The sequence below is a fragment of the Schistocerca nitens genome, chromosome 2, assembly GCF_023898315.1.
Source record: "Schistocerca nitens isolate TAMUIC-IGC-003100 chromosome 2, iqSchNite1.1, whole genome shotgun sequence".
Classification (NCBI taxonomy): Eukaryota; Metazoa; Arthropoda; class Insecta; order Orthoptera; family Acrididae; genus Schistocerca; species Schistocerca nitens.
This window is the reverse complement of record NC_064615.1, coordinates 601,943,326-602,015,414: the sequence shown is the minus strand read 5'-3', so window position 1 is coordinate 602,015,414 and position 72,089 is coordinate 601,943,326. Positions and strand designations below refer to the sequence as shown.

General features: G+C 41.6%; 1 protein-coding gene across 1 annotated transcript; it reads right to left on the bottom strand.

The window, feature by feature from the left end:
* Positions 1-20,361: 20,361 nt before the first annotated feature.
* On the bottom strand, positions 20,362-71,546 carry LOC126236682 (uncharacterized). The gene is made up of 6 exons (XM_049946171.1): positions 71,419-71,546; positions 63,801-63,893; positions 48,957-49,104; positions 40,421-40,563; positions 35,585-35,734; positions 20,362-21,122 (listed from the first exon to the last, which is right to left on the bottom strand). The coding sequence occupies exons 1-6, from the start codon at positions 71,513-71,515 to the stop codon at positions 20,968-20,970; spliced, it is 786 nt and encodes a 261-aa protein (XP_049802128.1). The 5' UTR covers positions 71,516-71,546; the 3' UTR covers positions 20,362-20,967.
* Between the last annotated feature and the right edge of the window lie 543 nt (positions 71,547-72,089).

The window sequence follows — 72,089 nt, the reverse complement described above, 5'->3', positions numbered from 1 at the left end:
GCGCCATCGCACGCATTTCACAAGTCTAACCTGTAGCCTAACATCTTTTGTACAAAGTCCGATTACTATTCCTACTGTAATGTAAATATTTTATTGCATTGCATCTCATATTATCATGGTGCGGTGTAACCTAACTTTCCCGCTCTTCAACCACGAGCTCTGTATACAACTTCAACAGAACATAATCACACAAGTAATAGGGTTGTCGTGGACAGTAGCAGTTTTAATTCTACCAACATCAAAAACCCTACTTCTACGCCTACATCTACTCGTACATCTACATAGATACTCCGCAATAGCAGATGGTTCCCCGTACCACTTCAAACATTTCCTTTCCTGTTCCAGTAGCAATCCCCTCCAGGGATTCCCATGTCAGCCTTCGAAGCATCTCTATAACACTTGCGTGTTGTTCGAACCTACCAGAAACGAATCCAGCAGCCCGTCTCTGAATTGCTTCGATGTCTTCCTTTTCTCCCAGAATTCTCCCAATAAACCGAAGCCGTCCATTCACCTTCACTACCACAATCCTCACTTGCACGTTACGTTTCGTATCGCTTTGCAACGTTACGCCCAGATATTTAAACTACGTCACTGTGTCAGACAGAACACTACTAATGCCTATCCGAACACTACGGTATTGGTTTTCCTACTCTTCCGAATTAACTAACATTTTTCCGCATTTATAGCAAGCTGACATTCTTCACATCGACTAGAAATTTTGTCTAAGTCATCTTGTATCCTCCTACAGACATCTTACGTAAATCACAGCATCATCAGCAAGCAACTGCAGATTGCTGTCCACCCTGTCCTCCAAATCATTTACGAATATAGAGAATAATAGCGGTCATAGCACTATCACACTTCCTGGGGTACCCCTTGTGTCTGATGAACACTAGCCATCGAGGGAAACTTACGGAACCTTCGAACCATTCACATAACTGTGAACCTATTTCATGTGCTCGTACCTTCTTTAACAACCTGGAATAGGGCACCGTGTCAAACTGTTTCCTAAAGTGTAGAGCAACATAAGCTGGGTGTTGCCCTTCATCCATAATGCGCAATATTCCATGTGAGAAAAGCACAAGCTGAAATTTGCAACGGCCGCGATCGCCGAGCGATTCTAGGCGCTTCAGTCCGGAACCGCACGACTGCTACGGTCGCAGGTTCGAATCCCGCTTCGGGCATGGATGTGTCTGATGTCCTTAGGTTAGTTAGGTTTAAGTAGTTCTAAGTTCTAGGGGACTGATGACCTCAGATGTTAAGTCTCATAGTGCTCAGAGCCATTTGAACCAACCATTTTTGAAATTCGTACGACTGATGCTTTGTGCTGATTCGTGGATATAAGCTCCTCGTTCTAAGGAAAATTTATTGTATTCGAACTGAAAATACGTTCAAGGATTCTGCATATACAGGGGTCGTCTGCGCTTTTTTCCAGTCGCTTGGGACTTTGCACACGGCGACAGATTCGCAATAAATGCAAACTATGTAAGGGGCCAATGCCGTAGAGAACTCTTTGAAAATCCCAAATGGGATTCCATGTGGACCTGTTGACTTATTTTTTTTCAGCACTTTCAGTTATTACTTTGTTATTCATATGAAGGTCTGTTCGACGGTGAAATGATGATACATTTACCCGACTGTACAGCGTGGACGATTTCTTGAAATTTAAAACATCCGCTTTCGTTTTGCTGTCTTCAACTGCCACACCAGACTGTTCAACAAGTACACTACTGGCCATTAAAATTGCTACACCACGAAGATGACGTGCTACAGACGCGAAATTTAACCGACAGGAAGAAGATGCTGGGATATGCAAATGATTAGCTTTTCAGAGCATTCACGCAAGGTTGGCGCCAGTGGCGACACCTACAACGTGCTTACATGAGGAAAGTTTCCAACCGATTTCTCATAAACAAACAGCAGTTGACCGGCGTTGCCTGGTGAAACGTTGTTGTGATGCATTGTGTAAGGAGGAGAAATGCGTACCATCACGTTTCCGACTTTGATTGTAGCGTATCGCGATTACGGTTTATCGTATCGCGACATTGCTCCTCGCGTTGGTCGAGATCCAATGACTGTTAGCAGAATATGGAATACGTGGGTTCAGGTGGGTAATACGAAACGCCGTGCTGGATGCCAACGGCCTCGTATCACTACCAGTCGAGATGACAGGCATCTTATCCGCATGGCTGTAACGGATCGTTCAGCCACGTGTCGACCCCTGAGTCAACAAATGGGGACGTTTACAAGACAACAACCATCTGAACGAAAGGTTCGAGCTGATAGTCCATGCTGCTGCAAACGTCGACGGATACCATGGCTGCGGTTACCCTTGACGCTGCATCACAGACAGGAGCGCCTGCGATGGTGTACTCAACGACGAACCTGGGTGCACGAATGGCAAAACGTCATTTGTTCGGATGAATCGAAGTTCTGTTTATAGCATCATGATGGTCGCATCCGTGTTTGGCGACATCGCGGTGAACGCACATTGGAAGCGTGTATTCGTCATCGCCATACTGGCGTATCACCCGGTGTGATGGTATGGGGTGCCATTGGTTACACGTCTCGGTCACCTCTTGATCGCATTGACGGCACTTCGAACAGTGGACGTTACATTTCAGATGTGTTACGACCCGTGGCTCTACCCTTCATTCGATTCCTGCGAAACCCTACATTTCAGCAGGATAATGCACGACCGCATGTTGCAGGTCCTGTATGGGCCTTTCTGGATACAGAAAATGTACGACTGCTGCCCTGGCCAGCACATTCTCCAGATCTCTCACCAAGTGAAAACATCTGGTCAATGGTGGCCGAGCAACTGGCTCGTCACAATACGCCAGTCACTACTCTTGATGAACTGTGGTATTGTATTGAAGCTGCATGGGCAGCTGTACCTGTACAAGCCATCCAAGCTCTGTTTGACTCAATGCCCAGGCGTATCAAGGCCGTTATTACGGCCAGAGGTGGTTGTTCTGGGTACTGATTTCTCAGGATCTATGCATCCAAATTGCGTGAAAATGTAAACACATGTCAGTTCTAGTATAATATATTTATCCAATGAATACTCGTTTATCATCTGCATTTCTTCTTGGTGTAGCAATTTTAATGGCCAGTAGTGTATCTGGATGCAAGCCTTAGATCCGCTTAGAAGTTTTATGTAGGACCAGGATTTTCTCAGGTTCTCCGCCAGATCTTTTGCTACGGTATGACGGTGATAGTAGTTGTACGCTTCGCGTATTGATCTTTTCACATGCACACGAATCTCTACTAACCTCTACTTGCCGTCATTTGAGCGTTCTCTTCTAAATCGCGAGTACAACAGCCTCTGATTTCTCAGTATTTTCCGATTCTAGTTATTAAACCATAGTAGGTCTTTTCCGTGTTTAATCCACTTACTAGGCATATAATCCTCCAGACCGCAATCTAAACTTTGCCTACAATTCCTCTGCGACTATCTTACTGGGACTAAGCGATATCAGTTCAGTGTCTAAGTGAGATGCCAATAACTGCTTATCTACTCTTTCTAGCAGAAACACTCTCCTAGCCTTCTTCACTGATTTATTAACTTTCGTAACGATAATTGCTATAATGACATAGCGATCGCTAATTCCTGTTTCTATACCGACGTTATCCATAAGGTACGTCCTATTTGTAGTTACAGGATCTAAGGTATGACCACTGAGTATGTGCTGCCGAAATAGCTGCTCAAGCCAATTTTCAGAAAAGTTTTCAAAAGTACTTCGAATAACTGTCTGTCTATGCACCTTACAATAAATGTATAAACGTCTCAGTCTATACTCGGCAGGTTAAAGTGACCTCCAACTAATATTGCATGAACTGGGTATTGACGCGCACTGATCGTAGGCTTTCTTTGAATGACTGTAGAACTGTCACAGCAGAATCGAGCGGCCAACAGTTAAGTTGGTTCACCTAGACCTGTTATGCGCGACCAGATAGTTTCATTGTCACACTCAACTTCGACCTCAATAGAGACAACATTTTTTCCAACTTTTTGTTTTCAATTAATTCCTGCTATTATCAGTGTGATGTGTCCCACGTCTTGAACAACTAGCATTCGGAGGCTGCATTCGCAATTTGTCATATTTATTATTATTATTATTATTATTATTTGAGAGATACAGTACAATGTCGACATTATGTCAGTACTTTCGTAAATTGTTTGTACATTTTGTGAACTTCATTGTCGTAGCTCTGTTGTAACTTTTCATCCATTTGTTTCATGTTCACTAATTTGCTGAGCACTGAAAACAAATAATCAAATGAACTACGAAAGAACGCAGAGAAAAACACAAAAATATTGTATAAAGCCAGAAAAGTCAACGGGAAAACCAAATTTTTTTTAAATGTATTAGACTGCCTGTTTCCACTACGTCATATAAAAAGGTAAGGGCAAAATTGTTATCTCCTTAGTCTGTACGTAGGCTGAATTCGAAGGAAATTTGTTCCCAATCAGGGCAAAATTTTGTTTGGTAGACAGAAATTCCCATTTCTATAGTAATTAGCTTCAACAATAGTGTCAATTTAATTTATGCAGGACGGCGGACTCTATGTCGTGAGAGCACATAATGGCGCAGTGTTTCTTAGTATTTCCTAAACATTCTTGCTCAGAAATATTAATTATTTGTGTGCTGATACTTAGCTGGATTATGTGATTTCACCTACGTGATTTCATTCACTTTACGTGTTATGGTAAGAACCGAGAAATCGAATGAAATGGAAGCCGAAATGCTTCATGAGATAGATCTGTGGTAAAGATTGCGAGGGCTTAAATTAAAATTTCTTAAAACAAATACAAACTCACCAGTAGTAGGCATGCTATGTTGTTGTTGTCAGATTGAAAATATTGAAAATAGAATAAAAGATAAGATTGTCCAGTCTACTATTACTCACACACTGCAACAGGCAGAATTAAAATAATTTTTGTTAAATGCATTTGAAGACACAAATGTATTATTAAAACATGCCAGTGTCAAATGTAAGTTCTCCCTATGAAACATATTGTGATAGTACTTATTGCATCCCATGGACCAAGACAGTGCGAGTCACAAATGTGATAAAGCAAATGCTAGAGGGAGGATAACAGAACCCTGGATGTCATCATACTGCTACCCTCTGCTAGCTGATGCAAAAGCTGGTGGAAACGTTTGCTTAGCTTTATATGTGAGAGCCATCAACAAAATATTTATTCCCGTAAGAACTCAGCCTGAAAATTTAGATGAACAGCTGCAGAAGTCCCATGGAGTTAAAAATCTTACCAGTGTAGATTTGAGATTTTCATACTGGCAGGTAAGCGTCGCCAAGGAACCAAGGAAGTATACTGCTTTCATCTTTGGAGGAAGAAGTTACCCATTTTGTGTACTGCCATTTCGTCTAAATATACATTCAAGTGTGTTTATTACTGGCTTGGACACTATCTTAGGTCCTGAATCACTAGACAGAGTTACATTCTACATCGGTGATTTATTAATAGCCGTACATACAGGAAGAGCATTGGTGGGAATGACATTATGCAACTTTTCAGAATCAGTAGTTACATCAAGTCTACAGAAGTCAAAATTTTTGAAGGACCACATTAAGTTTCTAGACCACATAATATTTTCTGCTGTAATAACATCAGGCCCACACAAAATCAGGGCTATAAAGAATTTTCCACGTTCCATCACCAAAAACCAGCTTCAGACAGTTTTTGGTTTGTGTTCATGTTTTCGGTGGATCTTGACTAATCAGCATTTATATAGTACAGCTTTGTTAAGTCTGTTGAAAAAAAAATGAACCTTCAGTGTGAATAAGATACTATAAAAGAAACTTTGATGTAATAAAAGGTGTTTAGTAATTTCCGATATTTTACATCATCCCAATACGACCAAAGATGTTTTACTAGTGACTAATGAAAATAACAAGCAAGAAATACATTGTTAGTTTTGTTAGCCACACAATGTCAGAATGTGAGGATGCCTTCTATACTACTCTAGCTATAGTTTGTGCCGTTTAAAAAGTTTTATTGTTATATTTATGAAAAAAGACATCAAGATCTTCTCTGATCATCAGGCATTGAACTTTCTCGTGTCATGCAAACTACTCCATCCACGTTTAGCACATTGTTTTTACAAGAGTACTATTTTGAGGTCGCACACATCTCAGGAAAAGATAACTTAGTGGCAGATGCTCTGTCATTTTTATCACATGGTTTACCAGAGCACACAGAATTTACAGAACAAACCCCTGACTACTGTGTACTACTGATGAAAGACTGTAATACCAACAATATTATTTAGATATCTGCAGGAACATGGCTGATTTGCAGAATAATGACCAGTATTGATGTAAGCTAAAACACTGCTTTCATACAATCCTACAGACAAATTAAAACAACATTACAGAATGTAAAATGATGGTCTATTCTATAGATACAATGCTCGATCTGACACATGCTGTGTTTTTATTCCAGTGTCATGTGAAAATGCCTTAATTTGGTATACACATGAGGTGCGGGGGTGTTACAGTGCATATAAGTGTGTAAGAAAGGTCATTTTGTTCCGCTGTTTTTCTGACATGAGAAGACAAATATACAGCTAAAACATGTCTCATGCATCTAATAGAAACACCCACAAACAAATATTGTTATACAGAGTTACATCCGATCATACCACCAAAAGCAATACAGTGTTTCAATTAATGTTGTAGGACCTTTACTCTCAGCTGCCAACGGCCTTACCGCAGTGGTAACACTGGTTCCCGGCAGATCACGGAAGCTAAGAACTGCCGGGCTTGCCTGGCTCTTGGGCAGGTCACTGTCTGCATCTGCCGAGAGCTGTTGGCTAGCGGGTTGCACTCAGCACTTGTGGAGCCTATTGAGGAGCTACTTGACTGAGAAGTAACGGCACCTCTCACGAAAACTGGCACTGGCCGTGAGAGCGCTGTGCTGACGACATACCTCTCCACATCTGCAACCTGTGACGCCTAAGGGTTGAGAATGATATAGCGGCCGGTCGGTATCGTTGGGCCTTCACGACCTGTTCAGACAGTTCTTGATTTACTCTCAGCTGGATATGGAGTTAAGTATTTTGTAGTACTGTATGATAATTTCATAAAGTATGTTTAACTGTGTGGTACAAAGTCTACGAAAGCCCGTGCACGCTGGTAAAGTTGTTTTATCAGAACAGTGGCAATAGCAGCGCTTCACTGCGGGAATATCGCCGACAGAAACAGCTGTGAAGAGGCCCCATGTCAATAAACGCACAAATGCAGTAAAGAACATTATAAAGAAGTTTGAAGAAGCAGGTGTATTAGGTGGCGCAGCAGAGAAAGGGAGGCGGCTCATTTCCACAGCAGTTGTTGATGAAGTTACTGTAGCTATAGCCAACAGTGGAGCACATGCTTAAAATTCAAGAGCCAGTACTCGAGCTGTGTCTCAGGAAGTGTCTCTCCCATAGTCAACAGTTCAAAACATATTGTTGTGCTTTTTGCAGTGGTATCCCTACAAGATGCAGAATGTGCATCAAAATAAGCTCCAAAATCGGCTGCAACGCCGTGATTTGGCCGTTTGTTTTCTAGCACACATAGAAATGGATGACATGGGGCTGGTGAGTATTCTTTGGACAGACGAGCCACATTTTATTCTGCACGGTGCTGTGAATGCACAGAATAGTAGAACATGGGGTTTTACTCTGCCACATGTTGTGCAGGAACACCCACTGATCTTAGTTGATCTGACTGTGTGGTGTGGTTTTACAAGTTCCTTCGCTATCGATCCGTTTTTCTTTGAGGAGAGAATACCTCGCTGGCCTGTTAGGTTTACAGTGACAAGTTCACGTTAAAGGACCTCTTTGTGCAACATGGGATTCCATCTTTGCAACAGTTGTACTATGTCCACACCACTATTTTCATGCAAGATGAGGCGTCACCATATGTCACTTGCCAGGTGAAAGATTTGCTTCATGAAACCTTCGGTTACGACCACATGATCTCTCGGTAATTTCAAGATGTGTCACCTTTCAGATCCCCCGACCTAAATCCATGTAACTTCTGAGAATATCTCAAAGATCATGTCTATCAGGGATGTATCTGAACTTCTGATCTGAAGGGTAGCATACAACAACATATCGCTCTGATTAGACCAAATATGCTGCGAGCAACTGTTGAGTATTCTCTGATACGGAAGCAGCATGTTGCTGAGTCGAGACAGCAAATTGGACATGCGTTGTAACCTATGATCATATCCTAATAAACGTGTGTTTGATCGTTCCTCCCCTTTTTCAGAACTCACACCACTTCCTGACTCCTTACAGTGCCATGTTTTTACCTCGTTGCAGAAAGGGGGAGTATTATTGTTTTTAGCATTCTCCATGAGCGCACCGATTAATGAGCTGACCTAAGATGATTCAGCATGCTGCTATGTATACAGCCTCCACTTTAGCATTGGAATACAGTCAGTTTAACTGTAATCATCCCGTATATATGGAATGAATTAATTATTAGGTACAGCAATGCGTAAGCTATTAAAACATTTATTAATGCATATATGTATGTAAATACTAGTTGTAGGGAGAATGAAGCAAAAGACACTGTAGCATTTGCACGAAAACGGCGTCGACCGCGTACTGTAAGAAAAAGGACCTACACTTTATGGTGATAAATGAGGTAGATACGATGACTTATAAAGTGAACGAGAAGTTTCACTACTTCTGACAAAAAAAAAAAAAAAAGAGAGAGAGATGATACTATCACATGGAGATTACCCTGCTTGTGTTTAGTGAAAGAGAGGAAGAGATATGCATATCTGAATGTCTCGGCTCTTCAGTATGTGAGCAGTCTGTTCTGATGTTTGAGCATCAAGTGATTAGTTGTAGGTCTTATTCCTGTATGTATTTTTTAAAGTACCTCTAGAAGTATAGAGAGAAAGCTTAGTTGAAGGAGAACATGGTTTGACTGCAAACTACATTGACGGACAAAAATCGCAACACCAAAAAATAATTTATATTTGGTAACCAAACTTCGGGAATACATTTGTCTACGTAACATATTCAAGTGATAAACATCGCAAGATCGCATGTTAATGTAAGCGCGAGATAAACCATTGTAAATGAGAAATGCTGGTACATTAATAACCGGTGTCACCTTGAAAATGTTGAATGCACTAACTTCTACTCGTGGTACGTGGGATAACCACGAGAGTGCTCCTGCTGTCATAAGAAATCGTACCCTAGACCTTAACTCCAGGCGTATGTCCAGTGTGTCAAGCATGCAGACGCGTTGGTTGCACGTGGCCTTAACTGGCCGCCTTCTAACCAACACACGATCATCATTCGCACCGAGCCAGAATCTGCTTCTACCAGAAAACACAACAGACCTCCACCCCGTTCTCCAATGAGACCTCTCTTGACACCAAGTGGTCGTGGTTTGGGGTCAGTGGAATGCATGCAGCAGGACGTCTGGGTCGGAGTTGTCTTTGAAGTAACCGATTTGTAACAGTTGGTTGCGTCACTGAGGTGCCGACTGCTGCTCAGACTGCTGCTGCAGGTGCCGTACGATGGGACAGAGCCACACACCGAACACCACGGTCTTCCCTCTCGGTAGTGCCACGTGGCAGTCTGGAGCCCGGTCTTCTTGCTACAGTACCTTCCGTGACCACCGCTACCAGTAATCATGTACAGTAGCTGCAATCCTCTGAAGTATTTCTACAGTATCGCAGAAGGAACGTTCAGCTTCTCGTAGCCTTATTGCACGACCTTGTTTAAACTCAATGAGGTGTTGATAATGGCGTCTTTGGGGACTTAAAGGCATTCTTGGCTAACATCAACTCACCACATCAAATCTCAGAGGTAACTAACCCTCGTGACCGTTACCAAGTGTATTTAAAGCAAACCTGATTTGTATCCTACGAGTTGCGACAGTAAAGTAATGAGACTGATGTGCAAAAAATGTTGCTTACCGTTTTAGTCAAGTTTAGAGTTGTCTCCTTCAAAGTAGTTCCCTTCTGATTGCACACTTTTTCCAGCGCTTCTGCCATTGATGGTAACATTTCTGGAACTCATCTTCTGTAATATCCTCCAAGACCCTCGTCATAGCTTTTTGGACATCTTGTGTTATTTGTAAATGGTTTCCCTTGAACGCCGTTTTGACTCTTGGAAATAGAAAAAAGTCGCACGGAGCAATATCTGGTGAATAATGTGGCTGTGGTCGTACTGAAATTTGTTTTGAGGTTAAAAATTGCTATACTGACAGAGCAGTATGGCATGGCGCATTATCGTGATGCAGAATCCAATTATCAGCAATGTTGGCCCAGACACGAAGAACTCTTTTATGAAGTCTTTCTAAAATTTCTTTGTAGTAATATTGGTTAACTGTTTGTCCAGGAGGCACCCACTCATTATGAACAACTCCCTTGGAATCAAAGAAGCAGACAAGCATGCATTCCACTTTTGACTTTGACATGAGAGCTTTTTTTGGTCTGGGTGTTCCCTTTGAACACCATCGCGAACTTTGGCGTTTTGTCTCTGGATTGTACTTAAAAAACCAACTTTCATCATCAGTGATAACACGGCTCACCAGTTCTGGATTGATTTCCGTTTGTTCTAACAGATAGGCTGCCACTGTTTCCTGCTGTTGTGGTGTGAGATTTTTGGGGACAATTTTTGCACAAATCTTTCTCATAGCAAGATCTTCAGTTATCATTAGGAACCGTTTCTCGATTGATGTACAGTTCTTCTGCAATCATTTTCACGGATGATCTTCGATCAGATCGTGCAAGTTCACGCACCCTGGCCAAGTTGACATCCGTCCGTGAGGTTGATGGTCGTCCATTGCGGTCTTCATCTTCAACATTCCTTCTGCCTTTACTAAACATTTTATGCCAACGAAAAATTTGAGCTCTTGATTTAACATCCTCTCTACAAGGCTTCTGAAGCTTACCGAAGTTGTCGCGTTTTCACCCAATTTAACACAAAAAGAAATGGCATACCGTTGCACAATATTCTGCGGTTCCATTTCCGTGACGAGAGGACATACACGTGTTAACTTATTACAGCATAACTCATGACTGAGCAGTTACATCGGTGTGCCACTTGGACTAGAAGCAGCTTACAGACCAAGGTCAAAGATACTGTGCCTACGCAAGCCTGCAGGGTTGCCACATCTTGCAAAGAAAATCAGTCTCATTACTCTATTGTCGCACCTCTTATAGTGGCACTATTAGCATCACTCTTATGCGATTGGAGCACAATATGAATAGACATCTTTCAGATGCAGAAACACCCCTACCCTACTTTCGTTTATGTCGCACAGCTCCTTCTTGGTGCTGCGCGTTTTTGTCCTCGAGTGTTTTGTAAATACTAACATGTCATGTCATTGTAAGTTAGCGATAGAAATGGGGAAGGGGGAGGGGAAATAACTTCCTAAATCCTTAAGCAATCTGTAATGATTACCTTGACTACTTAAATGTCATCGTAAGACAATCACATCTTTCGTTTTTCACTGAAACTATTTACATCAAACGGTAAGCTATTATGTACCAACAATTAAATCTTTGTTTGAGGAAGAAACCTTACACTCAGTCAGCTGTGACTGTGAAATTGCTACTAATCTAGACAAACACTATATCTAATGATCAGCCCATGAGTAATGTAACTGGAGGCGCCCCCACACATTGTCGCTGCTATTAAAGGAGGCATTGTAATAAATTCCTAGATCAGTAATTGAAGCGTTATGTTAAAATAGAATGTGTATCTTTGATGTAAAATAATATCTATTCATGAATTACGCTCATCTTACGTTTAAGAAGAAATGAGACACGATTAGTCTCTTTCTTGTTACCTTTTGTCTCCTGACTGTCACGATGTAAAGACGAGTTACTTTCTTCTAAGGAAATTAGGTACAAATTATTCTATTATTTGAGCTTACTATCGTTTTATTTACTATGAAATTAATGAACACTCTTTAATAATCCTTTACTTATCATGTATCAGGCATTTCGTTACATTTGAGCTATCTAAATACTTTGGAAGCGAATGATTTGGTGACGTGACGATCGCTTGCCTTCAGGGCGCTACTGAATGCACATTTGCATTTTCACAAGTCGAACCTGCAGCCTAAATTCCTTTGTGCGAAGTCCGATTACTATTCCCATTGTCATGTAAATCATATATTACACTGCATCCCTTATTATTACGGTCCAGAGTCACAGAACTTTTCCACTCTTCAACGACGACCTCTGTGCCTGATTTCACCAAAACTTATGTGCCTATATAGGTAATAGGATTTTCTTCCAAAGTAGGAGTTTTAATTTCACCCAGCAACAAAAATACTACTTGTCCATGTTTTCAGTGTACTCTTCCTGTCGTCAGTGTGATTGTGATGTATCCCACTCTCCGAACAACTAGCATTCGGATGATTAATTCGCAATTTCAGTAATGTTTATTACTGTTATTTTTGAGGGATGTATTACAATTTCTATCTCATCTCTTCTTACGCTCGTTTTGTAAGCATGATTTTAACTTCGATTAAATCTGTGATAAAGCTCTCTTTGCATTCGGAACAACTTTGTAATATAGATACTGAAGTTATCCATTAATCTTTCACATTTCCAGTCGGTGTTGACTGCACAGACGATCTGTAATCGATTACTGTCACAGGTTCAGAGTAAAAATATTTTTCTGCCTTTGTTAACATTCTTTTTAGCATCTCTACTCAGCGATTCTATGAATGCCATATTTTCACTAATACCCTACTGTACATTAATTGATTCGAAAAACTGGGGATCTGTTAGTTACTACAACATCTAAGATGCTGCCCTCACGAATGAGCTGTCGAAGTGGGGTAATTTTCAGAAAAAAATAATACTGTGAACAATTTTACATGAATCCCTATCCATAGCATCCATTTTAATCGGCGAATCTCGCATTTTATAGGATGAAGACAGGATATTCTTCCTATTAAAACTGCATGATGAGAGCTTTTTTCGTGAGCGACCAGTGACATCATCTAGCCGTCTGCCGCAAGTAAGCGACGTGAGAAAATACATTCAGCCTCAAATGTAAATGAGACGAGTTGCTTCTGTTTTTCGTGGCCATCCTGGTAAAAAAAGCATTCAATGAATTTGGCCTCAGTTGAGGCTTGCGTAGAAAGAAAGTCAGAAAAAACTTTTGTTGCTACATAACTATTTTGTTCAACCTCTAAAAAAGCTCTTAGCTAATATATGACTCCATCAGGTATAAAAAGTCAGCCTAGTAAAGGAACACATTTAACAGGTGGCCGTCATCTTAATAAAATTAATGTCTCTCAAACCCTGAAATGCAGCAGTTATTTCTCAACTGGAAAGCCATATACAATAACTGTCCTAAGGACTTATGTACTTATTAATTAGGGCTTACTGCATTATGGATAATCTGCAACAAATTGTTCGTTTACATTTGCTATCTAAAAACGTGTGTAGTTGTTATCTGAAATGTAGATGGTATGCAAAAGAAGACAACTGAAAGTAGGTTAAGCGGTTACAGCAAATTCCTTTAGTGACCCAAATATGTTTCACATCTTGCAAACGAAGTTGATTACAATTACTATCTGCAAGTCCGAATCATTTAAAGGTATGGATGAAAATTTAAGCCTCTAGACTTTTTGTTACTACTTTTCATTCCTATTAATCTCTTCAGGCCTAAAATGTCATCTTACTGGACTCCTGACAAGCGCGCTAGCTATCACCACCAATCATCCTTTATTGCTCTTGCCACGTGTTCCATGAAAATTAAGTACTCAGGAATGGCAGAAGCTTATTTACTGAGATCCAAAGATATTTAATCTCAACAGCTCCTCATTATGAAATATTGCAATGTAAATCACGGTGCATCTAATGTATCCTGTATTGATGTGGACTGTCTATGAAGCTGGGAACCTGGATATTGCGTCTCTGATACTGGCTCCAAATTTTTCACAAGCAGTCGATATGTTGCACGTCCTCATCTCCTTAAAGAGCAATGTCCTTTCATTCATATATTTGTAGCATTACTATTTATGCTGACAATTATTAACCACTAATAGCACGACAAACAGTTATTCAGCACATTCACAATGTTATTCCTGATCATATCTACAGCTGGATTACTTGCTGTTTTTTATCTGTGCCACTGAAGGTAGGCATTGTTTATGATACTGTGTAGTTATTTCATATACGTAGTTATGTTTCAACTATCAAACAAATGAGGTCCAGGTAATGGTGCCAGTTTATAACCTTGTATTGCTTTGGATGTATAATTTCTTTGAATATTTTATACTCACTGCAATTGAGAAATGTATTAGTAAAAATACCACTGATGGGAGAGCCTATTGTCGATCTTCTTTTTGTAAATAGAACTCCTTGTTCCAAGGGAAGTAGTTCTGTTCTGTTATAAAATTTAGGATGACTTTAATTTTATCTATATGAGCATTTGTAGTGTTCACTTGTTCCGACAGTTGTTCTTTAATAATGCTGTTTTTGTCTCATCCCGGCACATTTATGTAGATGGATGTGATGTCATAGGATATACTTGTAAGGTCTGCGGTTGGTGTTGTGTTTGTCTTTTGTTTTTTCTATATGTTCGTTGGTGTTTTGTATGTTCCCACTGAGGGGAAATTGTCAAATTTCTGTAATAATGTGTCTGTGTGTGTCTAGTTAGGTGGTGAATTGGTGCATTTTTTAAGTTATTTACCAGTATAATTGGGCAGTTATGGTTGTGTACTTTTGATAGTCTATATAGGTTGAGTGCTTTACTGTTCTTTAGTGTCATATATGTTGCTTGAACTTTTGTGACAGTAATTTTGAGAGTTTTCAGAAGTTCCTGTATGTTTAATGCTATCCATTACAGATGTGAGGTAATGTTTATGTTTTTGCAGTAATTATTGATAACGCTCAACCGTAATTCTTGCCTTACACATAGCTCAACAACGTGTTTAAAGAGACAAAGCTCTCATCACTACCTAAGTTTTACCATCTGGTGATGAGAGTATTGTTTCCCAAAATATGGTCCTGACCTGTGTTTAGAGAAAAAAAAATGGTTGACTGCTACAAATTATTACTGTAGGTTCTGCATGATTTTTAGCTACCTCATAGTGGAATCATTGATTAATTTAATCATAAAATGAAACTAAATGTTGCAGAGACCATTTCAAGTCTCAAACATCTATGATGTATGTATGCAGGCTGAAGCGACGAATTAAAATTTGTATCAAGACCGGGATTCGAACCTTCAGTCCTCAAATATACTTATTTTAATGATGTTCCCTTCTATGAATTCTTTCGCTTTGTTGACGTATTCTATTTCACTCATATATACTAGGGTATTTTATTTATCTGCCTTGGTGATGACTGCTTTATGTTCTTGTTGTGTTTTGTTTGCTTTTTTTTTGGATATATTTTATTCTGCTGTTTCCGTTTTTGAGTTGATGTGAGTCTTGTTCTTGTTTGTTATGTGTTTCATCTCTTCTCCTATGAGTTTCCTTGTCAAACTGAGATTGATATTTGAGTTTTCCAACTGTTCTTCTTGTGTTATTATGGATTCTGTTTCTGCAATCAGGTTTTCAGTTTTTTTATGACATATATATGTCTATGCTGTGTCTGGGCCAACTGTAAAGCAATTCCCCTTCCTTTTTTGCTACTTATATGTCAGTCAAAATGAGAGATCTGCCATGGAATTTATTTTGGGGACACATCCTCTCTTCTTTACTCATTGATGTGGTGGATTTCCTATTGCGATTCAGTTTTTTGTTTTGTGTTTCTTCCTTCGTTTTCATTAGTGTTTCTGTGTATGATTTCATTCCTTGCATGATGTTACAGAAATGGCCGGATGTTCTTATGAGATTGGCTAAGGTGTGTTTTATGTAACTGAGCGCTGAGGTGACATCTTTCAGCATGTAAGAAATTAATTTCTTGTTTCAACTAAAGAATTTCTGTTTTCTTTTTGCTATTTGTGCTGCGAACATTTAAAATTGACTTTTTCAAACAGATAAGATAACTACATAGTGCCATAAACGTAGTTCACACGAAAATGAAATTCAGTGTTGAGATACAGACAGTCATTCAACTTAATTTCCTAGAAAACCCCACACTCAGAATCAACAAGAAACATAATTTTGGAACACTCGGAAATCTATAGCTACAAGTACAACCACTCACAACCATTCCAATCACCCACTGACACACAAACTTTCAAGTTTCAGGTACATGCAACACAGGCTGAAAAGAACTCTACTGGAAAACTTCAACTAAACACAGTACACAACATAGCCGAAGAGATTTGGTACAACACACAAATAATTAATACATGAGCAACAAAATAAAATCCAAAGTAAAACCACGAATAAATTACAAGCCACAAAAAAGAACCAGTAACACAAAAACACGACAATTTCAGAGAACACAGAGAACTAGGAACACCCTTCAAAGAATGCAGCATGCCATATTAACATGTTGTTGTTGTTGTTGTTGTTGTTGTTGTGTTCTTCAGTCCTGAGACTGGTTTGATGCAGCTCTCCAAGCTACTCTATCCTGTGCAAGCTTCTTCATCTCCCAGTAAATACTGCAACCTACATCCTTCTGAAGCTGCTTAGTGTATTCATCACTTGGTCTCCCTCTACGAGTTTTACCCTCCACGCTGCCCTCCAATACTAAATTGGTGATCCCTTGATGCCTCAGAACATGTCCTACCAACCAATCCCTTCTTCTAGTCAAGTTGTGCCACAAACTCCTCTTGTCCCCAACCCTGTTCAATACCTCCTCATTAGTAATGTGATCTGCCCATCTAATCTTCAGCATTTTTCTGTAGCACCACATTTCGAAAGCTTTTATTCTCTTCTTGTCCAAACTATTTATCGTCCATGTTTCACTTCCATACATGGCCACACTCCATACAAATACTTTCAGAAAAGACTTCCCGACATTTAAATCTATACCTGATGTTAACAAATTTCTCTTCTTCCGAAACGCTTTCCTCGCCATTGCCAGTCTACATTTTATATCCTCTCTACTTCGACCATCATCAGTTATTTTGCTCCCCAAATAGCAAAATTCCTTTACTACTTTAAGAGTCTCATTTCCTAATCTAATTCCCTCAGCATCGCCTGATTTAATTTGACTACATTCAATTATCCTCGATTTGCTTTTGTTGATGTTCATCTTATATCCTCCCTTCAAGACACTGTCCATTCCGTTCAACTGCTCTTCCAAGTCCTTTGCTGTCTCTGACAGAATCACAATGTCATCGGCGAAACTTAAAGTTTTTTTTTTCTTCTGCATGGATTTTAATACCTACTCCGAATTTTTGTTTTGTTTCCTTTACTGCTTGCTAAATGTACAGATTGAATAACGTCGGGGAGAGGCTACAACCCTGTCTCACTCCCTTCCCAACCACTGCTTCCCTTTCATGTCCCTCGACTCTTATAACTGCCATCTTGTTTCTGTACAAATTGTAAATATCCTTTCTTTCCCTGTATTTTACCCCTGCCACCTTCAGAATTTGAAAGAGGGTATTCCAGTCAACATTATCAAAAGCTTTCTCCAAGTCTACAAATGCTAGAAATGTAGGTTTGCCTTTTCTTAATCTAGCTTCTAAGATAAGTCGTAGGGTCAGTATTGCCTCACTTGTTCCCACATTTCTACGGAATCCAAACTGATCTTCCCCAAGGTCGGCTTTAAACAGTTTCTCCATTCGTCTGTAAAGAATTCGCGTTAGTATTTTGCAGCCGTGACTTATTAAACTGATAGTTCAGTAATTTTCACATGTCAACACCTACTTTCTTTGGGATTGGAATTATTGTATTCTTCTTCAAGTCGGAGGGTATTTCGCCTGTCTCATACATCTTGCCCACCAGATGGTAGAGTTTCGTAACGGCTGGCTCTCCCAAGACTGTCAGTAGTTCTAATGGAATGTTGTCTACTCCCGGGGCCTTGTTTCGACTTAGGTCTTTCAGTGCTCTGTCAAACTCTTCACGCAGTGTGGTATCTCCCATTTCATCTTCATCTACATCCTCTTCTCTTTCTATAACACTGCCCTCAAGTACATCGCCCTTGTGTAGTCCCTCTATATACTCTTTTCACCTTTCTGCTTTCCCTTCTTTTCTTAGAACTGGGTTTCCATCTGAGCTCTTGATATTCATACAAGTGGCTCTCTTTTCTCCAAAGGTCTTTAATTTTCCTGTAGGCAGTATCTATCTTACGCCTAGTGAGATAAGCCTCTACATCCTTACATTTGTCCTCTAGCCATCCCTGATTAGCCATTTTGCACTTCCTGTCAATCTTATTTTTGAGTCGTTTGTATTCCTTTTTGCCTGCTTCATTTATTGCGTTTTTATGTTTTCTCCTTTCATCAGTTAAATTCAATATTTCTTCTGTCACCCAAGGATTTCTACTAGCCCTCGTCTTTTTACCTACTTGATTCTCTACTGCCTTCACTACTTCGTCCCTCAAAGCTACCCATTCTTCTTCTACTGTATTTATTTCTACATCTACATTTATACTCCGCAAGCCACCCAACGGTGTGTGGCGGAGGGCACTTTACGTGCCACTGTCATTACCTCCCTTTTCTGTTCCAGTCGCGTATGGTTCGTGGGAAGAACGACTGCCGGAAAGCCTCCGTGCGCGGTCGAATCTCTCTAATTTTACATTCGTGATCTCCTCGGGAGGTATAAGTAGGGGGAAGCAATATATTCGATACCTCATCCAGAAACGCCCCCTCTCGAAACCTGGACAGCAAGCTACACCGCGATGCAGAGCGCCTCTCTTGCAGAGTCTGCCACTTGAGTTTGCTAAACATCTCCGTAACGCTATCACGGTTACCAAATAACCCTGTGACGAAACGCGCCGCTCTTTTTTGGATCTTGTCTATCTCCTCCGTCAACCCGATCTGGTACGGATCCCACACTGATGAGCAATACTCAAGTATTCTTCCATTCTTGCCAATTGTTCCCTTATGCTCTCCCTGAAACTCTGTACAACCTCTGGTTTAGTCAGTTTATCCAGGTCCCATCTCCTTAAATTCCCACCTTTTTGCAGTTTCTTCAGTTTTAATCTACAGTTCATAATCAATAGATTGTGGTCAGAGTCCACATCTGCCCCTGGAAATGTCTTACAATTTAAAACCTGGTTCCTAAATCTCTGTCTTACTATTATATAATCTATCTGAAATCTGTCAGTAACATACAGAAACAAAAATGCCCAACGGGTGGTAAAGAAGATCTACAAATACGAGTATCATTCCGGACAAACAGAACAGTAGAGAAAAATCTAAATGCTAAGAACATTGCCACAGACGAGTTTTCCTAAGCTGTAATTTACCAGTTAACTTGTAGTGCATGCCAGGCATCAAACATAAGCCAAACATGCAAATATTTTAATGCTAGACGTTCTGTATATCTCAGAGCGTTAAAACGCGACAGTACACTCTCTGCTTTTGCAGATCATCTCACACAAGAAAACTATCACTTAAGCAACACTGAAACTAATCTGAAGAACTTCAGAGAAAGCCACAGTCTCTATTAAAAACTCACAATGGAGAAGAACTAACACTTACGCAAAGCAATAACACTAGGAAAGAAAGTCTTGACTGAAAATACAACGCTGGACAGATGCAAAACAATGAAAAAGAGAGTGGTGAGAATAACACAGCGCCTCTATGATTATAGCACTGTAAATGTTTGCTTTACGAAAAGTATTTAAAAAATAAGCGAATTCTTTGTAGTAGTTGACGTGTTGTCAAAACCATAAATAGGAATTAAAAGAAGCCGATCTGTAAAAATCCATTTTAACAACTAATGTAATTCCAGGCGAGCAGTCAAAACTAATCAAACAAAATGCACATGTCATAGATTTTGGTCCGGAAACAGAAAAACAAGAATGAGCTTTCTGTGATATTTTACAGAAATAAAACGAGATCCACAGAAGATTACATACTGGTTCCGAAACGTGCCTGGGTAAACAGAAAGAAATACATTGTTTCTTGCCTGAGACGGAGTATACAAAAAAAAAAAAAAAGCACGAAACGTGTGTGAGGAAACTGAAAAGGCTGTTCAATGTGTAAAGGAAGATGAAAATCTGATAATTGTGGGTGAATGAATGTTGTAGTAGGGGAAGGAGTAGAAGACAGAGTTACGAGAGGACACGGGCTTGGTGCTAAAAATGAGAACCCTGGATAGTTGCTCATAATCGGATGGTCAACGGCTGTGACGCGCCATGCTGGTCCAGTTACTCACGGAAATATCTTCCACCACCATAATTCAAACTGGCTAGGTGAGGATCGAACGCCACGTCAGTGGCAAATGTTACAGAACTTGGAGGCAGGTGCAGGTTTTGTACAACTAGAAATTTTAATTAAAACATTTTAGATGCAAGTGCATTTATTACTGAGTACAATGATACAGATGTCTGCTGCACGTGTGATTTTTCTTGATAGTGTAATGGTGGTATAACAGAATTATATATGCGTTAAAATATACAAATCTGTAACTGCGCTAGTTTAAACAGACAAAATTAATTTCCGTTTACTGTGATAATGTACCATTACCATATGACAAGCTGCGATTCTGGTCACCATATAATTTGGTAGCCGTACATCACTGGCATATGTCATTACAACTTTCATCGTACTTTCATACATTATAATGACATAAAAAGCCAGTGGCATTAGAGGGCCCTATGCGTATAGTTGGATGAATCCTCTAGGATGAGAAGGTGTCACAAACATGTTACACTGAAGTTACTACCAAGGTCACAGAACTCTTGCAGAGGGGCTTTGCGCGATACCTTTTGGATATCACTTTGTGCGCCCATTTACAGCAATATGATTGGCACTGACGTTCCTGTGTGGGAGTAGAGTTTTTGTGATAGTGCGTGCATTTTGCTGATTGTGTGGCGGTGATTCCAGACAGAAGACGTCAGTCTGGAGGTGGGATTGTGGTTGTGCAGACGTCGCCGGCAGCGGCCGCCTACTTGTCAGGGAAGAGGACGTCGAACGGGATGGCGGCGAGCACCTTGTTGGCCTCGTTGCGCATTACCTTGTCCCAGGCCTCGTCCGCGTACGGCAGCAACTCCTTGTAGAGCACCGGCCAAAACTCGTTGGCGAACGCCAGAGCCGCCTTGTCTGGAACACACACAGAAAACCGCCGTGCAGAAAAGTGGCTGTGGCTGTTCTAAACACGCAGTGGCAGCTACTACGCCGTCTGAAGCAAAGTTACATTGATTTGTGGTAAGTTCGTAAGGGGACCAAACTGCTAAGATCATCGGTCCCTTGGCTTACACATTACTTAATCTAACTTAAACTAACTTACACTGACAACAACACACACATTCATGCCGCAGGGAGGACTCGAACCTCCGACGGGGGTGGCAAGGCGCTCATAGACCGCACGGCTACCCCGCGCGGCGCAAAGTTACAAACGACAAGAAACCCGTGACCTGCTTCATCAAAACCTTTGCGGTAATTGTAAGTTTGGTTTAAAAGGTAGTCGAACTTAAACACGACGACCAAAGAAAATTTTTGGACTTTTTTCTGTGTTAAAGAAGTCTCACAAGGAACCCCTTGCGAGCGAGTCTGCAAGTTAGGTGTTTGGTAAGATTCATTTAAGTGTTATGTTAACAGTTATAACAGTAAAATATATGCTGCTAATGACTCACCTAGTGTATCAGGAGGGTAACAGAAAATAAATGTCTGGGAGGTGCTGAGATCAATTTTCTGTGCGATATATATATTACGCTTTAGAAAATGGAAGTCGTCGACATTCAAATAATGTTCAAAACGAACCAAAACTTGCACCATGAACATCGAATGAAAACTGCCACGCCATAGTGATCACAAAGGTGCGCACCATCAAGATCGAAGACTGACACCTTGGGAAGACAGAAACCGTGCAGGATGTTCAGCTAGGTATACACCTTTAAAGGATGCATGTGGAATCATTATGGTATAAGGGGTGATGAGTACTGATGGAATGTGATGGCATCCAACCGAATGCGAAACAGTCTGTCGTGGGGCTTATCGCGGAAATGGTTATCCTTTGAAGCGTAGCCGCAAGTAGTGAGATAATGTTTCATAGACACGGAAAAAACATACATCCAGAAGCTGATTTGTTCAGTGGTCCAGATGGTACGAATTGTCATGTCACACACTTTTCAGGACGGAAAATTTGCTCTAGACTATTATGATTTTTATACGCAGACCAGGAATCAAGCAGAATCAAGTTATTTTCACCACCTATTGGTCAAAAGCAGTGCTCATACCATACTTGTAATTGTGTTAGGCCCGTTTTCCCGAACTTGCTTGCTGTGACGTAAACATTCCCTATTGTCCTTGCAAGATGACGCACACGAGGAAGAATCGTAGGGGATAGAGCACCTCCAGCTCCTCGCATCTCAATAAATCACTTTCCAGCCAATTTAACATCCAGATTAACGGTTGGAATAATTGTATACGAAGGCGTTAAGGCGTTGATCTTAACTGACGTTGATACAACTCCTTTGGTACCCCAAATTTCCAGCGTACCTTTTATATACATTTCCTCTTCAAATCCAAATTGGTCGGAGTTGAAAACAAATTCCTTACTGAACGATGGGAAACGTTCATTTATCTCAGCTACAAATTTTCGGGCCGATTCCGCAGTTTTCTGTGCATCGTTATGTTGACGCTTTGTTTGAAATTTCGCTATCTTACATCTTCCAACTCTGTAGCAGGGCTTGAAGTCAGGCAAACATAGCCGTCCGGCTAGCCGCGCGGTCTAATTTGCTGCTTCCAGAGCGGGAAGGTGTGCCGGTCTCCAGCACGAATCCGCCGGACGGATTAGTATCGAGGTCCGGTGTGCCGGCCAGGCTGTGGATGGTTTTTAAGGCGGTTTTCTATCTCTTCGGCGAATGCGGGCTGGTTCCCCTTATTACGCCTCAGTTACACTATGTCAGCGATTGCTGCGCAAACACTCCTGCGTCCTAAATCTAAATCTGGTCATAATTGTTATTTTACTGTGCTGAGAATGATCTTCCATGTACGTAATTATCTTTAGTGCCCGCTCCTTGGGCAATGTTTGTCCTTTACTACGTTTCACTGGAGATGGGGTTTGTGGCTTCGTGTCCAACAAGGATGCTGAACTACATGGCTCGACACCTGTTTCAATATCACTTTTATTTGTTAGGCACGTATCGTCATGATTGTAGTCCTCACATACATTGTCCGCACAGTCGAGCGTATACTTTCCACTGACTCATCTTGTACGAACCCTAATATTTCATTTTTCTCACCCTACGAAATTCCCTGTGCTCCGTTTTCCCGAAATGTCAGCTTCGGCGTCTGTTGTAGATATAATGCAAGTTTTGCTTTGATTTTCGTTGCCACTGCTCTGCTTTGTATCAACAACACTTGCACTGTAGCACTGTCGTGCGTTACTCGTCGTCTAAGCAGCAATTACACTCCGTAGCCCTGAGCTGTGTTCACAATTGGATACCTCCAATCCCTCCCCTTTTGCCTTTAGCAGCCAATATTATGGCTGCGAGATAGACAATATGTGGGGCGTCTAATGCCGTAAACATCAGTAGTCTTTTGCGATTTCACTGTCAAAGGGTTCCTTATCAGAAACTTTGGCAATAGCGGCATCAGCGGTGACTACACGAAACGTCTTGGGCTAGGACACTGAGTTTTCTGAGCGGTGGGTTCACCATGAGCTGACTGATGTAACTCAGTATCAGTGCACACCGAAAGACTGTATTATTGCGACTGCCCTTTAATAAATTGGGAGTTGGACACATGGCTACGCATTTCTTTGAACGTAACGCCCTTCCTGATTTAGTTTTGAACGCCTTCAGTCATCCAGAAGATGATTTATATCTGACAGTTTTGTCTATACATCTATATGGCAGTAGTATTAAAGATGATACTGCTCGCTGCGTATTAACTGAAAACTGCAGTAACGTTCTAAATGTTACATACAGACAACCAGAACAATTTTCAATGTCAATAAAATTCACCGACAGCCGTATACTTTAAGATATTTCATTCTATTCCGAAAGCAAGCAGTTGCTGTCACGTCTTCGTATGGAGCAACTGTATAACCACTGGAATTGACGATATGCGGTGATTTATGGCACTATACGACAAGTAGGTTTATTTGGATAGAAGCGTATGGGGCCTGAAGATGGCACAACGAAATGCGGAAACTGGTTGCTTTCGGAATAAAATAAAATATCTTAAAGTATACGGCTGTTGGTGAATTTTATTAACCTTGAAAATTACTTACCAGACGATGTCCCTTGGCCATGAGGGGACCAGCATAGATTAGAACAATTTGTTGATAGATTTTTGTGTGTTGGTACTACACAACTGAAGAAGAACCAAGTCACCATCGTTGTAGGTATAGCTGTGTTCATCGAGGAAATTTAAGTGCTTGCTACTTTGATACAAATATTTATAAGGGGGGGGGGGGGTATGGGGGAGTTACATCGCTGAGAGATTGAAAATATAAGTGTGTGGGAATGTGGGAATTATTTCCCACAAGTACTGAATAGCCAAAGGACCAAGAAACAATTTTTCTCAGCGTTGCAGCTTCCAGGACCTCTCTCTGGGTTCCTGGGTCGCATGTGCTCAGTTGATGAAAAACTGTGAGGTAATAACAGAGAGGCTATTTTTCGTAAACATCAATTTCAAAGATGTGTTCACAGCCATCTACATCAAGAGTGGTGGTGTTGGGATAGTTGTCCTATGTACTACACTTACGTATGCGAATCGAATGTGGAACGCTATTAATTCATATTAATTCATGAATCCATTAAGACAGATGCATTGTGAGAGTTCTGCAATGGACAAGCACAACGTGGCAATTGAATGCAGAGTGCAAACCACGAACAATTACAATCTTATGTACGGTGTCTCCTGAAATTAAGGAGAAAGCTTACTGTTATATTTAAATGAATTTGTTAAACAAAGGTAATAGATTCATTTGTGAAAAATAATTTTTCCTATCAGTTTAAGGAGATGACATACAAGAGATCAGTTTTGATTGCCAGGGGTTTTACTCTGTTTTCAGTGGCAAACAGCACAGTGAAAATGGCCTGGAGTGATTTTGTTACACCAAACGGAATATTCAAAACTACATTTTCTGTGCGTGGAAAATTTATTACCAGTGGACGTCACCGGTTTTCTCTTATGGCAGTGAAACATGAACCCTTATGACAGAAAACAAAGAGAACCTAGGGAGGGTTGCCCATTTGGGAATGGGAAGACGCATGCTGAATACTACTATGAGAGACAGAGAAAGAAACAAATGGCTCAGCAAACAGAATGATGTGGAACACGTAACTGTGATTGTAATGAAAATAAAATGGAAAAGGACGCGACAGTTCAAACAAATGGATGGTAGACGACGGAAGTTCTTTGCTGGGTCTCAGGAGTTAACAAAAGAACGCGATCATGATCTAGTGGATGGTGGGCACATGGAATTAGGGAACATGCAGGGTGGCTATTGATGCATACTGCTGATGACCACTATGCAAGGAAGTATCTAGTCTTTACCCAGCAGTGGATCTCAAATAGTTGCTGTTGCTGATTATGACACAAACAACATAATTATGAAAAGTCAAACTTTATCCTTAATAACATTATATTTACTTAGAGTTTGCTTTAAATGAATGTGTCACAATATAACTCAGATTCTCGGAAGCATTCTAAATGTAATCTTTATTTACATCCCAGATGGCAACACGTTGTTTCATTAACGTTTAAGTTTCTAACACAGAATGTCGATGGCAGAGAAAACTAGACAACGGCTTCATGACTGTTACTTCGTCATCTACTGTATTGGCGGAAGGAGATGATTAGAGACGAAGAGCAAACTCGCATTAAGGAAGGACGCGCAAGAAAATCGGCCGTGCCCTTTCATTGGAAAATATTAAACTGGCTGTATGGATGGTAATAAGAACCACTGACCTCCTTAATACAAGCACAATGGATTACGATCGCGCCACCTCCCTCGATTCTGGAGTTCTGTGTAGCGAATTGTATTGAAGTGCGTGACGTTGGTACTGACATCATGTGTCATCAGCCCCTCTCAGAATAGTAGCGTGGCTTGTGAACTGTTAGAAAAATGGTTCAAATGGCTCTGAGTAATGTGGGACTTAACATCTGAGGTCATCAGTCCCCTAGAACTTAGAACCACTTAAACCTAACTAACCTAAGGACATCACACACATCCATGCCCGAGGCAGGATTCGAACCTGCGACTGTAGCAGTCGCACGGTTCCGGACTGAAACTCCTAGAATCGCTCGGCCACCGCGGCCGGCGAACTGTTAGAAAACGTAGACGCTAGACGAATGCCAAGAATTCCTATCAAAACAGTTGATGCAATGTGGCAGTCCTAATTCAACCGTTTATGAATGAAGCATAATTCCATCTTCCCAACATCCGTCCATTCCACGCAGTGTTCCGCTTCCAAGGAAACTAAGTTCAGTCACCGGAATAATTTAAAGTTCTTCGGCTCATAAATTACCCAGAAACAATAAAAAATAAATGAATAAAAGGGAGGATGTAGTAAGAGTCACAAAAAATTGTCAGTTTGGAGAAATATTTTTCATTATTAAGCAATCATAACTGAAAAAATGGATTTCATAGGAATGTATACTTGAATTACGCTGGATTGTTTCTAAACATTGGAATAAGCCTCGTAACTTGATTATAGGATCAAAACAAAAATGTTAATGTGAATATATCTTACATTGCGTTATTAGTGAATGAAATATAACTGCAGTATAAGATCTACAATTTCAACATCAAAAGATATTCTTGGAGTCACCAAGAAAAACAGGAACGCATGCATAACGGTGTCATAACAAGGACTTGTGAGGTTACATGAGACCCATGTACTGTCTAACGGCTGCAAAAGCGTTATGGATATACTTCTCAGTATCCTTGGTGTCATTAGTAAGACTAGTGAACACCACACTATTCATGTGTCCCTACAAACAGAAGTCTAATGAATTATGATCAAGAAATAAACGTTGTTCGCGAATATTTAGAAGAAACTTCTCGCGTAATTCCTTGGACAAAAAACAGCAAAAAAGGTGCTGGACATCCATGCTCAATACACTGTCTTCGTGAAAGTTTTTTTTGGAAAAATCAATGAAACTGTTCTGGGGAACCATCATTTGTGAACTAAAAATCGTGGAGATGTGCTGGGGGGGGGGGGGGGGGGGGGAACACTTTCCAGTAGTACAGGTAGAGTTCAGTAAACTGGTCCGTTCATACCATGGAGTATATAGGCCGATCAGGTGGTCGTGCATAATTCCACACCTTACTTTGGGTATAACCAAGAGTTAATGATTGCAACAATCGTACCATGAAGGTTATCACCTCTTCATGGTTGGGTGTTCTGAGAGATTATGAGGCCATCTTGTCTACACTGATGAGCCAAAACATTGTGACCACCTGCTTAGTACTTGGTATGTCCGTCCTTGGAACAAAATGCATCACTGATTCTGCGTGTAAGGGATCTGAAAGTTTGTTGGTAGGTACGCAGAGGAGAGTGGCATTAGATATCCACGAACAAACCATGTAATTCGCGAAAATAATGAGTCACTGATTTGCGTACGTGGTGATGGGGTCTGATAGCGACTCAGATGGATTCCATAGAAATTATATCAGGCGAATTTGATTGCCAAGACATCAACGAGAGCTCACTTCAATACTCTACTAACCATTGTAGCACGTTTCTGGCTGCGAGACGAGGCCAATTATGCTTTTGAAAGATGACTTAGCCCTCGGGGAAGATGTCAAACCTGAAGGGATGCAGGTGGTTCGCAACTGTCAGTGTGTCTTCGATTACCACCACAGGTCCCGTGCAAGCGCAGAAGAATGTCTTCCACTGCGTAACACTGCTTTTGCCTTTGTCCGTTTCGAACCACCTTTCACCTCGATGACGGCATCTGAGGAGACAACCATCGATTTAGTGTAGCAAACATGTGATTCACCGAAACAGCCAACATATTTCCATTGATCGACGGTCGAATCCCTATGGTCCTGTGCTCACTGCAGCCGTAACTGACGATGTCGTTGGGTCAGCATGTGAACGCGTAGGGGTGGTCTGCTGCAGAGCTCCATGTTCAACAGTATACTATGACCGGTATGCTCCGAAACACTTGTGCATGCATAGATACCACAAATCATCATCTGTCATACTTTATAGAGCAGATTCCCCGTTCTGTGAGGATTCGTGTAGCCCAACCATTTAGCACCTAGTGATAATTTCACTGTCCTAACTCTTTCCGTAGATGCTCACGACAGTAGCACGTGAACAATCAACTACCTCCGCTGTTTTAGAAATATTTGTTCACAGGCTCTGCGTAATAATCAAAGTCGGGTATCTCAATGTATTTCCCCATTTGCAGCCCATATCTTCGCAAGGGATCCCTCGTCCACGTCTGCTCCTTTTACATAGTTTCGTTTCCCCGTAACGTGCCCGCAACGCCATCAGGCGGCATCCAGCGATGCGGTGGTCAGTGGTCATAATGTTTTTTAGACTTACCAGTGTATTTGTTCTCTCATTATACATCTTATACAAGGTCTCCATCTTACTACCAACACAATTAGGAGATACTTCCCACGTAATACATTTTTGCTGTTGTTTTGTCCAAGGAATTACGCGAGAAGTTTCTTCTAAATATTCGCGAACAACGTTTATTTCTTAGGTCCCATGAAGAAAAATCTGTGGTGTGTGGGAAGTCTTCAAGTATGCACATTTTATTTCAGCCCAAAACATGATTTTAAATTACGAAAAATTGGCACATAAAATTGCATACATAGCAGTAACCACAATAAAATACATTACGATAAAGTTCTACATATTCGTATAAACAGCTCATGTGGTGATACGAAAAGAAGAGCAGAAGAAGTTAAACTACAGAAAGTTTTGTATTTCGTCTTAAACTCCATTATAAATCTCACAAGAGGTTCGCTATTTATGTGTCTCAGCCCTTTATGAACTACTATGAAACTCTTGATGTCATTGTCTGGAATGCCATTTGTTATTAAGGTTCCTTTTACTCCATCAAAGGAAACAGACCTGCAAGTTCCAGCAATTGGTTCTTCTATATTTTAAAAATATTATATTTATAACTGACGTTTCTCCATAAAATAGTTTTGTAACGTTCTGGTGAGTAGCACATTCATAAACAAAAATTACATCAGTTCTAAAGCTACTACAAGTGGTATCATGTGTTTTGGAAATACGTCTGAAATTAGACCAGAGTATGGATTTTCTAATACAGGCTGTAATATACTGAGATCCAAAATACTCAGTACATCTATTTCTTGGATTATAATGATTGGTTATGATGCTGCGTGATAAGCACAGAAATGTTGAAAGAATTTACTCCTGCCAGAATGTAATGGCATTCTTTTTATCTTCAACTATCTGTTAATACTTTAAAAAATTGTCCTTCAGAAAGAGCAGCAGTATTTATTTATTACTTCGTTTATCACTCGTGAAAATAATAGACTTCTAACATGTCAAGCCTAATAGAGATAGCTTGGTATAACACTTTCTTAATTGTGGGTACCATAGCTTTAAATTTACTAAGTGAATGCTGCATTTTCCCACTTAGACTGTTCTTATTTCAAATTATTCTGTGTTTCACAATTGCTTTAGACTTTTTTTACCTTTATCTTGTGTTCAATTAGAAAAAGGCACCTCATGTATAAAAGTGACAGTATGTTCACATTATGTGCTTCATTCGTTTTGGCTTACGAATTTAACTGCTCTTGAGGTTTTGGTAGTTTGTTTGTGTACATAAAGTGGGTAATATATATATATATATATATATATATATATATATATATATATATATATATATATATATATATACTGCATAACTCCTAATGTGCACAAATAATCAAAACAACACCAAGAACAGATATATCTGTATACTAACAAAAATGGAAGTGTATAATATGATTAAGCTACCATTTTTATATTTACATCTCCTTTTTGTATCTAAGTACTTCATAATGGCTTAAAAAGCTCAAACCACTTCTGAAGCAAAGAAAAAATTAAAATAAAAAAACAATCTAAATGGGAAAATACCAGTTTGGTTTGAGTGTTACATCATGAACTCACTGAGAATGAGCAAGTACACTTCTAAAGCATTTTGTACATGACCTTAAAAAAATACTCAGAATAATATGAATCAAGAGATGTTTGGGAATAGTCTTACTTTCTGAGAACATATTTTATACCCAATTGGTAGACTAGATTTATGAAGACATTAACGCCACAAGTATTAAATATGTTACAAATTTCAGATCTACAAGATTTAACTATTTTGCCAGTTACATGTTTTGTCCTTGAAAAATTGTTTTAAAAGAATTTATAATATCAAATAGTTCTTGGAGGATGTAAGACATATATGAATTTTATGCAACTTATTTTGGAATATTCTTTTCAGAAACTTCAGATTATCTTAAAGATGTATTTGATGTAAAAGTATCTGTCACTGACAAGAAAAAGGTTACTTAGAGTATCTGTAATTTGAAGACAACGAACTCCCAAATTACTGTACTATTCACTTTCATACAATTTATTTATTCTCATGATTCTTTACTTTCTCTTAATCTGTTCTTACTTTTGTTTCTTGAGGACCTTGAATTTTTCTTGACTGTGTGAGGAGGTGCATTGGTTAACTTACTTGACACACATTCAGGTAATGCCAGTTCAAATTCATGTCTGGTTATTTTAATTTATGTTTGCCATGATCATAAATTAAGTGTGGCAAATATGAGGATAGGTCTTAAGAGACCTTCTAGTGTCCTTCCAATTCTTCCCATTTTGGTCTGTCTCTAATGACCTCATAATCAGTCCGGTGTTAAACTCTAATGTTCCTTCATACTTTGTAAAGTAGAAACTTTTGTATGATAATGACATCATTTTCAGTTCTGTAGCACAATTTGTAATACAATTTAATCCTATAGCTGGTAGTGTTCCCTCACTTTAAAAAGTGTTCACCTTGTTCTCTATATTATTATGATTCAATTTATAATCTAATGTTTACATGCATTTAATTTTTTCACAAATTTTAATTATTTATGACAAAGTAACCTTTGACTATGTTGTAGAATACACTTCATTTTGTTTTCTGCAAGTGCGTGAGGTTTGGTTATTCTGCAAATCATTCTTAAATTCCTTGTTAGCTTTCTTATTTATTGTCCTTATTGTATTCCATGACATACTTTATTTGTGTGAAGTCCCATGATGATTATTAAAGGTCACCAGCTACACATAATGAAATTTAATCTTTTTAATTATAGGTTTACACCACAATTTAGCAGGATCGATGTGTCACTAGAAGTGTTCTATAAATCACTGCTGCTGGATGTCATAGTTCATTCTAAACTGTATTGGGAGTGGTAAGGCATTAAAATGGCTAGAAACATTAGTGACTATACTCTGGACAATTTAATGATTGTCTCATTGTATCCATAGGTTAAAGATAATAACAAAATATAAAAGGAGCTTGAAATTACCAGCTGGGCAGTGTATGTTACATCTACCATTATTTTCTCATGAATTTGTATCTGTCTAAGATAAAGTGTGAGTAAATTTGCAAGGAGAGTTGGATTCATGTGTCATGTTGTCTCCATGGATGTGATTTTTTCAATGCTACAGAGTAGTTTCAACTCTAATTTGTTTATTATGGAGGGTATTTCAGTATTGTATGCTGAACTGCAATGATGAGATCTACAGAACGAGCAAATAGGGGAACATCACAAAGTCACGTCTAAAGTGATTTTTTTGGGAGAACTAGTATTCCCAATTATTTACCCCCAGAAGTTTTCACATTATGGGTTAACATAATGATGAATCACCCTGTACTGTACAGTAGGTGAACATTCTGGCTGTTTCTCCACATATGAAAATCATGTAATGTGCTACTTGAATGTTACATTGCAACAGCAAGCTAAGACAACTGAAAGAGGAACTGTAACTTTCTGTTTGGTGTTCAGTTCACACTAAAAATCATTGAAAATATAACCTACACATTTTTAAATGGCTGGTTCAAATGGCTCTGAGCACTATGGGACTCAACTGCCGAGGTCATTAGTCCCCTAGAACTTAGAACTAGTTAAACCTAACTAACCTAAGGACATCACAAACATCCATGCCCGAGGCAGGATTCGAACCTGCGACTGTAGTGGTCTTGCGGTTCCAGACTGCAGCGCCTTTAACCGCACGGCCACTTCGGCCGGCCACATTTTTAAGAAATATTATGATTGTAAGATATAATTTATATAATTTTTATATACATTTCATTATAAACTGTCCTTGGATACATACTGACCAGTAAAAAATTGTGTTGAATTAGTTACTTCTATTCAACAGCTTGTCTGTGATGTAGGAGAAATTATTAAAGACAAAACATTTTTTTTATTAGCTTTCAGGTTTATTTGACTTTCCTTGAAGACTTTTAATGTCCCTTTTCACATTATCAAATAGTTGCAAGGCTTTATGTTTCCTAGGCCAAGTTACACTCAGTAAAACATAATACAGATATGCTTATTTCGAAATGGTATTTTTTGGATTCCATTGTCATTCTCAGAATAAAGTTTACCTTTTGCAATGAGTTTTGCAAGAGAATAAGTAAATGAGGAGGGGTAGGACGAAACTTTTACAGTTAATCATAATCGTTTAAGAAGATGTCTATGAGACTTTCATAGCTGACTCTGTCATAATGTCACACATTTTTGTCTAAACAATGAATAAGTTTCGGCACGAGAGAAAACTACCACAAAGTATTATAATGTAGAACAGCAACAAATTTAATTATCAAAACTATTCTAGTTTACTGATTTCTGTGTCTCCAGTATCAGAAATTATCCTTCTAGCATATGTAGCTAATTTTGTTTTGTCAAAATCGTACACGTACTCATAGCAGCTGTGTTATTTTGCCAATAGTTTCCACAATGATTCCATCGACTACTCTCTTGAGTGCTCTTATATATATATGCTGTACTTTCCCAACCGATTTTTACCTTCAGAATTTTCGAAAGGGCAATTATACCTAACTGATATTTCAATTAATTAAGTGTCTTTCTTTTTCTTTTTCAGAAATTGGCAAAAGAGAAATTTTCCTTTCAGTTTCTTTAAAACATTTATCGAATATTTTCCTTTCATACAGAACGACTTCACCTTTTTCAAGTCTACAGGGTGAGTCACTAAATATTTCCACCTAGAACAACTCAGAAAGTATGATAGTAGCTGAAAAGTTTGTGTGACAAATGTTGCGTGGGACAACAGGGGCCATAGAAGGGCAACAATTTTTTTAATGTATGCTATAGTTTGATACTTATTTTCTGAAAGCGGCTATCGAGACGAATCCAATGATATGTAACAGTAAGGTCTTTGAAGGTCAATGAAGGTCAAAAACGTGGCATGAACGTCCATTTACAGAAGGTGTTCGAAGTGATGACCATTGCAATCAGTTCAGTGCTGCAATATTCTTATCATGGATTGAGTGGTATTCCTTATCACTTCGATACTTATCGAAGCACATGCTCTGACAATTCTCTCTCGTATATCGTGCGAATAATAAATATTCGCCGAATACGACGTATCAATCTAACGTGCCATTGACAACTAAACACCATTCGACAGTTTTGCAATACAACACTAATAGGGACGGTAAGACCAGTATCGTCGAATCAAACGAATGTGAATGATGTATTCCTTCGAAGAACAAGTCGATATGCTTCTCATTTGCAGAGAATGCCAACGGAGTTCGGTGAGAGCTAGAGACTTATACGATGAAAGATATCCTCAACGTACTCACCCTAAACGTCGTAAATTTAAATGTGTGTATGATAAATTGAGAACAACTGGATCTTTAACGCATCGGAAACATATCCAGCAAGGGAAAGTTACTTACGCGGAAATGTAAATTGATTCTCTTGTCTCTGTGGTTCGAGATCCTTGTGTTAGTTTGCGTCAAATCACAAGGGAATCTGGCATGAGCCAGAGCAGTGTTGTTCGTATTCTACAACGCCATAAATATCATCCTTAGTATATCTGTCTCCACCAAGAATTAACTTGTACGGATTGTATGCGTTGCACTGAATTCTGCCGACAGGCTCAACTTCATATTCAAAGGGATGACACATTTATTCATTTGATTTTATTTGCTGACGAGGCTACATTCACGATCCATGGAAATGTTAATTTGTACAACATGTATTATTGGGCAACTGAAAATCGATGTTGGCTGCGGCAAGCTGCACACCAAACACGGTGGTCAGTGAATGTATGGTGTGGGATTCTGGAGGACAGAATTATAGGCCCCTATTTCATCGAAGGAAATCTTAATGGTACGAAGGACGCCACATTCCTGCAGGAAACATTGTCTGTTATTGGAATAAATACCTTTAGGTACAAGGAACAGAATGTGGTATCAACACGATGGGTGTCCGGCATATTTTTCTCTGATGGCTAGGAATGAGTTGCAAAGACAAGTCCCTAATTGTTGGACTGGACGCGGAGGAGATGTGTCGTGGTAGGCTCGTTCTCCACACTAGACGCCTCTGGATATTTTATTGTGGGGATTCGTAAAAGACATTGTTTATAAAGACGTTCCAACTACACCTGAAGATAAGCGAGAGGAAATTGTCAGATCATGTGCTTCCATAAGTACCGATGTGATAAGGAATACCAGTCAATCCATGATAAGAAAATTGCAGCATTGCATTGATAGCAATGGTCATCACTTCGAACACCTTCCGTGTATGGACGTTCATGCCACCTTTGTGACCTTCGTAGTCCTTCAAAGATCTTACTGTTACACATCATTGGATTCTTCTCGATAGTCGCTATCAGCAAATAAGTACCAAACTATAGCAACCCATTAAAAAAATTTGGCCTCCATATCTCTGAAGCGACCCCACCTAGCAACAGAAAACCAATGGCATATTATGGCCCCTATTGTCCCGTGCAGCTTTTGTTCCACAAACGTTTCGGCTCCTATCATACATTCGGAATTATTCTTGGTGGTAATAGTTAGTGACTCGCCCTGTATATTGCTGCGACGTTTTTGGTTACAATTGATGTCAGTAAAAGCGAACCATTAACTGCTAAGCGGATTCTAAGAATTTTCATTCAGTGACTAATACCGATCATCCTCTCTGTCTTCCTGTCTGTTTCTGAGCCAGATATCTCCACAATTCTGATTGCTTAATAGTTCACGTCTATGATTTAAAATTTCTGATACTAGTATATTGATCCATTTCTCTTACAGTTAGTTTACATCGCAGTGATAATTGCTGAGTTGATATCAATGAAAGTCAACCATCAACACTGCTGTTCTGGTTCTAAGAATTTTCATTCAGTGCTTAATAACGATCATCCAGTGACTCTTCCTATCCATCGCTAAACCAGAGTCCTTCAAAACACTATTGTAATAGTTTGCTACTTTAACAACCCTTATCAGACTTACAAATAACGATATAATGGTAGGAGGCATATGTCGACACTGTTTTAGTCGAAATTTGTTAATACCGCCTACTTTAGTAGTTGCATTTTGCATAAATTACTCACTGAGCTCGTCGTTCCCTGCGAAGAGGTTAGAGGCGTATATCTTCATGGTGCCCACCTCTGGCAGGAAGGAGAAGCGAGTCAGTTTCAAGAATGGACGTCCAGCCTTCTGGTAGTACTCTCCAGTCACGTTGAACGTGCCCACAACATCAGCTGCAAGTCAGAAAGTACTATTAGTTCACAAGGTAGCTTCAAACTTATTTCCTATGATCGATTGGTGATTTGAATAAAATCTCTCAACAGCAAACAATTATTGCGACATACATGTTGGCTGAATGCATACAGAATAGAGTGTCTACATCGGTCTGATTTATCATGTCACTAGTAATAAATGAAGAATAAATACAATTGTTATTTGCTTCTTTTTCTAAACCGTGGTGAGCACATTAGAACTGTGACTAATTGAAGAGGTGAGAGTTATTCATTTGGTTATAGGGTATCTTCAAGAGGTTCCCTGAAGGGTGCATTAAAACATCACATTAGTAGCAATAGTTTCAAACGCCTAAAACAAATTTTATTCAACCAATAAAATTATTATGGATAGGTGGCTAATAATGATATATTTCCTGACAATGCTTGGGATATTTCTTTCTTAACGACAACGTTGCTCAGATGATCGATTGTCATTTGTGGTAAAAGGAAACTTAACAAATTAAGTGTTCAAATGGGATAGGGATAAATAATTAATGATAAAATGAACTAAGAACTAAAAGTGTATCTGGCAGAATGCATAAAGAAAGACTATAAAAACACAACACAACGTGAAGAGTAAACCATAGGACATGACATGCTGTAAGGCATATAGAGGCAGTCAGTTCAAAATCAGCAAAGATATCACAATGAAAAAAAGTATGAGAGGTAGGTAAACGACTGATTTTGACAATTATGTACATTAACATTGATGAAGAAACTCCCTGGCAGATTAAAATTGTGTGTCGGACCGAGACTCGAACTCAGTACCTTTGGCTTTCGTCAGCATGTGGTCTATTGACTGAGCTCTCCAAGCACGACTCACGAGCCTCCCTCACACTTTTACTTCCGCTGGTACCTCACCTTCTACCTTTTGGACTTTCACTTTCCCACAAAAGACAAAGTTCCCTGTGGCGAAGCCACGTCTCCACAATATCTTTTCTTCCAGGAGTGCTAGTCCTCCAAGTTTTGCAGTAGTGCTTATGTGAAGTCTGGAATGTAAGAAATGAGGTGATGGCGGAAGTAGTGATGTGAGGGTGGGTCGTGAGTCGGGTTTGGTTAGCTCAGTCGGTAAAGCACTCTCCAACAAAAGGCAAGGGTCCTGAGTTTGAGTCTTGGTTTAACACAGTTTTAATCTTCCAGAGAGTTTCATATCAGTGCACACTCTGCTGCTGAGTGAAAACTTCATTTTGGATACGTTGATGAAGTTGGTGTATATGGGGATATAATGAAATTATTACTTTAAATGAAACATTTTCCATGAATTTGATGTAGACTAGTCTCTTGCTGGATTTTACTCGAGGGAAAAACATTAAACTGAGTAAACATTGTAAAATATCATATTGCTGCATTGTTAATGTGAAATTATATTATTCCCAGACACATTAGCCTGATTAATTTCTTTGAAAATATAATGCAATAAAATGACTTCTGCAATATAATTTTTATATATAGTTAAATTACAATATATTACCCAAAATATGTTCAACATATTATGATGGATTATTTATGTCTCATGAATCTGACATCTTTGAATATTAATTTTAAATCATTGCAGGCTATACAGAGGGAAGCTTTAATCAAGATATTAAGAATGTTTTGCATTATATTCTGGGAAAAGCTTTAGTAATGCAAGCAAAATAAATGATTATATAGCATGAGAAAAAATAATTAAAAATATGAAATTATTCAAATAAGTTTATATGAAATTCTAAATCAACACCAGGCGTAATTCTTACAATACAGACCTCTATTGGGAGAATATTTCTTTTTCCCCAAACACAATTATGTAATGTGTTAATAAATGATAAAAAATGAAGATAAACTATTTTTCTTATCTCTAAATCAAATACATCCGAAGGTAACTTCTTATGGTCAGGGTTCACAATCATGTAGAATTTCTTGAAGGATATAATATTCGCCATTGACTACAGCAATTATTTATTTCACAATTGAAGTATCAGCCTTTGGACCATTTTCAAGTGGCAGTGCAAAATATCTGGCTTCAGCACATGTCAAACTTTAAAATCTTCCGACATGTACAAATGTCATAGCCAAAAGTAGGCTTTTTCACTGTAGAAACGCAGTAACACCAGACGAGTGCGAAGCTCTGTACATTGTGAAGTAATGTAAACTGCTTGAAATATTACCAGAGGCTAATTCGCCTCTGATGGGTTCCTTCTTTTGGCCATGATGTGTATTTATGGTTTTGACACAGGAGCACATGTTAACTTTTTGTGCTACTTTTACATTCCCAGTTTCGATTTTAAGCAAGCCATTGCTCTTGATTCTACTTCTCTTCATTAATTTCATAACAACTTTGACTATTCTTAACAAATGCTCTGTGAGAAGTGTGCTGCCCATTCCATACAAGACTCCATTAATTCCTGCCAGAATGACTATCTATGTTACTGCCAAAAGTCTACATGACCTGTACCTATACCCAGGAACCAAGCAATAGAAACTGATAAATCAATAACACATGGCGAAAGATATACGTAGTTGCAAGAAGTCTTGATTTTTCACCAAACTTATAACTACGTTTTATTTATGATAATACAAGTACAGAAATACGCCTTTAATATTTTAACAAGTACAACTGTAGTCAATAATAACTGATTATCATTTCCTTTAAATATGTTATTTTTGTAAGAGTGTAACAAAATTAAATTCACAAAAATCCTCTCAATAGACCTCTATCATATACAGGACTCCATTCTTGGTATCAGATGTTGTCGTAAAACTCCTTGTGCGGTGGAGGAAGAGATGGCAACATCGTCAACAGGTCTTTCAGTTCTGCAGCTGATAAACATGGCTGGTCTTTCAGATGAAGTACGGTATGGTATACATATGCCATGGTCTTTCCTCTTTTCAGTAGATCGATATTTTTCCATTTTCCTGCTTCAAAATCAAGATTTTTACATAGCTATTTGGGATGGATAAGTATGTGACACTTTGATCAGATTGGATTTGGAAATACCACAAGCCTATATTGATAACAGTGAAATCAAAGAGTCACTTTTATGTAGTGGAATTTCTTGGAGTGGCTGTATAGCCTTCAGTCAATAATCTTGTGTACATCTCCCAGAACAAAGGTCTTCGTTTCTCTATAACTGCAAAACCTCTATCACAGCTCAAAATACTGCACCCATTCACCTAAACTTACGTGTTATATCTTCAAACCGTATCTGGGTAATTAGAGTAGCTAATGACATGTGGCACATGGAACTCCTTTGGGAAGCACTGCTTGGCACAAGCACCGTGCGTCAACTTGTAACGAATGTTTGAAACATTTTCTCCATGATTTGACACTTGGAACAAATCTAGAGACATCCAACAGACTACCGAGAACACAAAAGCAGAGAATTGTGTTTTGTGAAAAAAGAAATGGCATTTAGAACGTTTTCCATTTCCACTCTTCAATACCTACCCAACCTCATAGATTCTATCAGTATGGACTTTCAAAGAATACACCTAGCTACTTTAGTCTGACACACATAATTGTAGCTTCTGCCAACAGTAAAGGGATATTTGCCGAGCGGACTAAGGCACTGCAGTCATGGACTGTGCGGCTGGTTCCGGCGGAGGTTCGAGTCCTCCCTCGGGCATGGGTGTGTGTGTTTGTCCTTAGGATAATTTAGGTTAAGTAGTGTGTAAGCTTAGGGACTGATGACCTTAGCAGTTAAGTCCCATAAGATTTCACACACATCTGAACATTTTTGTACAATAGGATATCTGCTCACTCGAACGTTAAGATTCAAGAACGACGTGAGTTCTACCTTCCCGTCAACAGCTGCATATCCTCTCCAAGTTGTCTCTACATAAGAACTTATAATCCTGCTTAGGTGTTCAAATGGTTCAAATGGCTCTAAGCACTATGGGACTTAACATCTGAGGTCATCAGTCCCCTAGACTTAGAACTACTTAAACCTAACTAACCTAAGGACACCACACATATCAATGACTGAGGCAGGATTCGAACCTGCGACCGTAGCAGCAGTGTGGTTCCGGACTGAAGCGTCTAGAACCGCTCGGCCACGGCATCCGGCTGCTTAGGTGTCCATTAGATCATAACAGAGTATCTGTCCCTAACCACTGTCTTCAGACTCTTTTTTTCTACCAACAACTTAATCGTGTATATTTTTGAGTTGTATTTGTAATAACCAGGGTGTAACGTGTATAGGTGGGGGTATTTTATATGTGGTACCTTAATATTAATACACAACAGCATGTTGGCTGTTTTTTCTCTGCACTGAAGTCTTCCCACAAACACGTTACATAATTTACTGCCTGATGTTTCCTGCACGGATGTAACTGCATCACTAAGAGGACTACCCTTGTCATTGTAGGTTAACCATTTTGTGTCCACGTATCCACTCTTCAATACCTGACCACATGCCCAAGGCAAAATAAGAATTAATGCGCAAAATAAGAATTAATGCCTTGCTCTTGCCACGTGTACTTGGAGGTACTAACCAACCCAAAAACATACTTCTCTTAATATCTGTAATTATTAATCTGAAAATATGGTAAATACTGATTCAAAGTTGTTCAGTGCACTGTTCTCAGTCACCAATAAAAATATCTACAGTTCTAACTGTTGCACCCTGTATGTGAGCGATTTGTTTGTGAATGGAGTGAGATACTTACTCATCGAGTTGTTGAAGACACCCTTGCCATCAATAGGGAAGGTGATGATTTTGCCTTGTCCTTTGTACTCTCCCTCGAGGAGTAAGCGCTTGAATATCACGTCGGCCTCAAAACGGAATTTTCCGCCATCATTCAGGTTCATCCTATAACAAAACAAACAAAACGCTTAATGTTGTGCTTCAATGGTACGACCTAACCCCACCATTTATTCGGTAGTAGGTGTTGTTTACATAGCAGCCGGTGCTGGGGAAGAAGGCATATAGATAAGCATAAGTTTGTTTTTGTGCAGTGGATAAACAACTTTACTGACAGTGTGAAGTAAGACTATAAAGATTAAATTAATGGATAAATGATTGAGGAAAGATCTGAAATGGTCAAATGAATGAAGAAAGATCTGATACAGAAGTAAAGTGCTTGATAAGATTATAATAATGAGAGATGTTATGTAATTTATGCTTGTATTTGAAGAACTAATACGTGGGACAGGAGGAGGGGAGATGAGAGAAGTTGAGGGAAGAGCAGCCTTCTGGGCAATGGCAGTAATGTCATTTGTCCTTGAACCAGCAAATCGGATTTCTCTGCCTGCTTGCAGGAGATGTTGGTGTCCCGTACTTTTGGTAGCGGATACACTGTTTACTGTGACTTACAAGGAATAGGTTATCTCCTCCATTCTGAAGTCGCTATTGAATACAAGCGTTGTATTTATAAGAGAAAAACAAATAAAATGCGTTTATTGGTGCTTTTAGCACTGACAACACACACTGCGACGTAGAAGCTTTAACCTTGACTCAAAGGTGCCAACAACATTGCTCTGTGATGCTGCAAAAGCGTGGTGCCCTGCGATGTCACCCTCACGCTTAGCGACGCTTCAAACAACAAGGTATCGACACATGCGGAAGAAAGGCCGGAGTTCAGAAGTCCATGTGAGGTATTTTGTGGGTTAATGATGTCACAATGACAACAAATTTCAGCACAATTCTGTCCAGCGCCATAGTGAACGTGTCTCACCCTCTTGCCCACATTTTACCCCTTCTTTTGAGGTCTATGAGATGGAGGTAAGAACAGCGACACCCGGCGTTGAAAAAACGCAGTTCTGTCACGGGTGTCCGAGGAAAGTATTACGGGCACCCTGCTACGAAGAATCGACACGAAAAGCCGTCAGGTGGTGATAAAGAACATCAATAAACACCCCTTTTCTTGGGGCGTTTGCTTCCGCATATTTCGCGCTCGAAGACGACAGTTTGCAGTGTGATGTGCAACAGGAGGAGGATCTTAACAACCCTTGACACTGCCGCATTGCCGGCACCCTCCGGACGATATAACCAGACTCTAAGGATATTGTAGAGCAGCAATCCCCTTGAACGTTATCTCACCCCTCTGGAGGGCAGTGCGACCGGAGTTTTTGGCATGGTGCTCAGGGTGGAACCACTAGGAACCGATAAAAAGCAGTTTACGATATTTGAACGCGATCTGAAGCAGCAAAGGGTGTTTGTTTCACAACTACCTTGACGTGGTCTCAGAGGTGTTAAACATTGACACATGAGTGAGTAAAACAGCGTAGGGCGCCTCTAAGACCTCACAGTTCGACAACCCTCTCAGTGCCACCCGTCTTCCTAAAAATTGTGCGTGTACAGAGACAAATTGTGATGAGAGACAGACTTACCTGCAGGAAGGCGACCCCATGTCACCCACCTGATTCCCCCTGCCTACTAGCAGGTTCCAGAGCAGTCCCATAGCCTGCTTGAAGACGCCTAGGATTCTTGTCACAGTGTCTCTGTAGAGGTGCATTTTTGAAGTACTCAGCAATGGCAGTCAGGTGGCACTGAGGATGTTACCGAAGTGGGGGGGGGGGGGGGGGTTTCTTAGTGGTACCTTTTGGAGTTTTATTCAGGCATGTGTCAATGTCACACCCTTCCGAGATCACAACATGACCACATGACCACATGACCACATGGAAATTATCGAGTAATCCATTCTGGCACAGCAGACAATACACCAGGATACATGGTAGAATGGGCATAATCTTACATAAGAAACTGGGAAGCAGAGTCAAGGGATTAGTGCAATACAAGGCACGACTAATTAAAGTAAGAACTGAAACTAAATCAAAGGATACTCTGATAATTCAAGTCCATATTCCAACAACAGAGGAGGAAGATGAAGTGGTGGAAAAAATTTATAAGGAGCTAAGTGAAATGAAAGAGAAAATAAAGGGCGAAGGGAACATTATTTTATTTGGAGATCGTAATGCAACAGTAGTAGAAAGAACTGAAGGAAATACAATTGGTACATACGGCTTGAGACAAAGAGATGAGAAAGTAGAGAGATTTGTAGAGTTCTGTGTGCGATATAAATTAATCGTAACGAATACTACATTCCAGCAATATCCGAAGAGGAGACATATGTGGAAAGCCCCAGAGGATACACGAAGGGCACAAATAGACGTAGTGGTAAGATAAGCTTCAATAATCAGATGAAGGGATGCAGAAACTCAAAGGATTAAAGATGAAAACGGTGAGAGGTATCTAAGCTTAAAGATGAATCTGCCAAAAATCAGTACACAGTACGAACAAACGATACCGTTGAGGATACCAGAAGAACATTTAGGGGTAGAAAACAAAAGGAGTAAAATAAAAAATATGCATTTTAAAATCAGCAGAGGTGATTTAGGGAAAAAGAAATGGGAGAATAGGAAAGAATGGATAAGTCAGGAAGTCGTGAATATAATAAAAGATAGATGACAGTATAAAAACTCGAAGGATGAAGAAGGAATGCAGAAATGTAAGAGCTTAAGGAACAAGATTAATAAGAGGGCAAAACAAGATAAAAAAAGTATTTAAAAGAAATTTGTGAATATATAGATGATAGGATGAAGACAGGATGAACTGACATGACTTGCAGAGATGTAAAGAAGTTCTTCGAAACAAGAAAGGGAAAAAGAGTGAGCATTAAGGACAAAGATCGAACGTTACTATATGATGAGGAAATTATAGTGTAACGATGGAAGGAATGCCTAGATCAGTTATGCAGAGGTGATAAACAGCAATCTGACTATCGAAAAGGAAGAAAGAGTAGAGCTGGATGATGTAGGAGCTTCTATTAAGAAAGAGGATTATGGGAAAGAGGATTATGAGAAAGCACTGCAGGATCTTAGAGAAAGGAAGGATCCGTGTGTTAATGGTATACAAGGAGAATTATTTAAAAAGCTGGGTAACAAAGCGAAGATGGCACTTTGTGGCTGGTGTGTGATATTTACGGGTCCGTATAGTTACCAGAAGACGTTGTTAAATACATAATGGTACCACGACGCAAAAATCCAGATGCAAGGACGAGTGAACAACACTGAAAATTAAGCCTGGTGTGTCACGTATCGAAAATATGCAATGCATCGAAAGTAGTCACCGACAGTATTGTCAGGATAACAAATACAGGGATTCGTATCTGAAGACCTGTACGATTTTGGAAAAGCTGTGGGAACAAGAGAAGCAATATTGGCCCTGTGGCAAGTGATAGAGAAACAGCTGAATAACAGTAAGAACACATTCAGAGCATTTGCAGATCATGAGAAGTATTCGACAATGTCAACTGGAATGTATTAGTCAGTATCCTTTACCAATCAGGAATCAGCATTAGAGAGAGAAAACTAATTTATAGAATCTACATACGAGAAATTGGAATAGTTCGCTGTAGTAATAAAGAAGAAACAGCTAGCATTCAAAAATGGTTACGACAAAGTTGTTACCTATCCCCATACTTATTTAATCTGTATATACAGAAGGCAATCGACAGGATGAGAGAGAAAGTAAACATATGGATAACAATTTACCGAGATAAGGTAGACATGCTGCAACTTTCCTATGATATAGCACTAATTGCAGAAAGTGATGGAGACCTAAAAAATCGTGAACACAGGCACTATTTTTCAGCACGTCCTCATATGTATACAAGCAGGTGTTTTGTTTCACGTGTTGCAAAGTGAACCTGCAACGATGGGTTCCCAGACGTCAGGAAAAAGTGTAATAGTATAAACTTTTTGTCCGGTGGCACACTCTTTCTGACACAGTATAAAGATCTGAAGGAGAGATAAATTTTGCAGAATTGTTCTACTGTTTTAAGTGTGCTGTGATAAATGCCATACGAAATGCTTTACGTAAACGAAAGGGAATTGTTGTTTCACACGAAATACGTTTAGTGCCAGACGTACAACAAGGTGTTGGTCACGTTCTTTCTTCCGAGTAACATCATAAAAATGTCAACTTTATGCTATCTTGAATGTGATAATAACACTTCTGCAAAAAGTGTAAAGGCTGCAGTCCAACCCAAGCCTGTATTACTTTGTGATGTGCTCATTTACGTCCAGGTCATGGCTGGTGACTGCAAGGTCATCACTCGCAGGCAGAACTCTCGCCTATTACGCTCTCCAGGAAAACAGGTTTTCAGCACGCCCGTTAAAAGAAGCGTCTTTGGTTAGTACTTACGTTACTTCTTTCCACATTTGGCGAATATTCTCTTTAAGATAGCGAATCATAAACCACGAAATGAGTTTTTGTTTTTGAGACACTTTACAGCGTCATGGTGTTGAAATACCAAATTACAAGGAAACTGACGAATATGCAGTTACTCAGATAAACATAACTCCGTTGAAACTGCAGTACTTAATACAGCAGTATTACCTCAAAATGCTTAGCTGTAAACTGGCGACTTTACGTCACCTCTGCGTAAAATACTACTGTGTCTTTGAGATAAGTTAAGTGATCGTTGCTGTGAGGGAAGACAGCTGAAGATGAGAATTTGGACGAATGGCCTAGGTACATATTGCAACGGACGAGCTGCGACAGAAGGGCTGATGATACACCGAACTAAGAGAGAGTTTGTAAAATGTTGGTAGTTGGTTTATTTATAGATGTTGACGACAAATTATAATTAGAGATTAAGGGTTAAAAATTTGGCCAAGGGCTACGATGCCCGTCTATGACCGATTTGTGCTGCTTTGCAATGGAAGGAACAGAGGCGCAAGACAGGTGCTATTATGGTGTGCCGTTACTGTACTGTTTGAGTGTCACACAATCCAGTACAAAAGGAAACTGTTGTCAGTAGAGAAGCAGTAACAACACAATGCTTCGGTCAGGAGCGCTGAATGAATTGGAACGTGCAGTGGTCACTGAATGTCATCCGAGTAAAAATCCATCAGGGACGTTTCGCCCCTTCTAAAGACGCCAAGTTGGTGAAGTGACTATGAAGCAGTAACACGAAAGAAGAACTACAGCCAAAGCAACGCCAGACAGATCCCATGTACTGACGGACGGGGAGATACCGGCCACTGAGGAGGATGGTTGTAAAAATTGCATTAAATCAGGGTAAGGAATAACCCGTGAGTTCCAAAGTGCTACTAGCAGTTCAGATAGCACAATTACTGCTCGTAGGCAGTTAAAAAGAATGCGGTACAGTGATCGAACAGATCCTCACACGCAATACATTTCTGTAGTTGTCGCTAAGCGATGCTTGATGCGGCGTAAAGACCGATGCCACTGGACAGCAGATGACTGGATTGAGTGATATGGAACGATGAAAAACCCTGCGTCCTATGGCAGTCCAATGGTAGGGTGGTTTACCTCGAAGAGAACGGTCTAATGACACACAGTCAACAGGGACTTAGAAATCATCGTTCTTGTGGAAACACAACTAGCTCTTTAAGCGCATGCAGTGTTCAGTGCTATTGGCAAGGGATTTCAGATTGATTCCGAACTCTGGATTTCCGGAAGGCTTTTGACAGTACCACACAAGCGGCTTATAGCGAAATTGCGTGCTTATCAAATATCGTCTCAGTTGAATAAAATGTTCTGGGGTTTCCAACCGCGTCAATTGCTTAACTGGGACAGTTTAATAAAGGAAGCTATTGAAATAAAAATTACCGCAAACACTCTAAATAGAGACGGTGACTTGCAGCTCAGGGCTGCGTGGAATCCAGCGATCGCGTGGTTGAAGAGGGCAAATCGAACGCCGACTCAAAACATGCCCATATATGGCAATGTCAGTGGCACCGGTGACGTCACAGCCGGCAGCTAGCGTATATAAGAGCGCACCATCAGCTCACTGGCAGTCACACCACTTGACAATGGCGAAGGAGTGCTTGGCCGAAAGCTCGTGTAGTTTTAAGCAATTGACGGGGTTGGAAACCCGAGAACATTTTATTCAATGTTATCGCCGCGAGACTCTGGATCCATACACTGTCTCAGTTATATGACTGGATTCGTGATTTCCTCTCGGAGAGGTCACGGTTCGAAGTAATTGACGGAAAGTAATCGAGTAACACAGAAGTGATTTCTGGCGTTCCCCAAAGTAGTGTTATAGGCCCTTTGCTGTTCCTTATCTATATAAACGATTTGGGAGACATTCTGAGCAGCCGTCTTAGGTTGTTTGCAGATGAAGCTGACAGACAAAAGAAAAAGTGGAGGTTGTCTGTAAATTACGTAAAAAGGAAATGACTGAGAAGATGACATGTGTTTCACTAGAAATATGCCAAGCCTTCGATGCAGTACATTTGTTTTCACGAGGAAATGTAAATGGAAACCTTTTGTCGTAACGAAAGTGCGAAGATTTATGGACTAAAAAGGGCATCAGAAGATCAACACAAATTTCAAAACGATATAGAAAAGATATCTGTATGGTGCGAAAACTGGCAGTTGACCCTAAATAACGAAAAGTGTGAGGTCATCCACATGAGTGCTGAAAGGAATCCGTTAAACTTCGGTTCCACGATAAATCAATCAAATCTAAAGGCCGTAAATTCAAGTAAATACCTAGGAATTACAATTACGAACAACTTAAATTGAAGGAACGCAAAGAAAATGTTGTGGGGAAGGCTAGCCAAAGACTGCGTTTTATTGGCGGGACACTTAGAAAATGTAACAGATCTACTAAGGAGACTGCCTACACTACGCTTGTCCGTCCTCTTTTAGAATACTGCTGCGCGGTGTGGGATCCTTACCAAATAGGATTGATGGAGTACATGGAAAAAGTTTAAAGAACGGAAGGATATTTTGTATTATCGCGAAATAGGGGAGGGAGTGTCACTGAAACTATACAGGATTTGAGGTGGACATCATTAAAACATAGGCGTTTTTCGTTGCGACGGAATCTTCTCACGAAATTACGATCACCAACTTTTTCCTCCGAATGCAAAAATATTTTGTTGGCACCGATCTATAGAGGGAGAAACGATAACGATGATAAAATAAGGGATATAAGAGCTCATACGGAAAGATACAGGTGTTCGCTCTTTCCGCGCGCTGTAAGAGATTCAAGTAATGGAGAACTGTCAAGGGGTTCGATGAACCCTCTGCCAGGCACTTAAATGTGATTTGCAGAATATCCTTGTAGATGTAGATGTAGATGTAGGGTTTGGGTTTGGCGAATGTCAGGATAGTCTTACGCACCATAATGTCTGCTGCCAACAGTGACGTGCGTAGGAGATGGTGTTACAATATGGGGATGTTTTTCCTGGTTCATGTGTGGTTCCCTAATTGCGCTTAAGGAAACGCAAAATGCATATGGACATGAACGAAATTTACAACATTTTTTACTTCTTACCGTAGAGATACAGTTTGCAAACAATGGTTATTTATTTGTTAGCAGAGTCCCGACCTGAACCCAATAGAACACCTTTGGGACGAGTTACAACGTCGACTTGGCTATATATCCCAGCTCCCGAAACACTACCTTCAGATGCGGCTCTTGAGGATCAATGTGCTGCCATTTCTCCTGAGACATTCAGACACCTCTCTGAAAGTCGAGTCACCAACCGAATTCAAGACGCTATCAAGACGAAGATTGGATGCAGCGCGTACTTATGTCCACTAATAGGTGTCCGGTTAAGTTTGATCAAATAGTGTATGGTCTGTGGTACTAGTGCCGAATGACTGCTGAAGGGGCACATCTAGCGACCATCATCGTGAGTAGCGTTCTCCGCTCATTGCATTTGTGAACATTTGCACTGAACACGTCTGACGTGTTCGGTGGGCTGTGGAGCAAAAACCTTTTTCTCCTAAGATAGCAGGTTTAACATTGTGCAATTGTTTTTACTAAGAACAATACCCTTAATCGTTTTAGATTGTCATCTGACAGCCTCTCATGTTTGTAAGTCGAGAGGACGTCTATGGGCTACAAGCAGCTGTGACGTATCTGAAGATGACAACATAATTCAAAACTAGAATATTTATAAGAAAATATGTCGGAGTTATTGGTTAAATATGTATTCCTTAGTGGAAAACAAGAGACAATGGAGTAAGGTCAGCAAGGTTCGGACAGAGTAACACTATCGTTCATTATAAAATATAAATAAAAGAAAATGGGACCTGACAGACGAAAGAAAAAGAGGAGACTATCTGTAAATTACGTAAAAAGGAAGTGACTGAGAAGACGACACGTGTTTCACTGGAAATATGCCAAGCCTTCGATGCAGTAGATTTGTTTTCACGAGGAAATGTAAATGGGAACCTTTTGTCGTAACGAAAGTGCGAAGGTATTTTTCACGTACCTGACGTCTTTGACGATGACGTCGCTGAGGCCGTGGACGAGAGAGTTCTTGATCAGCACCTTGCCCTCCACGTCGCCCTGCTGGTACTCCAGCAGCATCTCTCGTACTAGGAACGGGTCACTGGCAGGGGCACCCAGTTCAGGAATACCTACGGCATTAGAGAGCAAGGTAAGTATATCATGTGTGCTCACCATTCTCCTTCTCATGATTAGAAAGCTCCGTAGACAGGAACAGTTTCGGTGTCGAACAATAACAGCAGAGGTGCCACGTGTAAGGAACATTTCCAAGCATATGAGAACCACGAATGAGGCAGGCCAGATTTATGTCGCCATCCGCCGGCTTGGTCCCCTGTTTTGAGAATATTGTACTTTTCATAGTCTTCATGAAAGCGGGCTGTGAAGTTGTTATTTATATGTGCGATTGACCAGTTACATATGTTAGGTCAATCACAAGCGAGAATAGTACCCCGCGTGAACGCAAAATGGTTATGTACAAAGCTAATGTACAGTGTTCGCTTAAAAATGATACACGGTTTGAAATAGGCCAATTACAATGTAAAAAATTCAAATAATAGTGGAAAATTCTTTTTTCACCCTTGCATTATACTGGGCACTTGATTCGAAGACGTATTCCTATAAACATGAGTAAATTTTCAGGAAGCAAGTATACACTCAGTAACACCACGTTTATGCGCCACACGTATGTCCTAGGCGAGGTTCGAACTCACTACCTGAAATTTATAGGATCTGAAAGTCTGCCTCACAGGATTAGCGACAATCGTCGTGATTAGTATCTAAATGAAATCGAGCCGATGGTTAGGGAATCCTAAACATGAAATGGAGTCCGCAGCTCGTGGTTGTGCGGTAGCGTTCTCGCTTCCCACGCCCGGGTTCCCGGGTTTGATTCCCGGCGGGGTCAGGGATTTTCTCTGCCTCGTGATGACCGGGTGTTGTGTGATGTCCTTACGTTAGTTAGGTTTAAGTAGTTCTATGTTCTAGGGGACTAATGACCATAGATGTTAAGTCCCATAGTGCTCAGAGCCATTTGAACCATGAAATGGAACGTCTACGTTTGCACGATCAGCCCTTAGCAAAAGAACTTTCAGAAAATCGTAGAATATTTTAGTCCTGCGTAAAATACCATACTGGATAGAAAAAATTCCTCTAGAACTGAAGACAACAATAAGAAATACTAAATATGAGATTTCACGTTTAAAGGTGCATTTGAGAAGCTTGAGTGCTTGGATGGTATAATCGTTTGATTTCCACACTATGCATGTTGTTAGTATTGTAAGTATCGCGTATTACGAAGATACTGAAGCGGCTGAAAACGAATGAGACACCAGATTTTGAAATATTTCCGACTACTGTTACATTGTGTGCACTGTACCTATTTATCTTCCTATCAGTGAACAGTCCTAACTGTTATAAAAAGAGAGCAGCTCACTGTTTCTTATCAGCCCGGATGTCCGCCCATGTTAACGCACCATTTCCGGGACTCGGTGAGGCGATACTGACCCGTATAGAAGCCTCTTCACAGACGAACGACGAGGGCTGGTGAGCCGCCCAGCCCCGGTGTGGTTTTTAGGCGGTTTACCACATCCCACTAGGTGAATACCGATCTGGTACCAAAGTCCCGCCGGCCGAAGTGGCCGTGCGGTTAAAGGCGCTGCAGTCTGGAACCGCAAGACCGCTACGGTCGCAGGTTCGAATCCTGCCTCGGGCATGGATGTTTGTGATGTCCTTAGGTTAGTTAGGTTTAACTAGTTCTAAGTTCTAGGGGACTGATGACCTCAGCGGTTGAGTCCCATAGTGCTCAGAGCCATTTGAACCATTTTTGAACCAAAGTCCCACTCAGAAACACGGGCGCGTTTCCACACATGCACATAGGAGCAGCCAGATGAGGTACACAGAGATTTCGTACTGATGACCTTTGATGTTTAGTCTCTTTAAACCCTTAGTCACCAACAGCATCACTCTCTTTCGAACGTCAATTTATGACAGATAATAGTGCCAATAAAGACGATTGCTACAGAACTTCCGAGGCACACGACGTTTGGAGAGCTAGTGATAGTGTATCATACAGGTCTACTAGAGTTGCGGTGAAAGGAAGAAACATCCTTTTTTAGTGATAGCGTGTGATGAGCGGAAGTAAGGCCGTGTTATGAGAAGTTTAGGGTGAGAAAAGTGCAACCAAAAACACTGTCCCTCCAGTAGGTGTGGCGCAGTGGCTAAAAGAGCTGTTTCTTGGTTTCGATTTTGAAAGGAATAAGCTCTGTCTCCGAGCTTCTTTTCTGTTTGGAGTTGCAGCGATGGCTTACATACATACACTGAGGTGACAAAACTCGTGGGATACATAGCAATGTCGTGTCGGACCTACTTTTCCCCGACGTGGTGCAGAAACTGGACGGGACATGGACTCAACAAGTCGTTACCGAAATCCTGAACTATGCTGCCTCTAAAGCCGTCCGTACTTGCGAAAGAGTTTCCGGTGCAAGTTTTTGTGCACGAACTGACCTCTCGATTGTGTCCCATAGATGTTCGACTGATTCATGTCGGGCGATATGGGTAGCCAAATCATCCACTCGAATTGTCCAGAATTTTCTTCAAACCAGTCGCGAACAATTGTGGCCCAGTGACATGGTGCATTGTCATACATAAAAATTCCATCGTTTTCTGGGAACATGAAGACTAGGAATGGCTGCAAATGGTCTGCAAAACAGCCGTTTCCAATCAATGATCGGTTCAGTTGGACCAGAAGGCTCACTCCATTGCATGTGACCACCACATTATTGCACAGTGGCTTGTTGACAAATAATGTCCATGACTTTGTGGGGTCTGCGCCAAACTCTAAATCTAGCATCAGCTGTTACCAACTGAAATCGGGACTCATCTGACCAGGCCACCGTTTTCCAGTCGTCTAGGTCCAACGGATGTGGTCACGAGCCTGGGAGTGGCGTTGCAAGCGATGTTGTGATGTTAGCCAAGGCACTCGCGTCGGTCGTGTGCTACCGCAGCCCGTTAACGCCGCATTTCGCCCCACTGACCTAACGAATACGTTCGTCGTATGTCCAACATTGATTTCGGTGGTTATTTTAGTCAGTGTTGCTTCTACTGACAACTCTACGCGGATACGTACATATCGCTATCCCATGACTTTTGTTACCTCATCTTAAATAGAAGAATAAAATGAAGTTTTAAGTACATTAAGAGCTTGTATAAGGAGCTGTCAATTAAAAACGACACAGATGGGAAAACAGTAAGTAAACTATTCATTAATTCAAAAGCAATCACCGTAACTGTCAATACATTTACGCCACTGTGAGTGAAGACAGTCAACGCCTTTATGAAAAAATGTTTGCTGTTGCCTTCGCAACCATGATTATACCCAGACTCCCATCTCTTAGAACGAAGCAAATCGACGAGCACGAATGTTTTTTTTCTTCAGGGCTACAAAAATATGAAAATAGCATGCACTCTTGCGTCTGCTAGAGTCCTTCTGCCACGTAAATGCAGAGGCGGCATTCTTACAAACACGTAGTGGCTGGTTCAAATGCCTCTGAGCACTATGGGACTTAACATCTATGGTCATCAGTCCCCTAGAACTTAAAACTACTTAAACCTAACTAACCTAAGGACATCACACAACACCCAGTCATCACGAGGCAGAGAAAATCCCTGACCCCGCCGGGAATCGAACCCGGGAACCCGGGCGCGGGAAGCGAGAACGCTACCGCACGACCACAAGCTGCGGACAAACACGTAGTACCCACGCACTCACAGAGTAATAATGTAAAGGGTGAGAGAATGCCCGAGTAAAATTGTAGATCAGTTTTATTATACTGCGGAAGCTGGGACATCTTGTAGACTTAGATTTATGTCTACCTAGCGAGGTGGCGTAGCTACTGAGAAACTGCTATCGTATTTGATAGGTGCAGGACTCACAGTCGTCCACTAAGTGTGATGTAGGACACAAAATCCCTAGGTTCAATATACGTATTTTGATTACTATTAACGATTTTATGTCAATAGGCATTCATCGTAAACATTCTCGCTCTGGAAAGCGCTGTTGCCGGATTCGCAGGCGAACTCGACGCCTGCTGAGTATAAATGGAGACACACTCGCAGGAAGCTCGTGACAGGGGCAGAGGTTCTCATTTCTCTCTATATGGATCATTGGCAAGAGACATTACGCTAGTAGTATGGTTAAATTGAGAATTTTGGTCTGACCGGAGGTATACTAGGATAGTCAGTGCATTTGGAGTGGTCACGAGTCCACATGGCTTCGTGGTCAGAGTATCTGCCTAGTAAGGCAGGAGACCTGGGTTCGACTCCAGGTTTGCCACAAATTTTCAACTTCCCCATTAAAATTCCGTGTGGCTAGGGCCTTCCCGTCGGGTAGACCGGTCGCCTGGCGCAAGGCTTTCGAGTGGATGCCACTTCGGTGACTTGAGTGTCGATGGGGATGAAATGAGGATGAGAAGGCCAACACAACACCCAGTCCCTGAGCGGAGAAAATTTCCGACCCAGCTCGAAATCGAACCCTGGCCGTTAAGTATGACATTCCATCGCGCTGACCATCAGCTACCAGGGGCGGACAACTACCCCCATTAGTTTCAATCAATGCCCGCTTGCAGCCAATGTCTGTAATTCCTTTGAGTCATATCTCATTCTTTCGATTCTCATTTGCTGATTCCGTTTCCAAACGTCGATCCTAGACGATGTGACGATATCAATTGGTCTACGCAGGTAACTAATCTTATCGTAGCTTCTGTCACAAATATCTCTTCGCAACGTCTTATAATATCCTAAAATACCTCCGTACTCCCTGACTGGCTACAAAACCGTCTTATTTCTCTCCGATATCGCTACAGCAGCTGCAACTAACATTTTACTGCAGGAGATAACTTCTGTATAAAATGTCACTAATCATTTCAAGAAGCGGGTTCAACTATTCACAGGAGATATTAGGCGTTTATATTTATATTTACAGATTCTGGCTGATGAGTACAACTACTTAACAGATATCTGCAATAACGAACTCACTTACTAACGTGGCAACTACGTGAGCGCATTAAATCCAAATGAGAGCAGTTCTTATGCTACAAACTGGGCACTGCGACCTGAAAGCACCCTGACAGATTTTTAACATATACCACTGTTTTGCCTTAAGGTCGTATTGTAGGCACTGGCTAAGCTGTAAGATACTATTGAAAACTCGTGTCACCTACCATTTTCCAGCCAACACGTGAAGCATTCTTTTGTTGGTACAAAATGTGTCAGTCACCTCAGCTCACAAGACGATAGCCTCCTGAAGCGAGAAATGACTGCGATACTTTGTATGCGCTGTAAACTGTGGTGCCTGGTGTTAGGGAGTCTCCACTCTCTGTCGCAACGCAGAGAACACGTTCGCCTTGACATGTCTGCGTGGTACTCCACCGCACCGCAGGCAATGCTCTCAGCCACACTGGCGGCCATGGGCTCGCGACCATCCACAGCTGGGAGACCGCCCGAGGCTTTCACCTCGTGCTCGGAGTCCACCGGCGAGGTAGTGGCTTTACACGAACTGTCTCACCACAGGAGGTTCCAGATAAGCTCGACTGTGTCGTCGTGTTAGCTGTTTAAATTTGGTATTCATTTCATTGTAGCTAGACGCTTCAACGCATGTCTAATGACGGAGGCTGAGAAACATACGGGACATATTTGGATGAAATCAAGAGGAAAAATAGTATTACAGAGGTGGAAGGAAAAAAAATCATAAATCAGAAACCACAAGCTCGGTGTAACTGCTATATGAAATATCAACAGGAATCCAAACAAAAACGTTTGGTTTATCAAGAATAAAACTGCACAGAAAGATCGCCTTTGGTCATAAATATTCATGATTCATTTCATGAAGTTATGGGACGGCAATTTACACAAAATTACTGTAATTTTTACGGTATTTTCCTAAGCTCTCGGCTCGACCAGCTTTGAAAATCTGAGTGATACATTTATCCGTTTCCAAAATACAAAGGTTCAAAGGTAACCTACTTGCACATGTAAAACACGTAAGTAAAATCCGGTGTGAAGCGAAAACATATCACGGAGAAACACGTTGTAAACTGTCCCCATTGTCATCATATGGATTCTGGGAACCCCATATTGAAGTACTGAAACAAGCAAAAGTTTTTTTGGACGAAAAATCCTGTCTCAGGCGTATAATTAGTTTTGCGTTGTTTCAGTTTCACGTAAGTAAATTATCAATATTTTACTGACCAATACGTTTCGTGTAATATGACTAAAACGCCCTGCTGCAGCAGCACTTCACGTTAGTTGTCCTGTACGAATCTCATCATCTACGTAACTATTGCGACCTATACCCGTTCGAACCTGCTTACTGTATCCAAGCCTTGGTGCCTCTCTCTACAATTCGCTCCGCTCCATTACCAAGTTAACTATTGCTTGATGCGTCAGGATTTGTTCTCTCGACCTACTCCTTCTTTTAATCAAATTGTATGATAAAGTTCGTTTCACACCAGTCACATTTAGTACCTCTTTCTTATTTACTGACCCACCTATATAAACTTCAGTACTGTTTTGTGGCACCACATTTCAAAAACTTCTGTGCTCTTCATGTCTGTTCGGTTTGTCTTCCACCTTTCACTGACATGCGAGATCGCACTCCACAAATACTTCCAGGAAAGACTTCCTATGATTTAAATTTGTATTAGTTGATAATACATGTTTATTTGTGAGAAAAGTATTTCATGCTGTGATCAGTCTACGTTTTAAATCGGCTTCTGCCATTATCAGTTATTTTCCTTCGCAAACAACAAAACTCGTCTACTTCTTTTAATGTCTATTTCTTTATCTAATTCCTCCAGAAACACTTGAGTTAAGTCGGTTAAACTCTTTTTCTCTTGTTTTAATTTTCTCGAGTTTCATCTGAAAACACCTTGTCAATACTCTCCACTCCATCTGGGTGTCCAAATCCCTTTCTGTCTCTGACAAAACTACACCTCAGATGTTAAGTCCCATAGTGCTCAGAGCCATTTGAACAAAATTACAATATCATCGGCAAACCTAAAAGTTTTTGTTTAATCTCTGTGAACTTTAATTTCTTCTCCAAAATTCACGGTGGTGTCCCTGTTAGCTCAATGTACTGCTTGCTTACTGTAAAGATGGAATAACATAGCGAATCGGCTGCCACACTGTCTCAGTCTCTTGTCAATTGCTGCCTCACTATGCTGTCCTTTCACTCTGCAACTTACAATGCTATAAACAGCGTAACAAAATGGTTCAAATGGCTCTGAGCACTATGGGACTTAACATCTGAGGTCATCAGTACCCTAGAACTTAGAACCACTTAAACCTAACTAACCTAAGGACATCACACACATCCATGCCCGAGGCAGGATTCGAACCTGCTACCGTAGCGGTCGCGCAATTCTAGACTGAAGTGCCTAGAACCGCTCGTCCATACCGGCCGGCAAACAGCATAACACATGACGACACGATCAAGCTATTCTTCTCAGCGCTCAAATCCAATAACGTAGGATTAGAAACAGTCATAGTAATATATACACTCAAAGCAGCATTTTAGTAAAAACAGCTTCCGATTGCAATTTTCAAGGAAAGGAACAACAAGTGTTACATGTTTCCAGAACTAAATCTCTTGGAGCTCTTCTAGATTCGTTGGCTGCCTAGCCGCACCTGTTTCTCACATTTTTATTGCTTTCTCCATTTCACTTTCGACCTCGCCACCACGCGATACCTGCGGCCCTGATTCGGCTCGGTCTGCGGGTACTTTCGCTGTCCGCCACGTGGTCTCCCTGACCCACTCACCTGTCGCGTCGCGGACTGGGCCACCGCGCCACCGCCACTGCAAGCGAATCGTTCGCGTATCCGGACGCTCAGCCGCACTGATTCGATACACGCCGCTTTCCAGTAACAGCCGAGGCACATGGTGGCTACCATCTACCTTACCTTCTTACAAAGTGACAATTATTGAACTATATTAAAAAAACGTAAAATTAGTTACAAACTACGGCGTGCAGACACTTTATTCGACACGTAAACGTCACTACACATATTCGGATTTAGGTCACGACATATTCGACATGCCTGCCATCATTAGCGATGATGTGGCGCAGACGAATAGCGAAATTCTGCATGATCCGATGAAGTGTCGGAACATCGATACTGTCGATGACCTCCTTAATTGCTGTTTTCAGCTGGGCAATAGTTTTGAGGTTATTGCTCTACACCTTGTCTTTATTATAGCACCACAAGAAAACAATCGGATATGTTCAGATCCGGAGAATATAGGGTGAAAAGACTTCTCAATCGCGAAATGCGGACGCTCAGTCCCCCAAATGTGCCAATTTTGCTTATTGACGAAGCCATCTAAATGAAAGTGGGCTTTGTCGTTAAGCCGAACTATACATGCGAGTACTAATTCTCATGATGCCCTGGGGCCAACCGTACAGTTTCAACGTCCTAACGCAAACCGTTCAGAAGCTATGGCGATTTTATTTCGTATAGTTCAATAATTGTCATCCTGTACCTTTAAGCAGTCATGTCTTTCTTCCTATCTCTTATCACTATTGTAACAGAGCATAGTAAGTGAGAAACAGTTTAAATTAAGGCCTAACCGTGACTGTTACCAACATCAATTGAAAAACACAAATATGATAACGAATCATTTTTATTGAACCTCACAGTATACGTTTCGGAGAATAATATTTTCATCATCAGGTGTTGATGGAGATACACTGCCTGACCGAAAGTACACGGAAAGATATTAGTAAAGATCAGTGTGGGCTGTGACCACCGTTCGCCTTTATGACAACTTGAGCTCTGTTGGGAACTCTACCAATGACCAATGGCAGCCCATTCCTTCCCAGGGGTCGATGGCAGTGAACGTAGCGATGTTGGACGCTGGGGTGTGGAGCGTAGTCGACGTTGTGCTCCATACGGTTCAAGTAGGATGCTGCTTTACTATAGGGAGCATTGTCATGCTGATACAATCATCGTTCCGGTAAGTTCGTCTACTGTACGCAATATGCAACGCTGTAAAATGGGCTCATATCCTACCGCAACAAGGGGACCACACTCTAACCACGAAAAAGACCCAATTATCGCAACGCAACCTCCTCTGTACTTCACTGACGGCACCACACATGATGGCAGGTAACAAGTTTTGCATCACCCCGTTTTCCAAAACTCCAGAAGATAGGCGTTGACTGTGGATATAGTATCACAGAGACAGTGCCTTCGACTGTTCAGAGATATCACTAAACCCACCCTCCGGCCGAGGTGGCCGAGCGGTTCTAGGCGCTACAGTCCGGAACCGCGCGGCCGCTACGGTCGCAGGTTCGAATCCTGTCTCTGGCATGGCTGAGTGTGATGTCCTTAGGTTAGTTAGGTTTAAGTAGTTCTAAGTTCTAGGGGAGTGATGTCCTCAGCAGTTAAACCCATAGTGCTCAGAGCCATTTTTTAAACCCACCCTAAGATGTAACGAACAATGCACGAGCAGAGCCTATTAGACGGAGGAGGTCTGACAGCCGATCAGTTCCAGTCATTCCACCAGGAAGGAGGTAAACGGCTCGTGTTGTCTGTAGCTTAACCATGCCTAGACGATCAATACCGCGGATCGATCGCGTTCGCATTGTCACTTTGTGCCAGGAAGGGCTCTCAACGAGGGAAGTGTCCAGGCGTCTCGGAGTGAACCAAAGCGATGTTGTATGGACATGGAGGAGATACAGAGAGACAGGTACGGTCGATGACATGCCTCGCTCAGGATGCCCAAGTGGATGACCACTACCTACGGATTATGGCTCGGAGGAACCTGCCAGCAATGCCACCATGTTTAATAATGCTTTTCGTGCAGACACAGGACGTCGTGTTACGACTCAAAGTGTGTGCAATAGGCTGCATGATGCGTAACTTCACTCCCGACATCCATGACGTCCATCTTTGAAACCACGACACCCAGCAGCGCGTTACAGATGGGCTCAAAACATGCCGAATGAACCGCTCAGGATTAGCATCACGTTCTCTTCACCGATGAGTGTCGCATATGCCTTCAACCAGACAATTATCGGAGACGTGTTTGGAGGCAAACGGTCAGGCTGAACGCCTTAGACACACCGCCCAGCGAGTGCAGGAAGGTGGACTGACGTACGCCGCTGGTGGTAATAGAAGGCGACGTAACAGCTGGTGGTAATAGAAGGCGACGTAACAGCTGTACGATACGTGAATGCCATCCTCCGATCGATAGTGCAACCATATCGGCAGCATAGTGGCAAGACATTCGTCTTCATGGACGACGATTCGCGCCCCAGTCATGTACATATTGTGAATGACTTCCTTCAGGATAACGACATCGCTCGACTAGAGTGGCCAACCATGTTCTCCAGACATGAACCCTATCGGACATGCCTGGGATGGATTGAAAAGGGCTGTTTATGGACGACGTGACCCACCAACACTCTGAGGGATCTACGCCGAATCGCCTTTGAGGAGTGGGACAATATGGACCAACAGTGCCTTGATGAACTTGTGGATAGTATCCCACGACGAATACAGGCATGCATCAATGCTTGAGGACGTGCTACTGGGTGTAAGATGTACCGGTGTGTACAGCGGTCTGGACCACCAACTCTGAAGGTGGCCGTGCGGTTCTAGGCGCTTCAGTCTGGAACCGCGTGACTGCTACGGTCGCAGGTTCGAATCCTGCCTCGGGCATGGATGTGTGTGATGTCCTTATGTTACGTTTAAGTAGTTCTAAGTTCTAGGGGGACTGATGACCTCAGATGTTAAGTCCCATAGTGTTCAGAGCTATTTGAACCTCTAGCAGAAACACATACGCCGGCTCCAACCGCCGTTAGATCCTTCGTAAAAATTTCGACTGAATTTATTTCAATCTTAAGCCATCTTTCGGTACCTGTTGTTCTTTGTATTAGTGCGTGGATCTCTGGTTCTTTCACAAGGCAGCTACGATAATTTACAGTTACGGCACTGACTGTTATTATGAATACCCTTTTCCTGTGTTAGCCCTGCACCCTTTTAGATTGACGACGTTTCTGTTGTTTCCCGACACCCTCTAACTTAGAAAAAGCCGCCAAGTCCCCACCACACAGACCCGGTAGCCCTAACAGCCTCCTGCGTGTAGTGTAGTGGGCCCCTCATGTATGAAGCGGATCCCGTAACACCATCACTCTACGGTGCAAGTCAAGAAATCTGTAGTCTACTACACGGTCGCAGAACAGCATAAGCTCTGATTCTGACCCTCTATTCGGCTCTTTACCAAAGATGCGCAATAGATTTTGTCGACAGTGCTGAGCTCTGCCTCATTTGGCAAGCAAGCCTGGCAGTCTTGACCAGCTAACCACCCGAAACTAGACAGAACCTCTTCCGATCCAAAGCGATACACTTAATTAATATCGACATGAGCCACCATATGGCTGCACTCTGTGCTCTTCAAGGCTTCCAGAAGCACCCGCTCCACATCTGAAATGCCTCCACCCGGTATGCACACAGAGTGCACACGGGATTGCTTTCCCTCCTTGGCAGCCGTATCCCTAAGGGGCCTCATTACGCGCCTGATATTGGAACTCCCAACCATCAGTAATTCCACCCCTCAGTGAATGCCCAGGCCGAGAGACTTTCTCTGGAACAGGGCGAGCGATTGCATCCGGCTCAGTATGTCTGTCAGCCCCAGATAGCGCCTGAAACCTGTTGGTTAGACGAAGCAGGGAGGTCTTTCGATCCCCCCCCCCCCCCCGCACAAAAGTCGATCCCCCCCTCCTCCCCACAAAGAAATATTTCGTTGCCTGCCACACTTCGAAACCGCGGGTGAGGAGTCATCCTCAGTGCATGCAGTAACCGGGACACTGACAGTAGTTGAGCTATCAGGGAATACGTGGGATGTGCTGGACATCGGATCAACACGTTCGCTCCCCCCCCCCCCCCCCCCCCTCCCCACCTCCCTTACAGCGATGCCCATTGGCAACAGCCTCAATCTTCACGATCGAAGCCAGCATCGCCTGGAACTTTGAGCAAAGAGTCGCCAACCCAGCTCGCATATGAACGCAACAGTAATAATCCATATCCACACTAAAGAAAACAGAACCGCAGACTAAACACTAATCAAAACGCAGAATTGAGGTTACTGTTTCTTTGAATAAGAGCGTCATTTCCTATTCATCTCACTGCACATTTTCTTCAGTTATCTTTTGCACTATACTGGAACAGTTCTTTCTATGTATGTTCCAAGCTTTATAGAGCTGTGTTACTTGCCAGTGATACATCTGCGAAAGTTACTTCTTTTGCACAACAGTGTACATTGGACGTCGGTACTTACTAGTAAAATCGTTTTCGATGTGGGCGCAATACTAAGTGACACGCATTACATTGTCGATTTTACTATTATAAAGCTTTTGTTTAGAAGGAACCCGATAGAGTGAGGAACTAAGTCCTAGGCATAATGTTCTTCAGATATTTCGAAGATGCAGTTCGGCCCCTCAGGCACGAACTTAGATTTGTTGGGCTATGCGTTTCCATTAAAGACCGTAGACGATATTGATGGAAACAGTCGTAAAACTCGATGGGACCAGCTGTACGAGTCGCCTGGTGAGGTGGTTAGCCTTGAGAGCTGAGGCCGGCGAGCGCTCCACTGCTGGTGTGGCGCTGGTGTCGCAACGGCTGACCGCGTTGGTCCCTCTCTTCACAGCTGTGTTCCTCTAGTCAGTCCCTCCATTCAAATCACGGATAATGTACGGAAAGAATGAGGGTCTATTTGTAACTCATGCAATCAATGTAAACGACTTACCTTGTCTATTCTGCAGGCAGTTGAATACTATGTGGGGAAAATGGAAGCAGTAGTTACAGCGAGACGCAATTTATAGCCTGAATTTTTTAAATATTTATAGCCACGAGAAGGAAGATCAAAACAAGAAAGCGTAAGAGGTGAATCCGTAGATGACTGAACACGCCATCCATATTGGCTAACAAAGCTGCTAGTTCAAAGATGATTTCTGTAAGACTGACTTACAATGAGGTGACAAATGTCATGGGATGCCTCCTAATATCGTATCGGACCTCCTCTTGTCGGAAGTAGTGCAGCAAGGCGACGTGACATGGACTCAATAAGCCGAAGGAAGTCCCATGCAGAACCATTGAACCATACTACCTCCTTATCCGGTCGTAATTTCGAAATTGATACCGGTGCAGGATTTTGTACACGAACTGACCTCTGGATTATGTTCCATAAATATTCGATGGGATTCATGTCGGGCGATGTCAGTGGCCAGTCATTAGCACTAACTGTTCAGAATGCTCTTCAAACCAATCGCGATCTATTGTGCCCCAGTGACATGACGCATTCTCATCCACAAGAATTCCATCGTTGTTTGGGAACATAAAGTCCATGAATGATTCCAAACGGTCTCCAAGTAGCTAGACATCCAGAGGATCCAGTCATGTAAACACAGCCCACACCACTCTGGATCCACCACCAGCTTCCACAGTACCTTGTTGACAACTGGAGTCTATGGCTTCGTGGGGTCTGCACCACACTCGAACCCTACCATCAGCTCTTACCTACTGAAATCGGGAGTCATCTGACCAGGCCACAGTTTTCCAGTCGTCTAGGGTCCAGCCGATATGGTCACAAGTCCAGGAGAGGCACTGCAGGCGATGTCGTGCTGTCGCAAAGACACTGGCGTCCGTCTTTTGCTGCCGCAGTGCGTTATGCCAAATTACGACGCACTGTCGTAACGGATACGTCCGTCCTAAGTCCCACAGCACGTGCTATACAACTGTTGTATAGCGCATGCTGGATGCTGGCAAAGTTTCGTTATCATGCTGTATATTGCATACATATTGAGTAAAAGTGTCTGATGTGATACCAATTGGTCATCACAATAGAAGCAGACAGATAGAAACTAACAACAAAAGCCGCCCATACTGTCGCAAGCCATCAGGCAGCGTTATGCTTAAAACAGCTATCTAACTTCTGGAAAACCATCTGAAGATAATCCTATAAAGGCTCCAAAACCGGTTCATGGAATGAATAGATAACTATTTCAAAAAAGCTTCTGTAAATATCTACTACATCTTTTTAAGATTTAAATGGCTCGAAGGTTTTGCTTCAGTTTGGATTATCCTCACCTCTCTATGGGAGCGTTATTTATACTGATGTAACACTCACTAAATACAAGGCCAAGTTACTTTCTACCGTCTTACGACCGACCCTGGCGTGTGCCTCAGCCACTGTAAAGATAAAAGTTTTCTTAACTCACACTTGTACATTTTGCTGAGAGATGTAAAGATATCATCTTTGGCGTGTTTTGGTGTACATGCCTATGATAAGTAAAAATTACAGTGTGCCACTTGTTTTATATTGAGATTCATCAAGTTAAGCTTCCAACTCTTAGTATCACTGCAGTGTTTTAAAAAAATTAAAAGCTTGTTTGGGAAACATTAACGTATATATCGCACTTAATTTTTGTGTGAACAAGAACAGCAGTTACAACTCTAACCGCCTTAGTTATACATGCATCAGTTAGGTACTCCAAGTTTCGGAAGCTTAACTCATTCCTATATAGTCAGCTTCCAGATCATATAATGCAGTTACCATCTCTAAAAGAACCCTTGTGTCAGTAACTTCCAATAAATTTAGCACTAGCAAAATGAGATAATTTCGACGTTTTGGTAAATTACATTAGTAAGAGGAACGGATAAAAGAATTTTCCCAGATCTGTTGGAAATAAAATATCGCTTCAGTTACACAGTTCCCATTACAGACACGACAAATTTATAAACTGCAATTACAGGTAAAGAGGAATTCTATACTCACCATCCTTTGATTTGCGGACGGTCTCCATAATCATCTGCCTGATGCACTCATTCAGATTGGGGTCATTCCTGCTGCAAGTCTTGATCCAGGAGGCTGAAAATAAGCAGACGCAGCCATTTCAGTGATGTGACAGTCTACTTTTCAGATGAGTGTTGCGGGACAAGAATCAAATCAGCACCATGAACAGAGAGGGTGACACCGATGGTCTGCGGTTGCAACAACAGTGGCAAACGTCCAGAGTACGTCACGTCTTTTAAATATTTAGGCTCATACTAAAAATTGCTATGGGACAGGATGAATACGTGAAATCAGTATTAGGGACAGAAAGAGAAAGATTTGTTGGTAGGGTTCTTGAAATGTGCAGTGCATCTGTGAAGGAGATCGCGTACAAGAAGGTTGTGGGACCAATTATACGGGGTGAAGAGTATTTAAACCGACAAACTCTGGGAGGTTGTAGGGGACATCAAAACAAATGTTTTTCCCTGTCGTTTTTTCGTATGAGGAGTATTTAAACCGGTAGAGAAAGATTTCTCTGGCGACAAATTAATTAAACCAACAAAAAAGTCCAGAGGGGACATATCTGGGGATCGATTAGGCCATGGTACAGGACCATCTCTGCCAGTCCACATTTCTGGGAACCGTCGGTCCAGGAATCGACGCACACGACGACTGAAATGTGCCAGCGCCCCGTCACGTTGGAACCACATGCGTTGTCTTGTAGGGAGCGGGACGTCTTCCAGCACTTCTCTGGCAAGAAAATAGTAATAGTGCATGCCATTTAATGGCCTAGGTAGCAGATACTGCCCAATTAAACAGTCCCCAACAACACCGACCCACACATTAACGAAGAACCGCACTTGATGAGCCCTGGTAACTGTGGCATGTGAGTTATCATCACTCCAAACATGCGATTTGTGCACGTTGAAGACTCCATCACGCCCGAACGTTGCTTCATCGGTACACAACACAGAGGATGGAAATGTAGGATGCATTTCACAGTGTCCCAGGTACCACTGCGAAAACTGTGCTCTTGGTGGATAATCAACTGGTTCCAGGTTGTAGACACGCTGTAAGTGAAATGGACGTAACAATTGCTCCCAAAGGACTGTTCCTACATTCGTCTGATTCGTCCCCATGTTACGTGCAATTGCACCATTGCTGACTGAAGGATCCCGCTCCACATGCTGCAAGACAGCTTCCTCAAATTGCAACGTTCTTACCGTGCGACGGCGTCCCTATCCAGGTAATCTGCTAAATGAGCCGGTCTCACCCAGACGTTGGCACACAGCAGCAAAGGTCGTATGATGCGGGATACGGCGGGATACGGCGAAACCCGTTGTGCAGCTCGTCCGTTGTGGTGCGCTACGTAGTACGCACCAAGCATGTCAGTGTACTCACTCTAGGTGTATCGCTCCATTAGTAAACAGAGACAATGCACTACTACACTGGTGGACAGCAGTTGCCTACAACTGAAGAGCATAATACGCCCTTTAACAACTGAAGATCGTTGTACGGCCTCTAACAACTGAAGAGCGTAATACGGCCTCCACCGGTTTAAATACTCATCATAGGAAATACTTTTAACCCTGTAGAGTATTGCTCCAGTGTTTGGCGTCCCCTTTAAGTAGGCATAACAGCAGACATTGAACGAATTAAGAAATGCACTGATAGAACCTAGCAGGTCGACACAGCCCATACGAAAACGCAAAGAATTGCTAGGGGAATTTACATCAATCTCTGGAGGAAGAGCGACGGTGTTCTGTTAAAACCACGTTGAGAATAATCTGATAAAAACTATCCGGACACAGCTATGTCTCGGGGACCGAGCACCAAATGTCACGGGAGTTGGACCCTCCAGAGTAGCAGTGACAACAGAACAGTTCGGTCTGGAGAGCTCAGTGACTTTCAACGTGGACTAGTCATTGGACGTCATCTGAGTAGCAAATACAACAGAGACATTTTACCCAGTTTGAAGCTCCCCAAGTCGACAGTTGGTGAAGTGACTGTGAAGTGGAGACGCGAAGGAACTACCGAAGCGACACTCAGACCTGGCAGACGTCTTGTACTGGTGGACAGGGATCGTCGAGCATTGAGGAATATGATTGTACAGATCGCTTAAATTCGAAGGAAGGAATCACTGGTAAGTTCCAAAGTGCTACCAGACGTATAGGTAGCACAACGATTGTGGACAGGCATTCAAAAAGAACTGAGTACAATGGTTGAGTGGCTCCTCGTATGGCACACGTTGCCTTAGACAGTGCCAGGCGACGCACGAAGTAGTATAAAGAGCGATGTCACAGGACGGTGGACGACTGGAAGCGGCTGAACTGGAGTGATGAATCGCCCTATGACCCGTGGAAATGAGATGGAATGATGTTGGTTTGACGTATGTCTGGTGAACGTTACCTGCCACAATGTGTGGTGCCTGCAGTGAAGCATGGAGGAGATAGGGTTAGGGTACAAAGATGTTTTTGTGGTTAGAGTGTAGTCCCCTTATTGCGCTTAAGTAAAACCTAAACGAGGAAGAATCTCATTTTTCACCATTGTGACTGCGTACAGTAGAGAAAAAGATGAGAGACGACGATTATTTGTATCAACATGACAATACACCCCGTCATACAGCAACGTATGTGAGCCAATGATTTGTGGACAAAAACATTCCTGAAAACGGATTGGACTGCTCAGAGTCCCTACCTGAACCCAATGAAAGGCTTGAGTCAGAACTTCGACTTGGCTCCAGACCTAAGCGTCCAGCATCACTGTCATCTCTAGTTTCGGCTCTTGAGGGAGACATTCACATATTGAAAATGTTCCCAGCAGAGCTCAAACCGTCGTAAAGACGAAGGGTGGACAGACTCCATATAAATGTTGGTGTACGAATACTTTTGATCAGATATTGTATTTACAGAAACGACCAGCCATGTTAGCCAAGGGCGCTAACGCACTGTTCTCTGGACTCGGGTAGGCGCGCCGACCCCGGATCGAATCCGCCCGACGCATTAACGACGAGGGCAGATGTGCCGGCCAGCTTTCACGTGATTTTTAGGCAGTTTTCCCACTAGGTGAATACTGGGATATCCCACCTCAGTTACACGACTCGCAGACATTTGAACACGTTCACACTCTTTCATAGCTCACACTAGACGCAGACAGATGGGGTACACTAATTCCGTCCTCCGGGGGGAGAGGGAGGGGGGAGGGGGGGACGGCGTGGCGACAGGAAGGGCATCCGGCCACCCTCCGCACTAACATCGCCAAATCCACAGTAACAAGGCCGACCCTGCGCTGAAGTGGGACAAAGGCCCTAAGAAAATGATGACTGTATTTAGGAAAACGGTATTCAAGGAAGACTTTGTGATAACTGCGATGCCTCTATCGTAGGAATTTTGAGACCAAAGTGAGATATTAGGGCGCTTACAGAGGAATGTAGATAGTCAATTTTTCATCGCCCAGTGCATGAATAACAGAAAATCGCTAAGAGTGGTGCGAAATACCCTTCGTTACGCACTGTACAGTAGCTTGCAGAACAAGCCATGAGCTGTTAAGGTATGTAATACTGTTACAAGATTACCGTTTATCCGTGGTTAAGACTCACTGTAAAACGTGTTAATCAACCATTAAACATCCGTGAAGCATAACGTCTGCAATCTCGTGCTGTTCTGAAGGTCTTATCATTGCCATTTTACGCAACAAGCTAGAGGATCTGGTGACTCAGCGCAGCTGTGTGTCGAATCGAAGTTCTAGAAATATATCTTGAAAATGAGACTAAGAAAGTATTAAGTGCTAGATCATTTACATTACCGTATGTGATCCTTGTATCCATCAAACGTAACTTTTACTTTGTTTTATTTTAATTTTATACACAGACCTCGACTGTTATGTAGTGGAAAAGGTATTAGTCATGTATTAATTGTACTTGATAGTCATTTTTGTATATGTACGTACGTCAGAAACTTCGGGTATTTGACACCTAATTGCAGATATTTTACAACGGATGTCGCAAAAACTAACAATTAGATTCAAATGAAAGAACTGTTTGTCGTGTGTAATGCATCACTACTTTTACCGTGTTATACTCAGATGGCATATTTATCACATACCACAATGTCAATGACAATACAGGGAAGCTTTTAGACATATATCCGATCGACAGAGCCGCATAAAACAAGCTAACGTTGTGTATTGAACAGCCAGAAATCGATAAGTTGTTTAAAAAGCGAAGGGATATATATGTGGATATACACTGCCGGAAGAAAATACCATACCTCGAAAGACTACGTCGCCTCGCGCGCAGAAATGAGGCCCTACTTTCAACTATAGCTCCTTCATTCAGAGACAAGACTGGAGACGTATTAACATCCTTCTAAATTCTCTTCATGCCGACATGACCCGAAATCATAGTATCTTTGCATAAAACCACATTAGGTGCTGTAGCGGATTATAGTATATGGATCACACAACGAGATACATCCACTATGTGTTCAAAAGTATCCGGACACCTGGCTGAAAATGACTTGCAAGTTCGTGCCGCTCTCCATCGGTGATGCTGGAATTCAGTATGGTGTTGGCCCACCCTTAGCCTTGATGATAGCGTCCACTCTCGCAAGCATACGTTTAGTCAGGTGTTAGAAGGTTTCTTGGGGAATGGCAGCCAATTCTTCACGGAGTGCTGCGCTGAGGACAGGTATCGATGTCGGTCGGTGAGGCCTGCCACGAAGTCAGCGTTCCAAAACGTCCCAAAGGTGTTCTGTAGGATTCAGGTCAGGACTGTGCAGGCCAGTACATTGCAAGGATGTTATTGTCCTGTAACCACTCCACCACAGGCCGTGCATTATGAACAGGCGCTCGATCGTGTTGAAAGATGCAATCGCGCCATCCCCGACTTGCTCTTCAACAGTGGGAAGCAAGAAGGTGCTTAAAACTACAATGTAAGCCTGTGCTGTGATAGTGCCACGCAAACCAATAAGGAGCGCAAGCCTCCTCAATGAAAAACACGACAACATCATAAAACCACTGCCTCCGAATTTTACTGTTGGCGCTACACACGCTGGCAGATGACGTTCACCGGGCATTCGCCATATCCACCCCCTGCCATCGGATCGCTACCTTGTGTACCGTGATTCGACACTTCACACAACGTTTTTCCACTGTTCAACCGTCCAATGTTTACGCTCCTAACACCAAGCGAGGCGTCGTTTGGCATTTACCGGCGTGATGTGTAGCTTATGAGAGTCACTCGACCATGAAATCCGAATTTTCTCGCCCCCCGCCTAACTGTCATAGACTTTCAGTGGACCCTGATGCTGTTTGGAATTCCTGTATGGAGGTCTGGATAGATGTCTGCGTATTACACATTACGAGCCTCTTCAACTGTCGTCGGTCTCTGTCAGTCAACAGACGAGGTCGGCCTGTACGCTTTTGTGCTGTACGTATCCCTTCAGTTTCCACTTCACTATCACATCGGAAACAGTGGACCTACGTATGTTTAGGAGTGTGGATATCTCGCGTACAGACGTATGACACAAGTGACAACCAATTACCTGATCACGTTCGAAGTCCGCGAGTTCCGCGGAGCGCCCCATTCTGCTCTTTCACGATGTCTAATCATTATCGAGGCCACTGATATGGAGTACCTGGCAGTAGGTGGCAGTACCGCGCACCTAATATGAAAAACGTATGTTTTTGGCAGTGTCCGGATACTTTTGATCACATAGTGTAAATGGATAAAGATACATCCAAGAAAAATTTGTATTACCTACGGTCACGGCTAACCTATATTATTCTAAAACACGTAAAATGGAAAGTAAAAATGACGAGGAACATGTAATAACGAATACTTTACTATAGAGTTACCTGAAGGTCCAAAACAAAGCTATACAATTGTTTAAATTTCTACGTTCAGAGTCACTACCTAGAAATTTCAAGTGCTCTTCAGTGACAAAGTCATCACAACTTGGAGTTTCATTGAATGAAGGATTTGTGCTGCCGTTGCAAGTTTCAAGCTTAAATTTGAAAACTAGTGTAAGTGTAGAGGTAATTATGGCTAAATAAAATGTTGAATCGGTGAAACTTTGACATAATGCATCCTATTTTTTCTCTATTTAAAATAATTTTCTTCATTCCGAATCTAAGTAGATGTTGAGTTCTCCAGTCCAGTCCACAGGACTTGTTAATGTGCAATATAGTCTAAATCAAACTGGTCCCAGGTTAACTAGCTGCAGAGCAATTAATGGTGGTATTAGAGTAGGTGGCTCTTTGAGCCTGTCATCTTTAAATATAATTTTTCGACAAGGTGATAAAGAAGGTATTGGCTGGTAGTCATTATGAAAAGGGGGACGCAGAAACGAAAATCATTTGGAATTCTGACGATTCGGTTCTGCTGGAATACAGTGAAAATACCCTGCAGAAACTTTTACATACACTTAACGTGGCAGACAAAAACGAAAATGTGATCATATCCACTCATAAAATCAAGTGTCCAACCACATCTGTGGAACCAGTTAGATGCAAACTGAAAGTGAATGGTTCAAATGGCTCTGAGCACTATGGGAGTTAAGAGCTGAGGTCATCAGTCCCCTACAACTTAGAACTACTTAAACCTATCTAACCTAAGGACATCGCACACATCCATGCCCTAGGTGGGATTCGAACCTGCGACCTTAGTGGTCACGCGGTTCCAGACTGAAGCGCCTAGAACCATTCGGCCACACCGGCCGGCTAACTGAAAGTGAAGGGAAAAATTATTCAGCAAGTAACGATATTTAAATATCTTGGTATTGAACAGCAAAGGAAATGTCGAAAAGAAAGTTGGAGAACAAGTAGCTAAAGCAAACAAAGTGGCAGGGTGTTTAAATGATACTGTCTGGAAAAACAAGCGTACGAGAAAAAGATGCAAAGGCAAGAATATGCAAAGCAACAGTTAGAACAGTTATGATATAAACAGTTGAGGCAAGACCGGAAACATAAAAAAACAAAGAAACTTTTGGAATACAGGGAAATGAAAATTCAGCAAAGGATTACAAGGAAGACACTGGAAGGTTGAGAGATAAGTGAAAGAATTAGAAGGGGATGTGAAGGGGACTCCACTAATGAGTGGACATGTAAGAGAAACGTGAATAAGCGGACAATTAAACAGCATGAATGAATGGAAGGTTGTGAAAATCGTAAAAAATAAATCACCAGCTGGTAAAGGAAATCTTAGCCACCCAAGGAAAAGATGAAGTGACAAACTGAGGGTAGTCTGAGAAGTATTGAATAAAACAGGGTTTATCCTAGGAAGAAAGGAAGAAGAAGATAGTTTAAATCATGTTTTATGTCAATCTTATGACGAGTTTCGGTCTATTAAACCATCTTCAGGTTTTCAAGTAAAACACAGGACTGTTTCAGTTGTAACGACGTATATGAGCTGACGCCAGCGGTAACAACCGTTCTGTATTTCAGTTGCACATCTGTAGACCGAAACCGGTCATAAAATGTAAAGAAAACATGATTTAGTTTGTACTGTGCATATAACGAAACAAGATCATTGGCTTCTCCAGTTATAGAATGCTCCTTTCTGTAATCACAGTTAAGTAGTTTTTACAGTATGAGAGTGGGTGAGACTAGAAGGGGAACTCACGCAGTTTGGTGATGAGCCGCTCCGGACCTCTAGGAGCGGCAGAGGCGGCGGTGGCGGCAGCAACCAGCAGGAAGGCGAAGAACGCGGCGGTGGTCATGGTGGCGGCGGCGGCGGCGCAGGGCGGAGTGTGTCAGCGGGCGCCTGCGCGCCGCGCCTTATGTATACCTGTGCGCGGTGGGAAGCCTACCCAGCAGGCGTCTCGAGGCCGAGTGTGCTGGCACTTCTGATAGGCGCTCTTCTGAAACGCAGTTAAAACGTACAATTGCTTCTTACGTGAGTGACGACATAGTCGAGTCCCTGTGCAGATACTCAGAGGACGAACGACGAATATTCCCACTTCCTTTTACATCCTGGCTTGCCATACTTACAGCGCACGGTATTTCGGAAAAGTCTAAGGTTTCTTTATGTGCACACACCTCTCGTAACTCTAACATTTCACAAGAAATAAAAAGATTTGGAACATAAATATAAGGATACAGCTTTACTTCCACTACTTTTTCAAATCGATAGCTGATCAACGTATTTTACTAAACGGAGAACTGTTTCTGTTATCGATCCTCTGGAAGCAAGATTATCTTTGAAACTAGGCCACGCGAGCATTCGATTTTTTTTTTGTCGGTGGTGAGTGTCGTTACATCAGCTTCCGCTCAGCTCAGCGCAAATAGATACAA

Excerpts from the sequence above, each read along its gene's own strand:
- LOC126236682 (XM_049946171.1), bottom strand. The coding sequence starts at position 71,515 with ATGACCACCGCCGCGTTCTTCGCCTTCCTGCTGGTTGCTGCCGCCACC. Across the intron at positions 49,105-63,800 it reads CGTCCGCAAATCAAAGGATG|GTATTCCTGAACTGGGTGCC; the intron begins GTGAGTATAGAA and ends CTAATGCCGTAG. Across the intron at positions 35,735-40,420 it reads TGTCTTCAACAACTCGATGA|CTGATGTTGTGGGCACGTTC; the intron begins GTAAGTATCTCA and ends TCTGACTTGCAG.